This window comes from Periophthalmus magnuspinnatus, chromosome 13 (genome assembly GCF_009829125.3).
Source record: "Periophthalmus magnuspinnatus isolate fPerMag1 chromosome 13, fPerMag1.2.pri, whole genome shotgun sequence".
NCBI lineage: Eukaryota > Metazoa > Chordata > Actinopteri > Gobiiformes > Gobiidae > Periophthalmus > Periophthalmus magnuspinnatus.
In genome coordinates this window covers 10,551,084-10,623,172 of record NC_047138.1, presented here as the reverse complement: position 1 = coordinate 10,623,172, position 72,089 = coordinate 10,551,084, and the positions used below count along the sequence as shown (strand labels likewise).

Sequence of the window (72,089 nt, the reverse complement as noted above, 5' to 3'; positions counted from 1 at the left end):
GCGTAATGACTAGACATTTAAGCATCATTTTAGCTGAGAATACATTTTGTGCCCTTGAGAGCAAGTCAGAAAAACTTGATCCTAATCATGATATTTTTGTGCCAAGCCAAATCACACATCACCATGCAAAGTCACAACACAGAACAAAGCAGACTGGCTCAAAATACACCAAAATCTACACAATATAATTAGATGTTTTTTATGATTGAGAGGTAATAGCACTAGCGGAAAAGGTACAGTATATAACTTTCTAGAAGTGGCATGTCACCGGCATGATTCCATCGAAATAGATAGATAAAAGAATACTTCAGAATATTCTCCATGGAAAGCGATACGTTTTATGCCATACTGTGGAAGATTACAGCCAAAATTTGAACGTAAACAAGCAGGAAGAGGACCTCCTTCAGGCCAAATAGTCAGGTATGTGGACATGCAAGTGCACTCAGAGTAAGGACACATGTTTTTTGCAGTTTTTCAGCAGAATAAAAACAACCAAAATGAAAAAAACACATGCCTTTACTTGAGTGTATTTTTGGCTAAAAAGTGACATACAGTGCCTTTAAAGGACAAACCACAATGCAAAAGAGTTACTTCCTGTGAGCAGTAGTGAGTTCTCTTGAGAGGCCTAGACGATGCTTTTATCCTGTCTCCATCTTCACTGTGATAATCTGGGGCTAAGAGGACTGGACGTGCCCCTGGGGTGGACTGATAAAATCATATAACATGTTGACAATACGTAGGCTGTAGAGGAAATAAAGGCCAAAAACAGTAGTGAGAGTAGCAGCTTTACTGTCTATGGGTGCCCAGAGGATCAAAATTAGGGTCTAAATTTTTGTCAGTTAAGGTTGTGCTGTCTGGATCCGTTTCAATAGGATGCAGATGACAATATGATAAAATATAATCCTTACAAATTGCTGCTAGCCCAGTGGAGCAGGCAAGAGGATTAAGATGAAGTTGTATCTTAATAAAAAGTATGGAAAACTAGGATTACACTGACCACCAGTATAGTTTAAATTTGTGCTGCACTTTTGAGGGTAGAGAGTTAGTATGAAAGAGGACAAATGGGGAGTGCGGTGCCCCCTACTGTTCAGAAGTTGAAACAGGTCAGGCCAAAATAATGTAAGAATGTAAGAAAGAAATCAAGAATTCTTGTGAATAAAAATAATAATAATGGATTGGATTTATATAGCTCTACATAGACACTCAAAGATGCTTTACAGTGCATTATTCAATCAACACTCAGTGGTGGTGTAGCCAGAGGTGTCCTGAGGCAGATTGGCACCCTCACTTACATCAATCTGCCCCATTGGCCCCCTCTGACCACCACCAGGCAATGTGTCTTGCCTAAAGACACAGTGAGAGTTTTTGCCAATTGCGCCCCACTGTGGCACTTGGTATTCCCAGCGATCTGCCATCCAAGTACTAACCAGCTCCAGCCCTGCTTAGCTTCTAAGATCTGACGAGATCAGGCTTTGACAAGGAGGTATGGCCATGAGGTCTCATTGACATATCACCATTTCAAAGGCAAACATAGAACATAGCTATTAATCTTTTGCTGAACCTCACATGAGTCCAGACCATTGAATTCAAATTGCACAAATTGTTGCTTACCATTTGTGAAATAGCCTATAATGCAATTTACACTTTCACATGATCTTTACTGTACATCACACGTGTCAAACTCAAGGCCCGGGGGCCAAATGCGGCCCTCCACATCATTTTATGTGGCCCTTGACAGGGTAAATTAAAAGGCATGATGGTCTTAAAATGTCATTTTATCAGGAAATATGCAGTTACACAGCCATATCTTTACATCTAGGCAAATGCATATGCAATATTTGTAACTTGAATAGGCAATAAATACAGAAACAGTTCATTAAAAAGTTAAAAAGTAGTTAGATTAATTTTACATCTGGCCCTTTGAGGGCAGCCATTTTGCTGATGTGGCCCTTGGTGAAAATGTGTTTGACGCCCCTGCTGTACATGCTGTAGCTTCTTACTTTAAAGGTGTGCTATATGTAACCTGTCTCCATGAAGATGTTTGTTTTGATGATGAAGATGATTGTCTTGCCAAGAAAGTGCTAAACTAATGTGACCAGGCAAAGTTACAGATTTGTGGAGAGGTGACCTTGCTCAGGACATAAGAATGCAATTTAAAGGAATTTTGAGCAATAAAAATGCCATACTGAGGAGCATTCCAGGTAAAGCAATAACATCTTCATGGAGATAAGCAGGTATCGTTGTGCAGACCCTCCACCAGAAAAGTTACATAGTTCAACTTTAATGTAGAAAACATTCCTGAACTTATATCAGTTGGATCCATGTAAGTTTAAACTCATGGTGTGAGGAATGGGCATACTATATGGATTGGATATGCATTTAACTGACAGAGTGTTACAGTGTTTTATCCAGGGGTCAGGTGCAACAAAAGCGGCTGTGCGGGAACATAAATATTGCCCGAGTCGACATCAGATCTCGACTTAAGGCTTACAACACTTCCTACTCCATTCATTGCAGGCTCTTTATCGCACACAGAGACATTCCTGTTGAAAAGCCCTCAAAGCACATTGTTGTTTCCTCCTGTACGAGCGCTGTGGAGAAACAATGGCTCCTGTGGATTTGGTGTTGAGGAGGTGTAAGGGAGAGGCTTATTGGGGAATTCTATTGTTCCTTGTAATATACTTATAGATGGGGTAAAAAAAAAAAACAGAGTACGGGACTTCTGATGTGTTTACTCTATTTCAATTCATAAAGATTAGGAAAGACAGTATTATTATGTGACTATAAGCTTGACAGTACAGTCATCAAACACATTTTCTTGATATATGATTAATGTGTTGTTAACTGCTTTTTATCTTGAAGCAGCAGACAAGCAGCTTACAGCAAGATTGTTGTGCACCTTTAAAATACAAATTATTAGGTTGAAAAATGCTTTGCACCACTATGCTGATTTAAGCTCATTTGAATGTATATTAGTTATAGTTGTATTTAAAGCCTTGTCTTGTATTTTACTATCTTGTATTAAACCTGTCTTGGTATTTCTTCTGACTCTGCTTTCAATGCTTATGTATCAGAGAATTTGAGAATTACTGCACACAGTCAGATCAGAGCATATGGCACATGAGCGATGGCTGAACTCCATCTGCCCCTGTCTGCAGGAGTTTTGTGTGGTCTCTAAGCTGCTCCACTAACATCGAGTAAGTTGCACATTACACCCATATACAAAACTACCTTCTGTGATTTTTGGCTCCTGCTGGCCCAAGCTTATCACAGAGATCTGCTAAAACACAGTTAGCATTGTGTTAAAAGGAGATCCAATGGGGCAAATGACATCAGCGTCTGGACGGGGTTTCCTGTTTTACTCGAGGTGCCAATCGAGGAGAAACAAACTTAAGTGGCTCATATTCTCGGAGTGAATAATATAGGGTGCATGGTCACATCTTGTTACTACATTGATAGCTGATAAGGCACAGCTGGTTGGACACCGATTTGCGAGTTCACAAAGGTAACTCAAGACCTAATTACATACTTACTACAAAAATAATCGACTCAAGGACCAACAAAACTACAGTCTCATTGGAAAATAGTACAGAGCTTGGGATTGACTGACTAAAAGCTAATTCGATCCCTAAAAATCTGCCATTTTGTAGCAACAAATGTCTATAGAGAAGTATTGGTCAAAACAACGTAAACAAAAAAGGAGTGGAACAACCCGATGAGCTGCTGGTCACCAGTGAACAAAAACTACATATATTTATCACACTACAGTCTGAATACTTTTGAATGAATGTTTAGTGTTAAACATCTTAAAAGTAGGCAGTCTGTAGGTGCATTTTTGTTGCCTTGTGCTTATTTTCAAGTACATTTTTCTATATTTAGGTAAAAAAAAATGACAATATATTCTCCTGTTTACCATTGGCAGGTGTCACATTGGTCAAAAATAGGGACAGCTGAGACATTTCTTGTGTAAAGCTGGGACAAATCACTGGTTTTGGAAAAATCTACTGGGACATGGGATACAGAGCTCAAAACTCGGACTGTCCCGGGTAAATAAAGACGTCTGATCACCTTATGTGGACAATAATGAAGTACAAAATAATAGAAAGATGTTTAGAATGAATTAGTGCGAAATATACTGTATACTAATAACGTTCTGTAGGCTTGTTGACTAAAGTACACACATTTTTCTGAACAAAGGGGATATAATGCACACAGAGAGACAAGTGTGAAGTGTTTTGCTGGTCTTGTTCGTGCTGCACGATTCCTGAACTGTGACACATTCACGTCAGCAGCCTCACACATTAAATGAGTCACATGTGAGACAGAAGAGCAACCTACCAACTGCAAACAGAATGCGTGCAAGAACATACAGAGACCAAAGGTAAAAAAATATGATGCCTTTTATTCCAATAGAGTTCCCTTGAAATTGTGGCACGATACCAAGATTAAGTATCAAATTCCACTGATACTTTGATAAATGCTCTATCAGACTGCTCTTTGTTTTTCCCAATATGGAGGAAAGGGAACTTCATGCATGACCTACCCAAGTCACCCTGGCTGTGTCTGCTGGGGGACAAGGGGCCACTGAACAAACCTGTGTTCAAAGTGATAAGAACTGGACTGGTGACATGAGCCCAGCTAATTTAAAAAATGTGGAAGGAACGAAAGACCCAAATACTCCTACACTGAAAATGTGGGAGGATAGAATGATGGACAGTGTTGTGTGTGAGAAAATGCTGGGGAGGGGAGAAGTAAAGGATGAAGTAGTGACAGAGCAATGTGACAGAATTTGTTTGTATATTTCTGCAACTACCGGTAACTGTCTAAATATGTGTTAATAAAATAATAGAATAAGTGTTTCTGTTCATTTTGGTAATTTTACGCCTCACGGTTTTTTGTTATTTGTTTTATTTTGTTCTGTCTTCTCCATATTAAACAACAACATCTTTGAATTATATATTGTTTTTTTGTTTTTTGATCTTAGCAAGTGACTCTCACAGTGGAATAGTAAATGACACAATGTAGGATGCATTCTAAGTCTGAACCTGAATAAACTGTGTGTATGCTCCTTTCAGTTTGGAATATCTAAAACACATGACACCAGTTTTGGATTTAAAGCAGTTTTAAAGGCTCAAAGGCTAAGGAAAAAGAGCATCACAGCAGTTCTTTGGGCCAACAGGGCAGTGGAGCCCCTTTATTGGAGCCACAGTCTCTCACTGTGTGTGGGTATAATGCTGTGAACAGAGAGGAGAGAGCAGAGTGGAGAGACAAACTTCAGTTCTGGCTCAGCTGCTGCACGGAGCTGATCCACCATGGCACAGGGTGACACTTGTGTGAATGCGTGAGTTCACTGAGGCTCAGAGACTCTAGATAAAGAGGAGGCTTTAAGGGGCCAGCAAACAGTCAGAAGTTTACCTAAAAAGTTATTTTACAAGGGACGGTGTTGTAAAGACTACCTCCACTTGACCCCAAAATGACAAAAATGAGAAGAATGCCTCAGCAGCATAATAACCATCACATTCCTAACTTTCTTCACTACTCACTATTTCAAGAGCTACACCCAGAGCGTTTGGTCTTTGGTAATGTATAGTAAAACAAAGTAGTAGTTTAATGCTGGACTATGGAAGATAGAGTTGTCATGATAAGTTCAAGTGGACAGCAGGTTCTTTAAGGCCATCTGTGAGAGGGAAAGAAGTGTGCTTTGTTTATAGTATCTAAGAGCCAAGTCTACTCCGCTGGTCACTGCAGCCCCATTTGTGTTCACTGACACTCTGCTGTCTATTTATTGTATGCCACTGAACAGACTGCTGACAAAGCTACCACTGTCTCAACAACAGCTCTGCAGTGATAAAATAAGAATCACAGCAGCCACATCGCTAATTAATTTAAAAAAAAACTAAAACAGTAATTAGATATAGAAAAAACTATATTTTCTTTTTGAAAACTCGACTCGGAGCAAGAATCTGATTGCTGACCTCGGTCTGGATTCTCAGGCAAACCTCTATTAATAGCTGCAGCACCAGAAAGCGCAGGAGTCCTAAGTCAGCAGGCTCTGCTTTTGGGCTTCAGATGGAATGGGCATTTGATTAGAAAGAAAAACAGGACTCCCGAGGTATCTTCTAACTCATGCCAGTCAGCCTGTTTCCAAGCAGCACTCCACTGACACTGTGATTCCATGCAGTGAGACAACTTAAACATTGCCAATCCTCATTTAATCTTATTTAGTAGTGGTTTAGTCTCCAAGTCTTAATTTGAAAGAGTGTCTTTATTTCCAAAATTCAATGTATTTGTAATTTGTATCACGCAGATGGAACAGCCCATTTCTATATTGTGCAGCCGATACTGGGTGTATTAAAATTGCCCATTATTAGTTTCTATTAAATTTAAAACTGTTTAAAAGTTTAAAAACATTTAAATTAGGTAAGTATCTATTGTACCTCAAAATATTCACAAAGGTCAGGCGTTGGAGCAGAAGCATTTAGTGCCATTTCATCTTTGAAGTCCAGCCCTTTCATATGTTCCAGGTTAAGCAGTCAGATATTGGCACCCTGTGTGCCCTTTATTATGACACATACTTTCGAAAGAGAAATAGGCGTGAGGCGGCAGGCAGTCTGTAACAGCAGGTCAAGGTCACTGGTCAGTGAGCAGTTTACAACAGCTCTGCAATGGGACAAGCTCCAGGAGGCCCCAAAACATGAAAGACACCACGGAAACAGCACTCAACAAAGACACATCTTCAATAAACAGACCAACATGTCCACATATATAAGGAAATGTTCATTTCCAGAGCTGTCCTCACTACACATTGCTAGAGGTCGTCCAGGTGTCAGGGTACTGCAAGGTGATTTTCACCTGAGTGGCTGGTTTGCTCTCAAACACATAAAAGCAACATTTGAAACAGCTGTTAGGTTAGCTATTGTAAAGCAGTGGATTTGGTTGACCAGAACATCACTGCAGCTTGTAAAAAGATCTGAAGTTCCATGAGGTGAGACGCTTTACTCACTGCTGTGGCAGACCTGCTGTGGTTTCCTCTGGCTTTGTCAGAAATATTTTTAGATCAAACTGTCTGATTTGGGAAAGTGTCTTTGGAGATATAACACCATAAAGACTTCCCCGTGGTAAATGCATTAACTTTACTGCCGGATGTTTTGTTGGTTCATTTTCAATGTTTTCAACACTAGAAATAAGGAAGTCATTAGCTGCTTGCAGTGTCTAATTACTAAGGTTAGGTCTATAAAACAGTCAGTAATGGGCATCAGTGCTCATGTGTCTTAACTTAAAACAATAACACAGATGCTGTAATTAACCCTATACCTCACACAGAATACAGTAAATGTGTGAGCTGTCTCAGGGCTGTCATTTAGATGCTTTGGCACTCTATATTTTAGCGATTTGACTTATTATCCGAGTTGGGAGTAGCCTCCCACTAAAACATATATAGACGAAAAGGTATGAAAGAATGATGAATAGCAGGTTCCTGTCTGATACAAAAAGAAAAGATGTGGTTGGCTAAATGTTTAAAAAGTATTCTTGGAAACGCATTTATTGGTAACAGGGGAAGGGCACCCATGAAAACAGACGCTGTTAAGAAGAGACAGGTCTAGATGGCAGGTTTTCCTTTGAGGTATAAGCAAACTGGTTAACTTAATGCTATGTGACTGAACCTGACATTCATTAAGTAACCACAAGAGCCTGGATAATTTGAATAATAGATGGCACTATTTTTGTCCACACAAAGAGAGTGGGCGTGTGCCATGTGAAAGTTTCCACACAGACAGAGTAGTAAATATTGTTGAATGAAAGGCCCATACTGGGGTTTCGTTCCGGTGTCCTGTTTCAGAAGGCCTAACTGTGACCTGATACAGTTACCTACAGCCCTGTGAGTAAGGTCAAACAAAGAAGAAAACACAACGTCTGCCGTCTAGCGTACACCTGGTCAATATCTACAATATAGGACAACACAAGATCCATGGCAACCACTGTCTGTGATGCTGTTACATCCACAGTTTAGTTCTTTAAATATTGTGATTATGTCTTAAAAATCCCCCAATGATTTCTATCTATCATCATGTCACAGCATGCTAACACATTCCACACTTAACTTCCACCCAAGTGTTTAAATATGATAGAATCGTCTGAAAAATATCACTTGAGACCGTTGGCTGTGCATTCATCCCATAGTATGAGTATGAATAGTGAATAGTTGAACCAAGTTGTTTTTGCTTGCTAATAGCTTTCCTACAGCAAATGTTATATGCCTAAATAGGACAAGTATAATAGACATTTCCATAGGGGTTTAAAGCATCCTTCAGCAGATCCCTTGCCTGATCTCTTCATCGCTCCTCATCTTCCTTATGGCTTGCCTGGCATTTCCTCTCACTGTCCGGCAGCACAGTGGGAGCATCTGGAACTGTTTTCTTTGGGGGAAGAGAACCGGGTCGCAGTTAGCTCACTGGTTTAGGACACAGGACTGTCACTGTGTGTAAACAGAATCCACAAGTGAGGATAGGAGCTCACAGCTACATCAGAGGCCAGTGTAAACTTTAATGTAATCCAACTGAGGAGCTGAAGGGAAAGTCATGTGGTGTTCAAATCAGACTGCTCTAGGGTAGTATAGTGGGAATAATATAGTGCCATGTGACAGATTCAAAATGATCAAAATAGTATGGTAGACAGACAAGTCATGTAGTATGCAGTTAATGAGTACATATTTTGTGGTGGATGTGGTACACTAATCATTGCTCTCATATTTTATGGACAGCTAGGCCTGCATTGATAATTTTGTAAAATTATGTAAAATGGAGCAAATAATCAAAAAATAAAATGGTTAGTAAACCCTTTAAAACATGCCATTATCATGCCAATACATCAAAGTCAGTGAGCGAATCTAGGATCTGTCCAAAGGAGTTTTCCCAGAAGAATCAAGATGAGATCAAAGGCTGTCTGACAAACATCGTCCTGCTGATATGGGGTCTGTGGGGTTTTACTGTAATTGAACATATCCACCTGAACAACATGATGTCAGACTAAATACATGTCTTTGAATCTCAGCTGGATGTTTAAGTTGGGGATATTATATATGCTATCAATAGTATTGTTCTCACTGCTACTATGTACTCAAAAAACAAACAGGGAAAGATCTGCTAGAGGCTAGTTACATTTGTGGGCAAACACTCATGCAAATGTTATATTTTTAGTAGGTACGCTTATTGTAGAGGGATGACTAAACCGCAGAATGAAAACTGAGCTGTCCCAGAGGATAATCAAGTAGTTAAAAAACATACTTACATTGTGCTAAAAATGCTATGTGCTTAACAGCCAGCTGTCCTATTAGATCATATAATGTGGGAGAAACAGTCATAGAACCACATCCATAAACAAACTGTGCTAAAGACCATTCATTTGCTCCATTTATGCAAATCTTCTTCGATCATTTCTATCAAGTCTTAACAAAAGCAGTTAGTATTTGGCATTTGGGAGACTGTTAGCAGTAACATGCTCTTGGTGGGGGCCATGGGAACTGGACTGAAATTATTTATAGTCAGTGACGGACTATTCGGGGGCCACTTCTTTGTGGCTTTACAGGAATGTGTAGGGTCACCCTCTGACCAAACCTTTGGAGGCAGGAGTATGGGAGGCGTGCTCAGACTGACATGGGCCATCTGCACAAATGAAGACATGAGCCAATTAGCTTCAGTCTGTGGAGCAGGCCCAGCAGGGACAGGAAGAGAGTGAGGACTACAGGAAGTCTAGATGTTAAAATAGGACCAAATAGGGCAATCCAGCCAGCCACCCATTTTATAAATTACATTTTTAAAATGAAATATCAATCACAAAATGTGTTTGTGAAGTTCTCACAGTGGCAGGGTTCCACTTATGGAACGCAAACTTCTTTTAGTGGTACAGGTACTTATTTAATTTAGCATTGTTTAGAGCTACTAGTCCTAAAAGTATATCATAGTATGTTATTGTCATTAAAATTATATTTAAAGTCATTTGTCTTTCTGTAGGAAACCTTAGGCTTATGCCCATAACAATTCAGAACATTCTTGACAACTCACTTTTCTTCTGTTTCCCACCATTGCTTACCAATGCTTACTACATCCTTGTATTCACTCAAGTGTTGTGTGCCTGCCTGGTCCTTAAGCCAATTGTTTGTCTTCTTCACATCAAACTGCTAAGCTGACCTGGCTGTTGGAGCAGGCAAACCCAGGGGCCCCAAGCTCAGTGCCACAGTAGTGCTCATCACAATATCATCAGTGCACCTCGATATTGATCTGATATTACATTGAAGTAATTCTTTTACTTACAAAGCTATGTTGACTTGATCATCAGTCACACCCTTCATTCATAAATTCCTTTTGCATAATTAAAATAATGTGTTCTTTCGCCTCTTCCATTTATAACAATCAAATATGTCACTGGGTGTGGTGAATTCTGTTCTTCCAGTTCTTAAATTAATTCAATGAATGCACATACCAGTTCCTGAGCAGATGAGAAAAACAGAAAACTGCAAGGGGAAAATATGAGGAAAACTGGCATCCACTGCAGTCTTGAGCTAGCCACGCTAATAGCCCAAGTTCAAGTATAGATTGGATAGTTTTTGCTGCAGTGGTAAGAAAGCACAGGATGCTAATGGCTAGTTGAGCAAAAGCCACAGTGGAATGTACCAATGTGCAGCAGGATAGACGTAGTCAGCGTGTACGCCCCCATTTTTATAGTGTTCAGATGGCACTGCCCAGGCTCTCTGACATCATACTGTCTGTCAAAAAGTGTGGTTTCAAGGCAAATTAAAAAACAAAAGAAAAGCCAAAACCATGATATTACTCTACCACACCCCAGCCATGAATGGTTTAAGGCAGCGGGCGTGGGCACAGCTGAGGACATACCAGCTTTGCCAACCTGGTTTTGGAAATTGGCCACTTCCGGACAGCACCAAAATGTGTTTGTTTGTGTTTGATGAGAATAACGTAAAGGGTGTGGTGTGAAGAGCTAAATTTATGCAGGAACAGACTGTATGCATTACCCAGCTAGCAGTGTTAGCCACAAGAGCTGCAGCAGACAAATTGAACTGAAGGTAAAGGCCACCTGTCTGCATATGCCGCAGCTTCGTCACATATGAATGGAATGTGGCTACTGGGGAAGGAACCATGGCTTGTCACACCCACAGCAGTCCACTCTATCTCCACCCGTCTGTGAACTGTTTGGACTTAAAAACAAACACGCCCCCTTTCATCCCACAAGGCCTGGGTCAAACACAGCTGTGGGTCCTGTACGCACTGACAAAGTGGGATGTCAGTTCTGACATACTGGTGACAGGATAAGGTGCAAATTCTAGTTACAGCAATTCCAAAATTTGAGTACCACTACAGAAAATAATCAACCAACCATCAAGTTAAATGTAAGAGCTATGATATAATTTAACTTGAACCTGTCTATCATCAACACATTCTGACTGGTTTGGAAAGAATCTCTATTCTCTTACCATAAGTCTAACCCCTAACCGGTCCTAAAGTTAAAGTATGATTAAAGACAAAAGAAGGTGACATTCTGGACTGATCAGATTCTCCACGATCACTGGGAAAGAAAAGAATAAGAAAGACATGCCTTAAAGAGCACGCCTACTCACACAATGTCAACTCTTTTGTGTCAGATGAAGGCCTGCAGCACAAAAAACACACATGCTGCCAAGGCTATTATACATCCAAAATGAACTCTTTAAGTATGTTCATTTACATTTTCACTTCAACAAGTGCACAAGAATAACCAACTACAAATGAAATAATTAAAGGCAGCAGAAAAGTCCTTTTCAGATCATCAGAGCTGTAGCACTGTGCACTCTTGACCTAGATCAGCATCAGCAGCGGGATTAGAGAAACTCCAGTTTCTTACCTCATCATCTGGACAGGACAGCAATTGATCCATAGAACAGCCCAGGGATATAGGGGAAGAGAAAGTATTTCATTAGAAATGTCAAGGCAACTGACTTTCATAGCTATTAATATCACACATACTTGTATTCTTTCTTTTACAAACATAGGAAGTGTACTTGGACTAGATAAATAGCACACCCCAGTAGTGATGAGTGACCTCTGAATCAGTTTTGATTAAACAGTGTTGACATTTGGCCAACATACCACTCTAAAGGGGGTTTGCGTGCTTAAAAGATTGTCTCTATTAAGCCTGCCACAATAACAAATTTAGAAGCATGATATATATATATTGCTACTGAGATATACTACCATAAACGATAATATTGAAAGTATTTTATGCTATTGGTACAATAACAACAATGCTAAGATAATCCTCGTAAATCATTTTAAACAGACAGTACCATTAATTTGCATGAGCTGCAACTAATAAATAGCAGAATGAATCAGTAATTTAACACAGAAGTTACTTTTTCAACTCTCTAAATCTCAAATGTTATTGTATTCCAACAAAAAGAAATTGTGTACACAGAACATTTTGAGCCCAAAGATATATTGTTCCAGCTTTCATATATTGAACAATAAGTCGATACAGTGATTATCGTGACAGGCCAAGTCTCCATATAATTCTTCAAAGATATACCCTGCTTATGGGGCTCATATAAACTAAAGCTTGGGGCTCTTGGTGGTTTGTTGATTCAAGAAGTCTTACTATACACAGAGAATTCAATTTAGCAGTACTATGATAGAAAGTACTACTCTTCAGTATATACATATGCAAGGACTGCATTTACATTTTATAGGCTACTACTCTTTACAGAAAACAGACTTAGGACTTTTGGTGGCTTTGACAAATTTACTGTATACAGGAAAAACAATATTGTTGTGATTTTTTTTCACACATTTTAGTAATAAATTAATAATTTCTATACACAACGTGTGCCAAGAAACTTGCTGTGTCTGCAAGACCAATGCCAATGATGATGTTTAAGCCCCTGTTTACAGCTGCCTGAGTAAAGATAGGCCTGCAAGAGCCACTGCCAGCGCTTTCAATGTCCTGCATCTGGACAATATATAATGCATGAGCCGCATGTTGCCAGTGCTCCTTAAACTGGCCCCATATCACCAAACATCACTTCTAATGCACTTTGATGATTACTGGCAAATAACTCTGTGATTTTGACAGGGCAAGCCTCCATCCAAAATCATCCAAATTAGCATAGACTATACTGACGTAAGCCATTAAAGTCTAGGGCTATACTATAATGTCTACTTGCTTGACTTGTTAATTTTTTCTGTGGTTACTCTGGTGACCTACATGCACAAGTCCTCCTGCCAGTGATGCTGTGAGGAAGGCCACACAGACAGACAAACAGACAGCAGTGCAGTAGTGGGGATGGTAGTGTCTGCCCGTGAGGTTTCCCTGAAGGAATGTGAGCCAGTGCTGACAGTGCCACCCTCCTCACCATTCTTTCTTCACCGGGCACCAACTGTGGCTTGGTTTTGCTTTGATATTGAATTGTGTCATTCCATGGAGCTGTATGTGTAGAAAAACTGTAGAAGACACGTTGTGCTGCTAATGTGCTGACACATTAAATTCACTAACATTAATGCAACTGAATATGCCAAGTTTGGAGAGATGCCAGAGCTCAAATTTGAAATGATCACATAGCTTTACACATAATTTTTTAAAACAGCACGAGACTACGCGAGTGAGCAGTGTTGTACTGTTTAAACAGACACTATCTGTCAAAAATGTAATGATTTCCAAATGCACAGATGGGGAGAGCTGCAGCCTCCGTTTATCGACGCACACTGTCTAGAAATAGTTTAGTGTGGCGAGTCCTGGTACCACTCTTGCATAACTGCAGAATTACACCCTGCTGCTGCTTCTGTGTCCCGTGTGGAGCCTGGACTGCCAGGCTTTTAAGAGATTTTCGTTCTGCTGAACTACGTGTGCCCTGTGACTTTGAGCAGTGCGATCACTTAAGTCAGTTATCAACGTTACTACTGCGTTTTTGTTTTGTTTTGTGTTTTTTTTTTTTTTTTTTAATTGAAATGCACTGACATCCAAAAAGGGCATTTTCCCCTCTTTATTTCGTATAGAGTTCCCTTTTATGGTAACCTCTCAACCCAACACAATTCAACTTGCAAAATTGGTCAAATAAGATACTGTTTTGGTTGACAGGGCAGCACAGCATCACACATGCAGTGACACATGAGAGGACCGCGAAATACTACTCACCGTGGTTGAACATTGCGGAGCGAAACCGGTTATTGCTGGAAAAATGATCCATCTTCAAACTTCCAACTTCCAAGATGCGGCGAATGCCCCTTCACCGCAGCTCTTTCTCGGTATTTCCCTCCTTTCGTGTTTCGGTCCGAGCGCCACTACGGTAAACTGAGTGTGAGCCAGCAGTGCCTGACCGGACAAACCCGTCCTGTGCGTTTGAGCAAGATCCAACCTCCACTCAGGCACGTGACGTCACCGCGCAACGGCGACGCTTCTGCGGCGGAATCAAAACACAAACACGTGGACGACCTGCAGAGATCAGCGCCCTAGACAGAAAGTGATTGATTTGGAAAAGGACTGTGACTGGGCTACTGTGGGTTAGCAAAGGACTTTTTATTAGCAAAGAATGTAACAAAGTTGGACCCAATAAATAAGTTAAATGGCCTAGGTCCACTATGGAGGCTTAGAAAGGAGTAGAAACCACACACGAGCATTACTTGTAAGGAGGAGTAGTTTTATTTCCAGCTGTGACAAAAGAAAAACAGCAATCTCCTCATATCTCCTCATCTAAATGTTTAAGATTAAAGTGCAGAATTGTTTTCACAGCATGTGTAAAAATTAAATAAGACAAAAAATGTTCAAAATAAGTCTAACAATTGATATCTGGAAAGATAAATATGGTAGACAACAAGATGGAATCTCACACAACATCAACAAATTCAGTTTTCTGGAGTCAGGCTTGTACTTATGGTACATAAAAAGAAATTCATGTTTTCAAATCGTTGGCAAGGCTAGCTTACAACAAAGGCACAGCATTGTTCAGAGGTAACGATCCTTTGCAAGAAGTGCTGCGGTAACATTCTCATTGATCATGACACATCCTTAGAGACATCAAACATGCATCATGTGGCTCAGAATGAGGACTACAGCATGGCCAGAGAGGGCACAGTTTTAGAAGCTAAAAGAACTCAGCCTATTGTCACATGCTTTGTGTCTTATTGAGCGTCTGAAGTATAACCGAGCAGTGAAACACCTCCAGAATATCACAGCCCTGAGCCAAAAGTGTGAAATGTAAGACAGTTTAAGTGCTCCACAAACAAGTAGCATGTAAAAACACAGGGTGTTTACAAAGGATCAGTCTGTAGGCAGCAGGCGAAGATAGAAAATCACATCCACTTGGAAGCAAAGACCAGCAAAAATTTTCTTTCAACTGTATTTCAGGAAACCAAATGCCATCCAGTGATCACTAGTCTGCTGGTCCAAGGAAGATGGATTTTCTGAACAATTTTACAGGTAAAGGCTCCATCAGTGTCTTGCATTTAGCAACCTGAACTTATACAAAATATCTTGATCACAAGTAGCCCAAAAGTTGAAATAAACAAAAAGGGCTTCAACCAGCCATTTGGTAGTATAGTGCAAATAAATTACTTAAATCTATTATAAAGATCTAAGCAGATACATATAAACAAATGCTTATTTCCTTTCCAGTCCGGTTTTCTAAAAAAAGCGGAACATACTAAGTCATGCAGCTTGTGAATACAGCAGCAGAGATTTTACAAAGCAATCTCCAATATTGAAATAATATGAATGTAAAATGGTACAAGAGATCAAATGGAAAGTGGAGATGTGAAGTAGCATAGCAAATAGTAGTGTCAGAGACATACATAGTGGTATTTACAGGCTGCCTTAATGTGTAAACAAACAGGGATCTTCCACATGTGGAGTGAGGACTGTGGACAGATGGAGAACACTATGGCAGGGCACGTGGTGCCAATGCTTTCATAACCTGACAGCAACAGCATGGAAGATTGGATGATCTTCCAGATTATACAATATTGTTGTTTGTTTAGAATAGCCCTCTCCAGCACATTCTATTACATGTTCCATTAAACCTCTCACAGATCCAATCTGCTACAGTCAGAAGAGACAAGTTTAAAAGACGTCTCTGTTTCTTGTTTAACATCATGTGCCCTCTAAATAGGCCTATCTCCTGCTGCCTGAATCAAGATTCCTTTAGTCTGTGCCCTTATTATTGAAGTCAATAACACTCCTTCCGTCAATTGCCAATAAAAATATGGCAATGTATAATATGTACACATATAAAATAAGTTTATAAAATTACTATATATAAAATTTTACAATGTTGCTGGCTGTGCCTGTTGTTTAACACTGAAGGCATGACGTTTGTACCTTGAAAGTGTATGATTGCTACAAGAAATAAACTAAGGATTGGTGCTGGTAGAGCAGCTTGTCCATGTTGGGACATCATTTCTGCATTATTTACAGCCATACACTTCTGTGAGCTATTTAAAGCTTGAAAGGGTCCTTAAATGTAGAGAGTTGGAGAGTATCCATTAATTTACCGTAGTGGCACCAGTGAAGTCCCTGCCCTGTTATTTTTCCAATCTGATAAACAAGCCAGATACATCAGAGCCAACAATGCAAACTTACAGCACAATGTATTTAAAGAGCTATATAATATCTCTTTTCTCTGTTGAGAGATCCTGTATGTTTATATACATTTGATAATTACAGTAAATTATCTTCAAAGATAGCATGTCTAAATGACATGTTCCCCACAATGTTCAGATTCTTTTGGTGCTCTGGTGGCTTTTTGGACTCTCCTGAGACTTCTTATTAATCCTGAGCCTAGGTCAGCGACAACATCCTCAAATGGAGGAGACCCTACTGCCACCAAACACCCAAAGCAGCACAACATTGAATTGCCCTCAGGAGATAATCACACAGTGCTCTCAGCTATCTGTTTAATGATCTTGGACTTCCTGACATGTTCATCCTAGTTCAGATCTACTCAGGCTCTTCAGGGCTGTGCAGGCCGTTCTCAGAGCGTGTGACAATGTGATTTTCCCAGAAAGCTTTGTGCAGCTGCTCCAGTTCAGAGATCAGAGGCAAACCCATGTCCAAGTGCATCTTTAGGTTCTCCAACCATTCTTCCAGTTTTGTGAAAGCAGGCCTATAATTTCAAGGAAATTGACATCATTAAATATAAATGTGTTATTGTTGCTATTTTTATAAAGTTGCATAGCTTAAATGAACATACCGTTTCTCTGCATCAAGATCACAGCATAGAGCTGCCATTGGAAAGAAAGCTTGAGGACAATCCTGGGGCCAGTAATGTTCAAGGAAGCCAGAGATGTTCAGTCCAAAGTCCACTGCTCTTGGTAAATAGTCTGGGTCAGCATTGACTCTTCCAATTATCTGGACATAGACAGAAGCAGAAGAAGATAAGCACAAGACAAAAGAAGAGATCCAAAATGTACAATTACACAATAAGAACAAAAATAAGAATAAAATGATAGCCGTCCTTACTTCACAGAGCATGATGCCGTATGAAAATATGTCTACTCTTTCATCGTAGCTCTTTCCTAGAGATAAATGATTTGAGTACTTTGGACATTACACTACAATGTATTGCATGCTTTAAATATGCCTCATACCATGAATCATTTCAGGAGCCATCCAATAGGGATTCCCCACAACAGTGTATCTCTTCCTGCGATCAGGCTTCTTCAGACCTGACAATTTACCCTTTGACAACCTGTCTTCATGCTTGTCATCCACCATTAGTCGTGCAAGGCCAAAGTCTGCTACAACAACTGTATTATCCTATGGAGAAACAAAAGCATTTTATAGTATATAACTAAACTATAAACAATAAGAGGCTGCATTACACAGAACAATTCAAAAGTACAAAGCACTACTGTTATAAGCTTGGACAGTGTGTTACACTCCACTGGTGTTTTAAGAATGTACCACATGCTTCAGCATAGCAACAAAGCTCTTTCTGTCTAAACTGTCTACTGTAAGACAACCAAGTCCTCAAAGAAAACAAAGGCATGTTCATAAAGTATGTATGAGATCTTACCTCTCGGACAAGGCAGTTGTGCGAGTTGAGGTCCCGGTGGATTATGTTCATGGAATGCAGGTAGGACTGCAATAACAGATAAGACAGGCAGCAAACAAACAATTATCAAATTTTATATGAATCTAATCTTATTGTTGTTGGTAAATACTGTATACTGTACATAGACTGGTTGTGTTTGAATTTGACCACTAGGTGGAGCCAACAAACGCTGCATGCATAGAATGTCTAAAGGCTTTACTTTATTCACTCAGCATTGACAAATATTGGATAAAAGATGGCTCACCATGCCTGCAGCGATGTCCTTGGCAAAGCTCACTCGTTGGTTCCAGGGGTATTTGCTATCCTGTGGATAATAATGATAATAATAATAACAACAACAACAATAATAATAATCCTAATCATAATATTAATAGTAAGGTAGTAAACCCAATAAAATAAAATAGTAACTAGACAATTAGCATTAAAAGACTCACCATTTTCTTAATAATGTCCCTAAGAGTGCCTCCCTTTATATATTCAGAGATGAAGTTCAGTCTCTTGTCTTTGTAGAGAACTCCAATAAACTTGAGAACATTGGGGTGATCAAGGCATCTCATCACTTTCACCTGGGAGAACAAGGTCAACAATTACGCACTGTATAGTGCTTTTAAATGTACATTGATTCTTAAGATTGCTGTAGCAAGAATCTTAAGTGCACTACATTTAAAAAAAAAATACAGAGGACAGACATAAAACATTTGCACATCTTATATATGTATTTCACATACACAAAAACAAGCAAATGGACAACTCTTGTCAGTTAATGAGTTAACAAATAATTCATTTTAACTGTATTTTCAGAATAAACAAATAATGCTGTTCACGGCAGAACTAAACATACTCACCAATGAATCGCTCCCATTGTTAATACAAGATTTACTTTTGTAAACTTAGTGAATATCTGATAATTACCTCTTTAAGGAATGTTCTTTGTGTTTCATCATCGAAACGAATCAACTCCTTCATGACCATCACCTCCCCTGTTTCTCTGTGGGTAACCTGCAATACACAGAAATCAGTCAGTTAGCTATAAGCATACAGTCAATGCTGCCCTCGTCTGGACATCATAAATATTACAACCAATATTACAGAATCAACTGCAGTTTCACTGCACTACCTTTATAGCCTGGCCAAAGCATCCTTTGCCAAGCACTTCTCCGTGAATGAGGTCAGATGGGCGGAAGATGCGATGTGTACGATTTGAAACAACTCTCAGAGACTCGGACCGATTAATGTCCTTCCTCTGGGACATAGGAGAAGCTGCATTGCTGGAGCTTGGTGATTTGTCAATGCTATAGCTCCGCCTAGAGGACAAAAAGTAAAAATGTTACACTACACAGTACTTTTCTTCCAAATATTGACAATGTTGGCCTGAAATAACCCACGTGACAATACGTGATCGGAAGTTGTTGATGTCAGCGTTTGGGGGCTGTGTGATGGGCACAAATGGGCCTGAACTTGACAGAGGTCCATCCACCTGCTCTTTAGCATCTGTACAGCCATTTTGCCCATGGCCATGAGGGTCATGTTCAATGGTGAGCTGAAGCAGTTGGCTGGTCTCTTGAATTAACAAGTCAATCTAGATGGCATGAAGAGCAATATAAAGTTGATTAGTCACAAAATCAAATGAAATAAAATTGCATTTATCAATAATATGATATTCTGTAAGAAAGGAGCCAAGCATGGTTAGGAAGTTAGGAAGTTTACTAGTGTTCTAGAAAGAAACAAGAAAGAGAAAGCGAAGGAAAATAAGTCAAAAGGAAAAAAAGTGTGACTAATACCTCATCCAAAGGAACATTGTGTATGGGCGTCCCGTTGATCTCGAGGATCCTATCTCCCACATGGATGGAATTTTTCACATCAGGACTAATGCATTCTTGGTCAACTCTGAAGAAAACAGAAGAAGTATTAATGACCGGGTTTATTACTAAGGCCTCTGCCCCTGCTCTCTCCTGAATGTACTTACTCTGTGACTCTGAGAGTGTGGCCTGGTTCAGGGCTAAATGCACTGGTAGGACTGAGAGGCTGGTCGATGGCTACTGAAAATCCTCGGCCCCTTCGCCCATTGTTGCCTTCAGCCGAGGCCGGGATAGACACCAGAGTCACAGTGTGTGGGATCTGTGAACACGGAGAGTCCGGGAGAGACACAGGGGTGACCACAGTCTGGTAGTAGCAGTGACCACTGCAGCCAAAACACAGAACAAAAGAGCAGAAGTCCTTTAGACAAAGCACCACTAGAGCTCAACAAATTTTAAAGGATCATATATATTCTTAATTTAAAAATGTCTTATACTCACCAGTAAAGCTTAGATCTCTCTACCAAAGCATATGTGTCCCCATCACCAATGAAAGACCTGCAGTTCAGACAGGTGAAGCATTCTGGGTGATATTTTTGCTCTCCTGCAACCTACAAAAAGATAAATCACGAGTTAGAAAAGTTAACTGCCCTCAGCATTACACTTTTAAGTTGATGTTTCCTGACAAAGAATACCACAATAACCCAGGGGAAAAATTGTTTTCTATAACCAGTGCAGAGAGCAGCTTTATTAAATGGTTGAAGAAATAGGGTAAGGCCTGGTCACTGTGCTGTGTGAGCTGGGAAATTGATTTTGTTGATACCAGACCGCAACTTGTGCTCTAGACAGTTTGCAAACTGGAGAGGGAATTGAATTATGCCCAAAACACGAAAGGGGCAATGATCAGATTAATAGCAGATGTAAGCCCGACGCTTACATCATTAGTCGGGCATCTAAACTGGGCCAATAAATCACCGCATGTCCTCAAAGAAGCCCCCCACTTTCACTGCTGCTCATTAAATATTTCTGACCTCTATAAGAATCGACCAGCAAATCAATTAAGTGGCCCTACCATCACACATACACACATACACACTGACCCTTTTAACTTCTTCAGGTAATTTTGCATCTCTTGCTTTCAAATACGACCACACCAACTTCCAACATCCCAGTAATGGTATGATTAAACAGAGACTGCAAAGCAAAGAGCAAAGAAGCAAAGGAGTACCCTGCAAAGTGAAAAGTGGGAGGGGCCGTGGCAAGGGGCTAAACAAAGGGTAATCAATTATATGCAAAGCAGGGGCATGCAAAATATAGCATTTTTTTCTTGTAAAATATTAAAAATTGATACATGCCACCCTTACATAAGCCTAAAGTTAAAAAAAAAACTATATTTACTGAACCAAATAAGTGAACAATTTACTAGAAAAATAAAGAATATGAACATGTTTCATTATGATTCTACTACTATGGGACTATAGCACCAAATGCATCAAATGTCGAATGGTTGAAGATTAACAGGAAGCTAAACTGTAAAGGTACAATTGAAAATCAATTATGTCTTTGTGTTCAGCCACATGTCTCCAGGCCTCTCCCGGGAGACCTCAGCGAAACCTCAAGCACACACAAACAGACAAACACATGGCCTCCATTCTGGCGACAGCGAGGAAGGCACTGTACCAGAATATTAATTACCTGCCTCTTAACTAATTACACTGAAAAGGTTCTGGAAGCCAACCCACACAATACTTAGTGTAAAAGAGCCTCTTTCTGTACAGAGTTTGCATGTTTCTCCTCTGTCTGGGTAAGCACAATAGGGAAAATCCACCATCTAACAAGTGTACTTTTATTTTTAGCTCTTTCAGCTCTTAAGAGTTTGTTTTTCTCTGTTTACTGGGAGACTTCCTATTGAAAACTTTGTTCAGTGCTATTGTAGACACAAGACGAAGATGAGAAATCATTTTACTGTGTGTAACAAAGCACCCACGTCAAACAACAACATAAACATCTTGACCTCCTGAAGAAAGACAGCAGAATAATAACTCAAAACTGTTTATTCTATAAGGCAAATAAATGTAGAGTGTGCCTGCAAAAATCTTACAGCTAAGCATTTCTGGTGACAAGAGCATGCCTCCATCTCATGGCCTTTTCTGTCAGTATGACACACAATGCAATATCATGATGTTATCAGTGTAATTTCAACATATCACACCACAACCACATGACACTATTTGCAGAATACAAAACAAAAGACATTTTACTTGTCCCTTATCTCATTTAAACATACATACATACCCACAGAATGTTATTTGAAACCAATGAAGCATCACTTTCTATCAAGTTTGATGTCCTGTAGGGACACACTTGGGATAGAATTGATTTATAAATGGGTTAGACCGGAAGAGAGGACAGCTGGGCAAAGATGAGAGGGGCGTCACTGCTATTTGACAGCCACAAGGGGTTCAGGCTCACCCATGAGACACACATGACACCAGGCCAGGAAGGTCCTGGGACATGCAACAGCTGCTGTCTGTAACATACCTTACTTTACTACTATTTATCTCATCATCTGATCACTCTTTCGCATAAAGAGGAAGTTTGTTTTGTTCCATTTCTTAATCTGAACAATTTCAAGCTTCAATGCGAATGAGCTCATTATCGTGTGACTGTGATCATCATGGCGCCTGAGGGTGACTATAAACTCAAACATGTCCAGCACCAGGGAAAAGGGGGGTGGGTGCAATGTGGGAGAAGCCAGATCGGATTACGAAGCACTAATGGGGGGGTCCCTTGAATTAAGATGCATGATGAAGTAACTGATAATGTCCAATGTCACAGAAATTTTTAAAGAAATGTGACAGTTCAAGTTTATAACTGCATTTATATTTACAATCATGTTTAATTCATGATTGTCAACCACTTGTCCTAATGTTTTTGTTACTCATTTCCAAGTAGGACAACAATTTTGACAGTGAAAGAAAGCAAAATTATTTTAAAATACAGTTATACATTTAACTCGCTAGTCTTTACTTGTTTTTAAGATTCAAGCTGTGTGAATCCCAGTTGCATGCAACACTTATGATCATATACAAGCTGGCCCCAAGTGGCAGTGTGGACAGACAAATCACAAGAATATTAATGTCAAGGCTTACTCTAATTGAAGCCAAAATACACTGGTAACATAGTATGAGTCCTGTCTGATTTACTGTGACATTTATTTGCCTGTCAATAGTCAAATAAACCCTTTTAGGCCAATTGAATGGATTTGCAATGATGTTTTTGAGCTGGTAAAGAAATGTAAGTATAACCATGTATCTTTCTATTCTAATATATCGTTCAGTCAAGCCATTTGTTCCATCTATAATTATATTAGTTAGTTCCCCCTTCTACAACACAATGACAGTCTTCTATAATATTTTTTCTTACTTCCGCATGCAATTTCCAGATTAGTATTTATTTTGGTGAAACATAACAATGTGAAAGGAAAAAAACAGAAAAGGGAATTCACCAGGTATATATATATATATATTTTTTTTTTACATAACAGTTTCTTTAAAAGTTCCAAAAATTACAAGCTCTACCTAAAGAATTTAAACTTTCTATTAATTATTGCTCAACATTTATTTGCAAATTTCTTATCTGTTCTTCTTTCCCACAGTCTCCTCCTAAGCCCAATGACTTCTTTCCTGAATGTGGAAAAATGACCTCATATCTCTAGAGCTTCGAGGTAGTTCTGAGCGACCACATCAAATTATATAGACTCTGGCTTTGTCCAACCTTCTGCCTGATGTAATGAAGTTGACAGCAGGGATCTTGTTTGCTGCTGCACTCAAACCAAGTCTGTGTGTGACTATGACAGAAAGTTCAGGGAAAATGACATCGCACACATTTGTTTTGAAAAATCATGTGCTTTAAGTATCAGGTAGTCAACGTGACCTGAAGTGGGTCAGGCTTTGAAAGAGGAGAGGGAATTCCACTAAGGTTAAAATTTGGGGGTTGAATTTAAAAAGCAAATATGTTGATCGGGTACATGCTTTAGTATACAACATGGATACAATATTTAATACTGTAATCCTACATAGTTTTATTAAGGAAATAAAAATAACATATTATTCTTTTTATGTCTCTGATGTACTTGGAAGATTGTGCCCATTTAAAAAAATACATTTGTTTAAAAAGGCTTGTTCATATTTCCATATTCCATATAGACATTGACAGGTTTTTTTTGTGTTCATTTGACTGGGAAAGCCACACTAACTTCTGCCTTTAGGGTAGTTCTGCCCTTAAGCTGCACAATTATTAACATGGCAAATAAACTATGTTTGACATTATGTTCATACCCAGCATGCTGCAGCTTCAGCTGTGTGAGAAAAGGCTCTGTGTCAGATATACAGAGCAGTACATTGTGCCTTTCTGATAGGAAAACCCCTTGAGTCCCTGACTGTACAGAGCACAGTACATACATACAAGACCAGTTTCAGAAGCTGTGTTAATGTATTCATCCTCTTTCCTCCTCTGTCTTCCCTGTGTCAAATGGAGGAAGCCGCACAGACCGCGGCTTTGGCGGGTGGTAAACACAAATATGCCCTGAAATTAGACATGACAACAGGCCTTCTCTGAACGCAAACACCACAGCTGACTACAACTTTAATCTGAAGGAAAATGCATCCTAAAAATAGCAAGCATGCCATGGCTCATCAGTTTTTCATGACAAGAACAAGAAGTAGCACAAACGGAGCACCTCACAGTTAAAAAGACAGTCCAGTGACCTACTTTGACACACAAAACATAGCACAAATTCAACAACTTAAAAGCAGCGAGATGAAAATGACTACTCAGCATCAGCACACATGTTATTCCACCACTTGACACTGTGTGCTCCCTGCCTAAATGCCGGTCTACTACATGCATGTGACAGCATGGTAGCCTACCTTCTTCTCCCGTTTCCACAACCTAAGACAGCAGAAGCTCCAGAAGAACAAGTCTCCCACCATGTCAGCGAGAGCCTGCTTCAGTCTAGTACATTCTAATGCTGTCTCTGCCCACAGTCACAACAAAACACTAACAACGCTGAAGAGGAGAGCAGAGCGGCCAGTCCACGCCTTTGCAGCTGAGCTCATCTCTGAATCAATGTCACTCCCCTCGGTTTGCTTACCCCCACCCTTCCCATGTCTTCATCCCCTCCTCTCTTACTTTTACTATGACCTCATCGCTTCCTGTTTGGCTCCGCCCCCTCTTGCACATGCGCCAGCCGGCTTTTTTCAGCCCTCCTACTTTAAAATCACCAACCCCCCCAACTGTGTTAAATTCATTCCTTTCTGCACCTCCTTTTGGCCCCAGTGCACCCACATTCCAGAGCTGAGAGTAGTTAAAATATGGGGCAACCATGTTGTTTTTGATGATGTCTGGAGGGGCTTTTTTCCAGAAAAGTGCAAAAAGACATCAGGGTGTACCTTTTTTCTACTTCCCCTAAATAATGTTTCTAGTAAATTGTGCAAACTTTAACAGCACAAAAGTATCAATAAATAAATAACAATCTCCAGAATATTGTTCATAAACTACACAACTAAAACTCTAAAATCAGAAATCTGAAAAAAGAACAGTTAAAAAATATTAGCAGTATTGATAAATTTAAGTGTAGTACGCATTATATTCCTTGTCCTTAATAGTGATGGGACTTTTGACTCTTTTATGGGATCCGAATCTTTTGGATTTGTTCATTTCAAAGCGCCATTTAAAATGGTTCAAACTGAGAGTGGAAGTGCGTTTACCCTTTGAAATGATGCATAATCTAAATAAACTAAAATAATAATACATTTTAATCTAACTGTTATTATGTCAAATATGCTTTTGCGCACAAATCTCTCACTCATGTTGCCTGATTAGTCTCTTTTAAAAATGAGATCCGGATTCACACCGTTCACGTTAAGGAACCATTCAAAAGAGCCGACGTCATTCACTAGACGTCATATCACTAGATCTTAATATGATTTCTAAACTATATTGAACTACTGATCTACGTGTGTAAGCAGCGGTGTCTAAAGGACCAGCTGGGTATAATGTTCTACTTCTATTACTATGTTATATCTCTATGGGCAATTAATCTAATTTTAATCAAGATTTTGGCTCATCAGTGATTATGCTTGGTTCTTTTTTATCATCAGTCGGCTCTGTCAGTAAAATTATGCTGGGATGTTTTCTGTGTTAAAAGTCTGTCTTGTGTGTTCATGTTTGAAGTTGATAGATATGAGGAAAAATAAATCATACGTTTTTTGCCATACTGCTCAGCCTGTGTTGTATATTGTTGTGAAGTAACCCTTTCTCTTCTGTCATTCTTTCCTTCACCTCTTTACCAGTGGAGCATGTTGTTCCTGTATCAGAAATGCCCCACACACCAACTGTTGCCTGCATCCAGTGCTGTGTCCGTCTGAAGGGGCAGATATTAATAGATGGTCAGATGCACTCATAGCCTGCAGGGCTCAAGTGCTTTACATTAAACAGAGACAGACCAAGAGTGGAGGCCAGACACCGCCTGATTAAGTTATACAGGGAGTTAGCAGGAAGCAGCATTAGTAACAATTCCACAGAGGCAAAAAGGAGTCCTGCAATAACAAACTGGCAACACACGATTACTGAATCTTTGAGTAAAAATCATGTTTATATAGAAAAATGGTCTGCCATATGATGAATACAATAGAGTGGCACTTAGAGGAGGGCAATAAAAAAATCCTTTTTAATGCAACTCTATGGTCAAATGCATACACATATGCCAGTATCTTTCCCCACCCAGTCCTCCTAATCAACAGGTGTGAGTTCACTTTGTGAAATTGCCGACACCAAAAAGGAATAAAATTTTATATTATATAGTATTCATACAAAAAGTAAAACAATACTGTATTGAATGTGTGTATTCTTATGTATGCCAGAATAAATGCCAACATAAAGTATACTTGTGTCACAGAACACCACCAGTGCAATACAAAACAATGCCACTCAAAAGTGAAACTGTCCACCGTGACATCAGGGGTAGATCAGACCTTTCACAATGGAAAGAGGAAATGAACATTGGGTGAGGTGAATTGAAAAGCAATAACAAGACTCAATACTAACTCTAAGACTAAACTATATAATGACTATAACCCTTCCAGGCAGCACTGGTGTCTCTAAAGATAAAAAGCACATGGAACACCCCAGGGACATTCACAGCAAAGACAGCCTTTATCTTCTCAGAGTAAAGAACATTTGTGCAGACTGACCAAACTGTTTATTACACTAAAGACATCACCAGCTTTGTGCTACAACAACAACATGGATACCTAAAACAAACAAGTGAATAATGATTTCGTCATAATTTGATATTTCATTACAATCAGTCTGACTTTAAAATGGAAACACACCTCTGTGACACACGGCAAACGCTGTGGGAGTGTGGGACATTTTTAGGATGTGGGACTTTCCATTGTTGTGGTGGCTCATTCTTCACAACCAAACAATACATTTCACCCACTTATCTCAACTGAGTTTTGATCTTTAAGTCAGAGGACCAATAAATATGTTACATCTTTACTATTAGACCCACAATGAGTTGGTCTTTGAATTCTAAAATTAAAATAAAAAACTCAAATTGTTCTAAAAACTAAAAACATAACAAAAGTGAAACCAAATTAATGTGTTCTACAAAATTGAGGTTTTATACCATGTGCTAAAAAGACATGACTTCCAAAACAATGAAGCAATGTGGAACTACTTAGGTACTTTCTTAGATTTTTTAAATTAGTAAACACTGAACTGATATAGAAACGTGGGGAATATCTGGTTCCCCACTGTCACATACTCTCCAGTAATGTTTTGGCCAAGATGTGTTTTAGGAAAATTTCAGGTCATGTTTTTATCACGTGTGTGTATGGTATAGTTTTGGATGATTTCTCCAGTTTTATGTGTGACTTTGGATAACGATGAAGGCCCATGATGAAACTGCAAGACCAGGGCTGAGCATGGTTCGTTTTGCATTAGATCACTTGTGGTTTATTCTGATTTAAGATGGAGATTTTAGTCAGTTTTATCCATATCAAAATCAATGTCACTGTTTTTAGTGTATGCATGAAAGTCAAATTATTAGCACATTATTTACATTTATAAGACCTGTATGTTATTAATATTCAGTCCCAGTAATGAAGTTGTGTGGTTACAAACACAGATTAAACTGATTAAATACATTTGCTGTTGTTATGTTTGGGATGACATTCAGGCCTGCTTTCTTTTTGCTCCATATCTTCCCTTGAAAGTTTGCTGAGTCACTCCCCCAAACTGCAGGTTTTACTGAGGTGCATGTGCAATCTATAAAGGGTAAAAATAGAACAGTGTTGCGTCTTGATGCAGGTAAAGTTTGGAGACTTGAAATGGCTGTGGCGTCCTCAGAGAGCTGACCTTGGGTTGCCTGTCTGTCTGCTAATGCTCTTTACAGCAATAAGGCTTGATTGGATGTTGAATTACTGAAGTGTAACAGTCCCAACGGCAGTCTCCTCCATCTCATCCACTCTGTCTCCTGCTTTGAGGCATTATAGAGATTGAACTGCACAGGGCATACAGAGTGAATGTAAAAAACACACACTCTGCAAGATGTGCTCAAATGGTCGCTGTTCATCATGACCGTGGCACATGACCCTATACTTCCAACAGGCCCACTGTCACACCACATGCTTTATAGCCAATAAATGGACTCCGCTTGGAGGCTCAAACCCTCTTGTTTTATGGAAGCACCTGGGCTGGACTTTATTAGTGTTGGGAAAGAAAGCCCATTCCCCAAAACAAAAAGTAGTGACAGGGGGCAGTTCTTCAGCTTTCTCACAATGAAATATTTTAAAATTATCTACTGAGCAAAGAGGTGGAACTGGCTGTACAAATTACACTAATCAGCTTGTGATATTGAAGTCATCCAAACTACTACTTTAAACTTCATACATTTTTAACCATTTATTCTATTTTTATCTTTAAGAAAACAAATTTACTGTACTGCTAATCTGTCTAGATACGAGGGGTCTATTTACACACATTCTTCGGTGTTCCTAGGAGCTTCAGATGTTTCTGGATATTGTTCCTAGGGCATTCCTTGTTGTAAGTAGGCCGGGCGCGCTCAGACTTGCACATTCATTGTATTAAAATTGGGACTAACCTAACTAAATGTGGAACTAAATCTGGATCTAAACCTGGACTAGCCCGACAATTAAACCAAGACTGAAATAAGACCAAATAATGTCTACATGAACACTAAGCTTCGCTCAAAACAGGATCAAACCAAGTACAAGCACAAGTATAAATGCGCTCTTTAAGTGTCACTGGATGTATTTTTCAAACTGCATTTTTGACCCAATCCTGTCTGACACCATATTCACCCCTTCATTCATATTGGCTCCAGTTTTGCAGAGGATATGCCATCTTCTAATAAATAAGGTAATGAGTGGTTGGTTCAGTGACGACGAGAGGCTTTTTCTCCTACACTTACCTGCGCATGTGATAAATTAAACATTCCCAGACAGAACACGGGCTTCTCACATTTGCCCCTCTCTAGTTGTGGAAGTAAATGACTAATTAACAAATGGAAATGAAAATAGGTATAGTTGTATTTAGCCTGTTCTTCAAAGCAAATCTATTCATTAATTAAGTCTATTGTTCCCTGGCTCCTGTTACTCTTGTGGTCTCAAAGCTGGGACTTCCACTGGAGGTCTGTAAAACTATCCTACCACTCACACACTGTCACTCTCAGGTCTGGCACTGGCCCAAAAACTTGTATATACATTTGTACTATGGGCTGATGAGAGAGACGATACAGTAACATGAGTTTAATCTGAAAACAAGAGAAGCCGAGGGGGGGCAAGCATGCACCCTCTTACCATGATGAGGCCAGTGGTGATGGGGTCAGTGCAGCCGTGGCACAGCTCCCCGAATTTGGCCCAGTAGTCCTTTTTACAGAAGAGTCGTCCATCTTTCTCATAGTACCAGTGGGACAGCGACGCACTGCACTCACAGCACCTGCAAGACAAAAGCACTTAAGTTAATAGATCAAAGCCTATTTATATCATTTCTAAAAGAATAGTGATACTAAATAAGCATTACAAATATTTTCCATATGATTTATTTTACATAAGATGAATGTGGATTTTTCATTTAGCTACTACAGACTCTAATCATGTCAATTATGGTAGTGTTTTTGTGTTGACAGAACATTTTGTTAACTGTTTGTTTAAAGCCACATAATGACACCCTTTGGTTTAAATTATAGTTTTCATTTTAACCTTGCTGAGACATCGCACACAATGACATCACAGCAAAACACAATGCCAGCACAGTGACGGTTTTGTATTCAGTTGGTTTAGCATGGTTAACACTCTGGATTCATGTGTTTTTCCTGTATTTCTCAGGTCAAGGCAACGCACACTATTGCTACATAGTACACATTTCCTTTTCAGCAAATGATCCACACACAGTAGTATTTGATGTTCATTCTAATAACTAAAATATGGGTCTTACTGGAAAAAGATCCACACAGCTAGATGCATTAATCATGAAAGTTGCATAATAAATACTCAAATGTGCAGAAAATCTAGGGATGCAACAATACTCAATACAATATAAGTTCCTCCAGTGAGTTCTTCCAGTGTGTTAATCCTGCCACACTTTCACAGATACAAGACGAACTCCATAAAATCTTAACTCTAGTGTAAATTAGTAAAATGTCATGTTTATTGATCATTAGCAAAAGAATAACAGAGGAAACATTTGTTTTTGTTCTTCTGAAGCCTAAAACCAATACCCTTACCCTTTATTGATACATGTATTGGGAACATAGGTACACATACGTAGAAAACAGTTCTGCTGTGTAAACACATTTTGAGCTGGAAATTTAGAGCTAATAGCCAATACACTAAAAAGTGCAAATATTTCTACTTGTACTAACATGTTACAAAACTGCAACCTGTAACATGCATATAGCAATGCATTTTAAATATACACTACACTATCAATAAAACTGAATACAGCCTGTTATAACAATTGAGGATGCTATTGTTGTTGTTGTTGTTGTTGTTTCAGATGCGGTAAGTTTATAGTTTAAAAATTACTTTGGGCAAGGTCACTCCTACAGTTCACATTGCAGCTGCAGGACTGTACTCACGATTTATTTATGACTAAGACACACCCATTCTCCAGAGTGTCGGCATGCAGGGCTCACTCCTGCTGCTCGATCGACTGGGCAAAGCTGCTTAGCCATGCACAGTGTTTAGGTGAAGTGGGGGGCTGTGGGAGGAGGAGGAGGAGGAGAGGGGCTTGGAAGTGGGTCAAAGCTTTCAGAAGATGTCTGCCGCAGCGACTCACAAGCCATTCAGCTGTCTCCTCTTCCCTGATAACCAGCACTGTGATGATGAGGCTGTGACCCAAAGCTCAAGAGGAGAAGAACATCCTCGCAGTGCAGTTGGGAGAGCTAGCATCACAGATATTGGGAAAGGCATTACTGACTCTCTGGAACTGGAATTTTGTGCTTTTTGAGCAGATTCTAAACCCCAAAAGCACAAAGACATCTTAGCTACGGTCGTCTTCTCACACTGCACCATTATAGGTAAAACATGGACATAGCACATAGCCATGACACGTGCCAGTGAGCAAGACATCTCTCCTACTGTGTCACAAGGCAAGACAAGGCAAGTTTATTTGTATTTATAGCACAATTTCATTCACAAAGTAATTCAAAGTGTTTCACAGAATAAGAAAGACATTAAAATTACAATACAACCAAATCAAAACATAATCAGAAACAATCATCATTAAATTAATATTAAAAGAGAGGAGTGCAAGATAAAAACCTTTCATATGTATATCTAAACAGAACCATTTTGAGCCTGGATTTAAAGTGTAAGGTGATGAAATTGCTAATTCATTTACATATTATTTAAAAAACAAACAAACATTTCAACATGTCTCCAGTTGATTTTTTTAATGTCTTGGTTAAAGGAAACTCAGGTTTCTGTCCTATGATTAACACTGACTTCTACACTTCATTATGGCTGCTGTTGCGTGACTGTTCATCAGAGTAAGAGGATTACGACAGTATCTGAGAGTCAGCTTGTCCTGCTATGATATGACAAAAACCTGATAAGCAATTTTAAGATTCTCTAAAAATGTCTTCTCAAAGTGATGAATTTTGTACTATAAAATTTGCAAGGGAGACTAAAATGCAATTATTGTATCTGCTGAGAGGGAGAGAAGACACGGAAGAGTTTAGATGCTGTAAAACTGAAGTGGATTCCCCAAGGATTCAGAGGCCAACCAATGGCAGTGGGGATCAAAGTGGGGCAGCAGTGTTAGTAAATCTGAAACTGACCCCTTCCTGTCCAAATCCCTGATGGAATTAACTCAGAGTGTGTGGCAGATATACTTTCACAGGTCAAAATGGAGGAGCATGGCCTCTCCCCTTTGTCACAGATGCTCTTTCTGCAGCAGGACTGAATAGTTTATAGCACATCAGCACTAGAACTTGGTGTCTTATCTTATATTTTACCTGTTCGCTGTGTGCATCAGTTGTGCACAGTAAGCTTGAAAAAAATCAAACAGCATTGAATTGTGTTTATCATATGGACACAGTGACCCAGGTCAGCTGCTAACGTGATTCATTTGTCCCAGTCGATGACATTGAACCAATAGTGAATGAACAACTGCTAAGTGAAAGGAGCAGAGTAGACTCCCAAAGGACCTGCGCTGCTCCCAAAGAATAAAAATGCTAATGTATCAGATGAGACGAGACACTTGAGTAAACAAAAAGCACATTCCTCTAATCTTTAAGGACTTCAGGCTCCAGCCCAGACATTTTGAAAATACTTGGGCTGAACAATTTTGAAAAAAACATGTCATTATGATAAGATTAGATTTCTTCTAATAGTAGGATTCTGTGTAAAATGTACATTTCAAACAAGTGCAGGAGCCTAAAGATTTGAAAAACTGAATATGAACTGCTAAAAAAGGAAACGTAAAAGCCTGCAAGCTATCAATTAATCAATAGAATATTTGCTGGCAAAATAATCATTAGTTACATACTTACAACAAGAATTAGTTCAGTTTTTTAATAACATAATTTCCCTACTCAAAATACTATTTTTTTTTCTCACAGTGCAACGTCAGCTCCATAACGTTTACACCTATAATCACTCATACACTAAGCAGCCACACCTCTGCACTTCCTAATGCTACTTCCCATGAGCGAGAGCCTAAACCAGCCCATGTCAGTCTCCTTGAACCCAACACTTGTGCCAAGGTTAAAGTGAAGCATGTGCACCATGTGTCAAAGTGTTATTTAGTGACGCACAAGCCGCCACTCCCCCCACAGAAAGCAGAAGAGCAGAGTCATAAGGAAACAGTAAGAAGGCCCTAAAGAGTTGAGAGCTGAATCAGTACTGGCAGAAGCAAAACTGAATGAAAGAGGTACCTGCCCAAACGCTCTACCAACGGACACCTATCTTCACTATTACATATAAAGTGTCCCATCAGTCACTCACTACAAGCTAAAGGGGTATCCATCTGTAGACTGAATAGACAGGACTGAAATCAATAAGTAAACGTATTGGTAGGTCTATGTCCAGAAGTCAAGGAAAATGAATACATCTTGGAATATGCTCAGTAGCTCTCCACAGTATAACACAACTGAATCGAAACTGCAGTTTGAGTTGGTAATTATCAAATCCCAAAGACTTCAATTCTTTAGATAATAGAATGTGCCTGCCTGTAGTTTAGACCTCTACAAACATGTTTTGAAATTCATAGTAAGCATTTGTTTATTAATTCATACTGCAGTCTTCTGGGCTATAACACATCTCCAAGGTTATTTTGAGACCTACCCAGACCAAGATGTGAACAGTTCTATTGTTATGGGTAAGAGCTTTAATGAGTGAACACAGCTCTCCAATGTCCCCACCATCTCACAAAGAAACATTTCTGCACCTTATTTATCTCTTTACTGACTCCTTGTGGCTGGAGTTATTATGGATGTGTTTATTCTTGTCCCTGTTCAGATCTGTTTACAGCTTAGTTCAGATGATTTAGACCTAAATTGTTCTTGTTCTAGTGCTGGTGTAGTGCTGGGCTGATCCAGGTTTTTTCTGGGTGTCTGTCCCAGTTTCAACATAGTTCAATGTGAGTGTACAAATGTCTATAGCTCATGTATGGCCTACTAACCTATCTACCTATAAATATGAATCTCTGCCTCAAAAATGATATTTGATAAAGTAAAATTTGCCAATAAAACCTTGCTCAGTATAATGGTTCAAGGGTAGGATTTATTTGCACATTCACACATCATTCGTTGCACTCCTTCCAACGCCCCCTTGTTGGTACCCCTCATTCATGGTATATCCCCCGAATCCCCCTCAGTTCACCATGGTTACCAAAAATACCTTTGTGATGATGTCACCCCTAAATAAAAGGCATTACTTCATCCGTGTATATTTACTCTACACTCTCTATCTATTGGACGCCCCAAGATCCGTCAGGAATGGTTTACCCAATCAGATGCAACCCTCAGTCCCATCAGACCCGGGCACACATGAGTTTATCTACACAAAGGTTGGATTCGGTTTTGAAGCTTTTAGAACGTGGTATACGCAAACGACTACGAGTTGTGCATTTTAAACAGAAATAAATTACAGTATTTAATCCTGGCTCAGAACAGTGGACAGCATCTCTTTAGTAAATGGGAGATCTGGCAGTATACAAATGAAGGAGCACCAGCAGCAGTTTCCTTTGTGGCTGTTGAGCCAGCCTCTCTGACAGTCTGGAACCCTCTCACTTGTTCCACTGTGGGCAGTGATAACAGCTCTGAATCAGTTGCAGTCTATCCTTCTGTCTACTGACATTCTTTTGGTTTAAAAAGCAAATAAGATGGATATGCTGAAAAAGACTCTCAAATCAAAACAAACAGACTTTTCCAGTGCAAGGTCTCCTCAAAGGTGGATTTATTTAAAAATCTAATTATAAAATGCATTCTTGCTTTTTAGGACTGCAGTTTGAAGTGCATACTGGTTTGTCCTTGCACGTCTATGAACACAAATTCAAGGTTCCTACACAAAGAAAATGTAACCTTTATTTTTTTGTCCTTCTAGGGTCTCACATAGGTTTTCATGTTTATCATAGGAAATGCCACAAAATATAATTTGAGTGTGATTGAAGTATTGTAGCATGAGCCAAAGGTCACAGCTTAGGAGGTGATTAATCAAAGAGCTGCCCTCTGGGAACAGTACAAGCAGCTGAGATAACACAGGCCTGCAGAAGCAAGATTTGGGTTTGAAACATAAAAGAACCTCATTTATAGAGGTACTGGGAATTATGTGGAAAAGTTTTTAAAGAAACTTATCTTTAGCACTTTTACTTAGAGTTAGGGTCAGAAGTGGAAATGGCTCTCCTCTGTTCATGATAATAGTGGAGTGAATACAATTGCATTTTTTTTTTTCATCTCCCATAGATGATAATCTTCTATTAGACTTTTCTTGTTTGTTTTAGTTTTGGTGAAGTCATATGTTACAGCTGGTAGGTTGGTCATATGCTTAACCCCAACGCAAGTCACCAGCACATGTAGCTGCATGGGATCGAGGCGACATGTGTCTTTAGGGAAGTGAGAGATAATGAAGAGGAATTGGTTTAACAGAGGAGCACTGAGACTTTATCCAGTGAAATAATTCTGGACAAGTTAATACTAAATCAACTTATTGTATATAAGCCCAGCTAGACGAAATTTCATCTACTACTACTACTACTACTACTACTACTACTACTACTACTACTACTACTACTACTACTACTACTACTACTACTACTACTACTACTACTACTACTACTACTACTACTACTACTACTACTATCAGAATTATCAGAAGAACTACTACTACTCAAAATTATAGACATATTTTACAGCTTTGGAGAAACTTGATTTTAAAACTTCAAAATAGTAAAGCAAGAAATACAAGCATAATTAAAACAATCAATCCCAAGCTAAATCAAACAATTGTATTCTGGTGAGCACTTACTTCACAGTGTCTCTTGCTGACATGGCTGTGCTGCGGGTGAGGGTCCAGTTGTGACAGTCAGCAGCTCTATGAGTGGCCTGCCTCTGTGTAAAGCCATCACCCACAATACCTCAGTCCATCCTCCTCTGACAGGCTTCACCCCAGTGACCCTGCTCTATCTCAGTCCAACCCACCAGTCTGACTAGCACCATCACACACTCCCCACCTTCAGTTAAAACAAATTCAATTTTGCTCTGCTCTTCATGAGTACTCTTCTTCGTCAGTGCCTGGAGTGGATGATCTGATTTAAGAAGCCGTTCAATGACGATAAGATGGGCTTTCAGTATACTGTGTATACTGAAAGCCCACATGATCACATGACATTGCATTGGTACTGCGTTACCTGTTCACACAATCCTATACTACATGATTATTATAGTGATATTATGGCTTTCAATATGGAAAATATGCTTGAACATTGAATTAATTCATGAGAAATGTTACACATTTATTCTGCGATATCAAGCAATTAAAGGCAGTCAAATTATTATATTATTATTAATATTATATTATAGCAATTTTAATCTTTTCCTACAGCACACCAGAAATTATATAAAGTTCTCTATAAGTAGACACATTGGTTTATTATTTTGTTCTATTTTCCTGTAACACTTTTCCCTACTACAGAGCAGTTATATAAGTCATAAAAAAAACATGCTGTTCAACTACTAACTAGACTATGTATGCATGCTAAGTCCCCAAATATTATTATTACTCAAGGTAATATAACAATTAGCTTGTTGTGGTGTTTATGAAAAGGGGACACTTACAATCCCAAGAATACCGTTTAGAAATATAGTGAATTCAAATTTTTTCAGAGCATAGATATAAGACACATCCTCTTATTGAGCCAGTAGTGTTATTCTCTAGAGCTGTTACAGGGCAGACAAACAGCTGAGTCATTGTGGATTTGTAAACTAGTTTATCCCAAATGCATTTTTCTCAGATGCATTTCAGTTTTGTTTTTGTTTTTTTTCAAGAGACACTGCAAAAGTACCAAGTAGGCCTGTCACAAATTTTGAAGTGTGATTTATTGCTGAAATGAACATAGACAATAAACGATAAAATTGAAACAAATTTATGCCAAAATAATTTCAATTTATTTTTGTAAAGCCCAAAATCAAAACAGCAGTTGCGTCTTAGGGCTGAACATGAGAATTGATTAAACCAAAAGAAAGTTAGAAAATCAACAATGAAAGAGAAACAAACAAGCAAAGCAAATTAATCAACAGAAAACAAGCAAATGGATAACTGTCCCAGAACATTCCTTGTCCTTAGACCCTCCTTCTCTGCAAGGAAAAACTCAAAAAACCCAGTGGGGAAAAATAGAAACATCGAGGGGGACCACAGTGAAAGAGAGATCCACTCCCATGGATGGGCAGGCTGCAGATGTGTCCAGGACTAATGTGCATCCATTTACAGATAAAGTTCAAGTCTGTAGGGCCAGAGCCGCTCAACTAAGGGGCAGAGAGGGGGCCACCCACGGCATGACGGGAGCCACCCCAGCCAGGCACTGGGCCATTGACACATTAACCCAAGAGCAAATTTATACCACAAAAACTATAAAAACAGCAGAACGAAACACTTAGTACTTAGTTTGCATCTGTAATAAGTTGTATTGAATTATTAATTCATCCATCTACAGCTCAAATCTTACAGTAGAGCCAGAAAATAACCACGATTTCTCAGCAATGTACCCACGAAAGTGCCCACGATAAATACTGACCAACAAAAAAATATTGTTCCATCTAACGAATATTGATCAATAAGTCGACATAGTAATTATCATGACAGGCCTAGTGCCTAGTAAAGTATGCATAATCAATAAATATTTAGCAGCTACACATAAAACACTGCCCCATGATAACACTAACTGACTAAAAATGCACTTTCTATAAATTAAAAAAAGTCACAAGCCCCTTTAAATTAATCCAGGCATATGCACAGTCTAAAAACAATATAACAGAAGTTTTAATAGTCAGTACATGTAATATAAGAAACATATAGACATGCAGGAGGAGCAGTGTGGTTTTTGTCCTGGTCGCGGAACACTGGACCAGCTCTATACTCTCCATCAGGTCCTTGAGGGTTCATGGGAGTTTGCCCAACCAGTCCACATATGTTTTGTGGATCTGGAGAAGGCATTCGACCGTGTCCCTCATGGTGTCCTTTGGGGGGTGCTCTGGGAGTATGGGGTCCGGGGCTCTTTGCTAAGGGCTGTCCGGTCCCTGTATGACCGGAGCAGGAGCTGTGTTCGCATTGCCGGCAGGAAGTCAGACCTGTTCCCGGTGCATGTTGGACTCCGCCAGGGCTGCCCTTTGTCACCGGTTCTGTTCATTATATTTATGGACAGAATTTCTAGGCGCAGCCAGGGGCTGGAGGGGGTCTGGTTTGGGAACCACAGGATTTCATCTCTGCTGTTTGCAGATGATGTTGTCCTGATGGCTTCTTCGAGCCAGGACCTGCAGCAGGCACTGGGGCGGTTTGCAGCCGAGTGTGAAGTGGCTGGGATGAGAATCAGCTCCTCCAAATCCGAGGCCATGGTTCTCGACCGGAAAAAGGTGGTTTGCTCTCTCCGGCTGGGTGGTGAGTCTCTGCCTCAAGTGGAGGAGTTCAAGTATCTCGGGGTCTTGTTCATGAGTGAGGGAAGGATGGAGCGTGAGATTGACAGGCGGATCGGTGCAGCGTCTGCAGTGATGCGGTCGCTGTATCGGTCCGTTGTGGTAAAGAAGGAGATAAGCCCAAAGGCAAAGCTCTTGATTTACCGGTCAATCTACGTTCCTACCTTCACCTATGGTCATGAGCTCTGGGTAATGACCGGAAAGACAAGGTCGCGGATACAAGCGGCTGAAATGGGCTTCCTCCGCAGAGTGGCCGGGTGCACCCTTAGGGATAGGGTGAGGAGCTTGGTCACACGGGAGGAGCTCGGAGTAGAGCCGCTGCTCCTACACATCGAGAGGAACCAGTTGAGGTGGCTCGGGCATCTGCTCAGGATGCCTCCTGGACGACTCCCTAGGGAGGTGTTCTGGGCATGTCACACCGGGAGGAGGCCCCAGGGAAGACCTAGGACACGCTGGAGGGACTATGTCTCTCGGCTGGCCTGGGAACGCCTTTGGGTCCCACTGGAGGAGCTGGAGGACGTGTCCGGGGTGAGGGAAGTCTGGGAGTCCCTGCTTAGACTGCTGCCCCCGCGACCCGGCCCCGGATAAGCGGAAGAAAATGGATGGATGGAGGGAATATAGACATGCTGTATGCCAAAATACTGATTCAACAGAAACTGGCTCTAGCTTTGCTATACCATGAAGTCCCTAAATCATCAAAGTGGAGCTCTGTGACTTTAGGTTGACCCTCAGGATGAGTATAAAAATCATTGTGAACTCTTTTCCATTCTCCACATCTCCTACGAAGTGATGCACCATTGCGCTTGCAGCTGCACCATCTCCTCCAGCTCGTGTTTTGTTTGGATGTAAGCCTCGTTCCCCTCTGTCACCAGCCAATTTTCCACATAGCTCTTGTCAGACTAGTAAACTGTCTTAAATCCTGCTATTCCATGACAATCCAACTCCTCTTGTGGATTTGAAACTGGGTCAAAAAACATGAGGGCTTCAATCGAACACATCTAGGAAATATTTTAGGAAGAATACTCTGAAATCTGTCTGGAAACAGCATACATACCAGATCGCCTGCCTAAAGTAATCAATGTGTGTTATGCACTGTGCTTTCTGACAAACACATCATAACCATTACCTTGCATAATGCATAATGTTACTGTTCCTCACTTATGGATCGATACTGACCCCTGCATACCAGGAGTTTACCCAATGAACCAGTTTGCTCTCATGTAGATGTCATACCCGAAACATTTTTTCCAGCTCACAAAAATATTTAAGCAAATCACCTTCTTTTTTTTTCCAAATACATCAATACACTTTGAAGTCTAAATAAAACCTTGAAATACTCTATATTACACCCATTAACCATGATAGTTAAAGTGAGATAAAAACTCAGCAAACTGCATATCAATACATTATATGAGAACAACTTCATTGTGCACACACAAGGCCCATAGAAACACACACCACAAACCCAAACCATTGTCGACTGCGACTCCAGATCCCTGCTCAGATTTCTCATTCAAACATCCGGCCAGGGGAAATCATTAATGACACACTGTGTGGTGAGTCTTCAGTGTTAGCTGACTTGTCAGTCAGCTCACTTTAACAACGGAAGATTCGACACTGGGCTTTCAAAATTCTATTCAAATCATACATTGCTTAGACATCAGGCAACTGAAGCAACTAACATTTACAGACATAATAAAATTGAAATTATGATCGGTACTTAAACTAGTACAGTACACATAAGTATACACATTGAATAGACATTGAGTTTCAGCTATTCTCATCATCAACAATTTACCACGAATAGCAGACAGGTTTTCCAATAGTAAGTTTCAGCTGTAAACTATACCTTGGGCATAATATTATTCTTATTCTTTTTATGACAAACAAATCTCAAATGTGTAGCCTATGATTGTCCGGGGTGACCGTGGAGATAAACAGTTGTGTAGTAGGTGATGTTAAATCATTCAATCTCATTGAATCCTTATTTGTCTCAGTGGTTCTTACCTGAAGCAGACAGTGTGCCAGTCTGTGTTGAGGGCCTGGAGATACTGCTCATCATAGATGGTCTCTTTACATCCCGCACAGGCAGGCAGGCTTCCTCCCGCTGCACACAAACACCCCATACACAGGTCAAAGGGCATGCAGTACTCTTTAAACATGCTACTGGTGCTTAGCCAATGTGTAGTTATAACTGCTGCTGTTCTTCCTCATCGCACCTCAAATGCAAATCATCGCTGCTCGGAAATGTGCAGCCTTTGTCAGGTACACACTGAACTAAAGCAGGGTAAACACATGAGCACTGACTTCAGTGGAATATCTTTTTCTATCATACTTTACAGTAGGTCTGTAAATGGATTGCTGTAGATATACCAGTATGACACTGGTACAGAATCTATCTGGCCCACCCTTTTTGACAACTATGGTAAGTCTTAAAAGTAACTTTCACCAAAAATCAATACTTGTTATCTCAAAGGAACTAATATGGCATTGTAGTCAATGGACTCACCAGTCTCAGTGCTCTGACAGCTATTTACACAAGGTATACAATGTGCATATTGTGGATCACATATGGAGGTGGATGTGGCTTTATTACATCTGACTAAGGGAGTATTGGCCTTGGCCTCAGATAATGAGATGTCACTGCGCTGAGATGCAAAGTAGCAACAGAAAGCTGTAAGTACTATGCTATGACTCATGCAGTACTAGTTCTAATATTTTATGTACACAGGCTTGGCGGCCCTTTAAAGATGGGTGAGGAGCTCAGTCACACAGGAGGAGCTTGGGGTAGAGCCGCTGCTCCTCCACATCGACAGTAGCCTGCTGAGGTGGCTTGTGCATTTGTTCCGGATGCCTTCTGGACGCCTCCCTGGGGAGGTGTTCTGGCATTTCCAACAGGAGGGACATGCTAGAGGGACTATGTCTCTCAGCTGGCCCGGCAACGCCTTGCCACCAGAGGAACTGGAGGAAGTGTCTGGGGTGGGGGAGTCTAGGAGTTCCTGCTTAGACTGCTGCCCCCGTGACCCAGCCCCAGATAAGTGGGAAAAAATGTGATGTTTGGATATATTAGCTAGCCAGTGTCTCTTTTGTGCTAATGCCTCACTCCCATTTCCAATTCAAAAATCTCCTTTAGTAGGTTTAAAATCCACAGTGCTTCCAGGTCATCTTATCATCATATGACAACATATAAGGGCGCAGGCACACTATTATGCACATTTAACTTGATACAAATTATGTAGATCTTGATATAAATGTGATTAATTGTAGCCTACAACCCTGCACACAGTTCTCCTCAGAGAACCCAGTTTAATCCACATTAATTGAACTTATTCACATTTCAGCCCAGTGATGTTTACATCACACACCAAAGCCATGTGTCAGGTGCAATTACTTTTCTGCAACAAAATTGTGCTGTAGACAAGAGTAGGCTAATGAACTTGTTTCTATAGTCATAGGCTATACAACAAAATGCTTTTCAAATAAGCTGTCATCCCAGGACACGCGTTTACTGCATGGTAACAGGGTGAACACTGCACTAAACGCTGGGAGCAACATTTATGGAGATATCATGGCCACAGTCTTCGCAAACTGTGATGTTATGCTTGCTGTTATGTTTCTCGTGTATTGTAGAAGACTAAAGAATAAACGGTTGGAAGTGAATAGCTGCATAATTGGAGAGGATGCTGTTCACTGCACCTCCCGCCCAGCCGCGGTGAACACCCTGCGCTCCGCTTACCTTCCTCCTCTCCCATGCGTTCGTCCTTCCAGGTGCAGCACAGCAGCATTAACCTCATTCACGGTTTGACACCGAGCTCGACTGCCACTGGTCCGCAGAAAACAGCTGTCCGGTGTTGCCACCAGCGCAGCCCGTCCGTCCGCGTCGCTGTGCCTCGGTGTAGGCGGCACTCCGCACGGCTTCCTGCTGCTCCGGAGGCACGTTTCTGCGGCGCTGGATTCAAGATGCCGCTGGCCAATGGAGCTGCCCTCTTGGCCACAGGATCCTGGAGCTGGCCAACCAACGCAAGTCCCATCAGAGGGGCGGGACAAAGAGCCAGGCAAGCCCTGCACCACTAGGACTAAAACTGCTGTAGTAGACTTATCATTTGATATCCAAACCAGAAATGATAAATAAACAAATAAACTGTATTTGCTCTATTTAAATCCAGCTGAACATTTTGGACCTATTTAGGCAAATAAAAGTAAGAATCAAAAGACATCATTTAAATACGTTTTATTATATATTATTCACTGAAGCAAATACAATTTTATCAATCTGGTGTGTCATGGATGTAAAAGTGCAAAACCACACTGTTCCTCCTTATAAAAACAGTTTTAAATAAAGATGAAATGTATTCCAAGGCACACAAGACAGAGTCTGACTAGAAGTCCGTTCTTACGTGGCACAGTAATAAACTGAAGCCAGCAAACATCAAATTAGTACAAAATACAGTACACTTCTTTAGAAACATTGTCACTTGGCAACAGCACTTATTAACCTTTGGTCAGCAAGCGTTCTTCAATTACACATCAAGTAAATAAACCAATGGGAGCATGTGCTTTTTAAACATGGCGATAAAGTGGCCAGTTCTGTATGATTATGAGCAATACATACAGTATATTCAAAACAGAAGTTATATTCACATATTCCTGATAACGATAAAGCTATGAGTCAATGTTGATGCAGAAATGTGAAACAACATTATAAAGTTACATGAGGGTAAATAATCACTGAAAATAATGTTTGAAAGCCTACATTCATACACAGTGTAGCCAACTGAAGAGGAGAACTCTGAGGATCAGCTGTGTTTCCACACAGAATCTGATACTGAATAATAATAGTTTGATTTCAGCTCTGAATCAATAACAATTGTTTTTGATACAGCACACGTTGCGAATATTGCTGAGGAAGTCGAACTGCTTAGCAACCAAATGAGCGCAGCTTCAGAGAGCAGATGGGTTGGCCCAAACCCTGTTTCCCACTGCTTTGCCTAAAAATAGCTGCAAATATGGGAGAATCACAGACGACGCACAGAGTGGCCAGACTTCATCAGGTTTGGGCAAACACAGTCCAGGATAAACTGTGTGACATGTTAGCCACAACGGACTCTGTGCTTCGTCTGGAGCTCCAGGACTACAGTGGAAGCACCAAACACCAGGACAGTTTTACTCTTCAGCTGTAAATGTAACACACGGGTAACACACGCACACATAAATAAAGAAATGCAAGACTCCAAAAGTTACACCCCAAAGAGGGGGTCATCAGAGTCCCCAAAGGCAGCTAAACACTGAAGTATGCAAAAATTCTAAGTCGGTGGGTTTTAACAAGGACTCCCTCATAGTCAAGTAAAAACATCTTTACATTTTTAATATGGGGTTGTTTTGTTTTTATATAAAAATGTACATTCTCATTCATGCAGTAGCACCATGTTATTGAGGTCACTCTAAATCTCTAGAGATCCTCTACTTCCTCCTCCCACAGTATTTTCCCTGGCAGCCTGTGACGGGACCTGCAGGACAAGTTTCAACAGTTTTATATAAGTAAAATGTTTACATAGTGTTGTTTATACATTTTTTTTAATCAAACTTACCTCTGTAGCCTCCTCCTCCACCACCCCCAAGAAAACCTTGAAGAGCACCATACTTTGCAGCTTTAGCTGAAAAACATATAAAACATATGTTTTAAGACTGGCCATTGACACCATTCAATGAAAACAAAAGCAGACATGTTTTCTTTGAATTAATCCTCAAAGCATTAATCTTCAACAATGAGGAAAACAGATTAGCAGCCATCTGCCTGTGTCCAACCATCCCATCTCTTTAAGAACATATTTGACAGCTTGAGTTGTGTTTGTACCTTGCTGAGGAGTCAATGGAGCAGGTACGTAGCCACCTTGACCTTGACCTTAACAGAGACAAATACACACGCAAACATAGTAGAGTAAACGTACATATTTATTTTAAAGGTAAACCTATCATATTTGTATACTGTATGTCAGAACATTTGGTTAGCTTTTAAAGCTGCTTAAGGCTGAAGCAATAGGAACTCTCACACCAAGTACACAGTGTTAAACATTTTAAGTAGTCTACAATTTATCCAAATATATAGATGAATTTGATGCATATTGTTTAAGTAAAATATAACCCGATGTGAGGAAGTGTGAGAGATTCTGATAGGCAACTGAAATTCCACCAATACACCAATTCCAAGATAAAGCTGAAATGATGTACTTGTGTCCAACATAATGAGGAGGAGAGTAAGGTTCAAATGTAGTCACTGTTTGTGTCTAGTGTTTGAGAACTCCTCCTCTTTATGTCTTTAGCTTCAATGCCACTGCGATAGAGCAGTTTAGCCCTTTACATTCTGCTGTTACCTGGAGCGCAGGGTTTTAATCCACGTCCTGAGCAAGGATGAAAAGTAATATTTTATATTTTATTTGTGTATTTGAAACTACGTGTTTTCTAAGAGTGGTCTTCTTAGTACTACTCCCATTTTTATTCCCAATGTACTAGAAAAAAGATTTGACACATCGCTTATATAACCAGTGTGGGTCTGCATAACTCGCTTTAATTTACTTAGTGGAGCAACTTTCACACAGTGTAGAAAAAATACATAATGTATTTTATGTAATTTCGTTGACCTTCAACAGGCCTTGATGATCATATTTTTAACAAATAAACTGGAAATTACAACAGAGGATTAACAAAAGGTTTAATATAGTTAAGTTTATGATTATATTTTAATATTAGGGACCATATGCAGACACATTCATTTCATAAAATAGAATATAAAGGGATGCTATACACTAGAATTAGCTACAGAGCTATTTGGGTGAAAGATAACAATTAGTGGAGATCAACACAAATCAGGGTATAAGGACTTAACATGCAGGGCACTTCAAGCTTCAATACTTAGGCCTACATTATTCATAATGTACATTAATGTTTAAAAGTTATTTTACTGAAGAATAAAGTGTAGCTAACACTCTTATTGAACAAACAAGAGTATTAAATGTATTTTTAGGTGTTATTATAAATGAGAAAAAAAACTAAGAGTGAAAAAGATTAAGTCATTTACTTAACAAAATGCACTACTTTTTATATCACTCATTTATCATGTTATATTGTGTGGGAAAACTGCTATAAGATCAATATATTGCCTCTAATTACACCACAACTAACCTACTGTTAAAATAATCAGATTTTACATTAAAGGCCCTTGTAAAGTTTACAACTTCTCAAATAATGTTCAGGGTATTTAAAAACTATCTTCCAGTCAGTTTGCAGTATCTATTTCAATAAAAAGATGCTCACCATAACTACAAACAATTACATAAACCCAAAGTTATAAATGTAAAAGTATGTTTCATTCATCCCCTTTTCAAACCATGCATTGTGTCAGTTGATGTTATTATGCAAACTATACGTGCGGGTTTGAATTAAACATTCTAACTAACACCTAACACTTTTGGTGGTCTCTTTTACTCATAGTAATTTGAGAGAGGTATGTGTAATGTGACCAGAAGCACATGTGATATAAGTACCTGGAAAATACTGTGGATAACCTGCTCCATACCCCTGGACCCCAGGAGCTACGACTGCCAAATAGAAAGAAAGAAAATGTTATGTGTAAGGTATGGCATAACCTTATAATGTTTACAAGATAGAACCAGTTCAAAGTAAACTTAAATATGTAGGGTACCTCCAGGATACGCCCCACCTCCTCCAGGATATGCCCCACCTCCTCCAGGATATGCCCCACCTCCTCCAAGATTGCCATAACCTGAGAACATATGTTCAGAGTTATTGGTGTTACTTAATTAATGGGTAAACATTTTGTTTTCATGCAATGTAGTAGTGCAATTAGTGGATGTTATGTGCACATGCTACATCAGTCAAACATAATGATACCTGGTTTGGGTGGTTTAGCTCCAGCACCTGCTCCCAGCTGTCCTCCTACAAAATTAAATGTAAACATTTTTTGTATATACATTATTCCTAATTGGATGCAATGTTGTATTTTATATTGTATTATTTACATGACTGTTTATTGATATTTAATGACATGTTGTTATTTACTTTTATATTGACTTACGGGGTTCTTGGGAACAGTATCTAATTTTTATGTGTGCATACAAATGACTGAATCTTGATCTTGAGAAAGAATAGCTTAACTGTGCTAATGGGAATCCCATCAGTAAACAATAAACCACAGAAATTTCATTTTCATTTATAATACCACATAGTAGAAGCAGAAAGACTATGCATCATCTACAGGGAGCCTTATCATCTTATTGTACAATTTCCTGTAAAGGAAGTTGAGTGCAATGATACTCCCAGACTAACTGTCACCCTGAGCATGAGGCAGAACGCTGTTTGTATCACTCCTTTTACCTTTTTGGTTTAATCTTTAGCATACTAACATACTGTGTTGTATATAGATAGTACCCCATCTATTTAGAGTCCTATTTAGATGTGTTTTGTTTCATTTACGTAAGTGCATTTCATCCTTCTCTGTCTCCTTCTTAAAATGCTCAGTTCCACCAGTTGATGTGATGTCCACCTGATCCAGGCAGTGCTCCCTCCATAGCTTCACTGAACCTTTTTACTATAAACAGCTTCACTCCAGTCTATTTACCTTCTTGTTTTGTTTCTTTTTTTCAAGCAATCTAAGGTGTCCAAATGTAGTTTCAAAAGCCTGACTAGTGCATCATATGTTTTTTTGCATACTGCTTCAAATTAGCTGGATGATGGGTCATCCTTAATGTTTGTATTGCAGTCTATCAAATATGTTGTCTGTACACTTTTCTTCATATGTAACTCTGTACATACAAACTCTTAAACTGTAAACACTGTATATATATAGCTGCATCTCTGTCATTTATGTAAATACATAAGAATTGGGAACATAGATGTGGTGACATTTTTTATTGTCATGATTCTATTTTTGAGCTCTGCACGGTTTTGAGATTCAGGGATGTGCATGTCTTCCTTTTGAACAAATATGCTTTAATAGCTTTCATATCTATTTACTTTTCAGCTGTTTAACAGTGTTAAAATTGTGTTGGCATAGATATATGTGCATGACTGACCTTGATAACCACCAGCTGTCAGAGGTATTCCAATTCCACCCCCAGTTCCACCAGCACCTAAAAAGTGAAATAAATAACATCAACTCATCACAATGAGGACTGAATGAGACACTCACTTGGAGGTTTTAAAGGCTTGACTCCAGGCTGCACTTGAGGCCCAGTGCCATAAGGACCTGAAACACACAGAGAAATTAAATTAGAATGAATTGGAAAAACAACTATTTTATTTTTTTAAAGTCATAACGACTAAATGTGTTGCTTGCCTGAATATGGCCCAGAATAAGGGTATAACCCTCCTCCTTGACCGGGGCCTGTAGAGGTAGTAGCCATTTTGAAAACATGCTTATACCAAATACTTTCTATGTACCAAAGAGCATACTGATTTTGTTTTGGCATGTACTACACAAGATTTTATAATTTTAGATTTACCTGGAACAACTGGTTTTGGTGGTTTGACCCCAGTACCTACACCAACTGAACAACATTGAACTAGTTAATAACAAAGATCTTTGTCGCCATCATGTGGCAAGACAGATTTATTATTTATATGTTGGCCTACCTCCAGGTTGTTGAACAGGTGCAACTAAAAGAAATTAAGTAAGTTAAATAATACACCACCAAACTCATGTAATTCAGTTGGACATATTGTTAATACAGTATGCCTTTATACAATAACAAATGGTTTATGTACCTGGCTGACCCTGTCCTGGAGTATCACCTAAGAAAGCACAAAAATGTAATGTTAAAATAAGGGGGGGGAAAAAAGAAAAACAAAGAAAAAAACAAAGAAAAAGAAAAAGAAAAAGAAAGCTTAGTAGTTAAGTGCTATCACCACGAGGGGGCGTTAGGACACCGGCTCCACCTGAAAGAAAGATTGAGTTTCATCACAGCGCTAGTATGCGGCTCATATTTGTGAAACATTTAGATTTTTAGAGTCATACTTACCAACACTTGTCCCAGCTGTGAAATCATAAAAACACAGTGATCAGAGATTAAAGGCATCATAAGAATATCATCTATTATTTGTAAAGTACTTACCATCGGGTTGAACAATGCCACCAGCCACTATTCAAAACAATAATTTCTGATTAGATTAGCACTTAGAGCAACATATGAGTGTGCTGATAACTGTTGACCTACCTCCTGCTTTTGTGATCCAAAAACAAGGTGGCAAAATAAAAAAAATAAAAAAAATTGTTTTTATTGGTTTTGGCAAGGAAAATTAAACATCACTTGTTCATGCATAAAAATGACGTGATGTTAGTAGAAGCTAAATGTGAACATGATCAGACAGGAAGGACATCATGAAAAGAAAAATGCAAGCACACTTTGTAGCTTGAGTAAATTATCTAAATAACAGACACATATGCAATAACATTATTATAATCATTTTGGTGGTGAATAGTAGTAAATAGTGTGTTTACTGTGTGTCTGCTAGCAAACTTTTCAAAATTAAACAAACATGTTTCTTTAAAAAAACATTTAGTGTAGGGTCACACTGAATTCATGCACAGGTAACTCTTACTGCTGGGCTGTGGGACACCTGGAACTGTGCCATTAACGGCATCAGGAATAGATTCTGCCAAAACATCCAGTAACAAGGCATGAGCTGAAGCAGGAATGAAAAGCAATGGCACAGTGTAGGCTCTAGGCACAGGTTAGATTTTAGGCTAAAGAAGCTGGATAGGTTTGAGGTACATACTGTATATTACTGTTTCAATCACCAGAGTATCATGTACACTCTGTCATCAATATGTGAATAATCACATAACTCACTTTACGAATACTTATTTAGACCTTCACCACTTCTTCTCAACTGGAAGATTATTTTTATGAACATGTAATTACACTGGAAAAATATGTAAAGTCACTTTTGACTGTACCTGGCCGAGCTGTTCCAGCGGTACCCTGGTCAGTTGCTGCAAACAAATATCAAACTGCATAAGTGTTTAACTACCCATTTATAGTTGGTATAATGTTTCATGTTTACCTTCCTGTCCACCGGGGCGACTTGTACCACCTGGGACTACAGAGCCGTGTAGCTGACCCCCGAGTCCTGTACTGGGTGTAGCTCCTGGTAGAGTAAGTCCTTCTCCAGTGACACCTGATACAACCAGTGTACACAGTCATTGATATTTGCTCCAGATATATGAGGTTTTCTCAAAAGGCTTTTGTGACTGTATATTTACCAAGTTTGGGTGGTTTAACACCTCCTGGATATGCTGCAAAAACAGAAGAACGTCACATTAAAAAGGTTCAGTTGTTCTGAAAATGTTCAAGATATTGGTAAAAGATAGCCACTATCTTCTACTTTAGATACTGGTTAAATGTACCTCCTGGAACAGTACCAGGTACAACTCCTCCAGGACCCCCTGTCAAACCTGCAGTACAAACCAACAGTTGCAGCATTGAACATAATAATATAATTGATAATTGATCTAATGATGTGATACCGTATTTAGCAGCCTTTGCAGCCGCAAGATGCTGTTGTCCAAAACCAGTAGGCACTCCCACTCCTGTCGCTAGCCCCGTGCCTCCAGGAACTTGTGCTTAAAAAGTACAAGGAGATATGGGTTAGTAAATACCGGTAATAATAATAATAATAATAATAATAATAATAATAATAATAATAATAATAATAATAATAATAATAATAATAATAATAATAATAATAATAATATCTTGAAAACGTGGCACTTGAGGATCAAGAATCAATCATCACCAACCATATTTTTGAGCTTTTGCTGCAGCAGAATACTGTCCACCTCCAAAGGGTATCCCTCCGGTCCCGGTACCAACATCTTGTAAAGAAACACACTTAGATGAGCTGAATAGGCATATTATGCTGCCTGGACAAAAAAAAAGTCACCATCTGGATTTAACTAAGCAAATAAGTACAGTATTGTTGCAGTTGGTCAGGTCTAGGTTCAGCAACAGTCTGTGCTCAAAGAATGAGGTCAGCTGACACCTGAATATACTGAATGACCAAGTTATTCCATTAATGGATTTTTTCTTTCCTGATGGCACGGGCATATTCCAAGATGATAATGCCAGGATTCTTCAGGATCAAACTGTGATTGTTTCACATTGTTTCACACATGGATTGTCCACCACAGAGTCCAGACCTTAACCCCATTGAGAATCTTTGGGATGTGCTGGAGAAGGCTTTGTGCAGTGGTCAGACTCTACCATCATCAATGCATCCTGGTGAAAAATGAATGCAAGACTGGATAGAAAGAAATCTTGTGACATTGCAGAAGCTTACCGAAACAATGCCACAAAGCTAAAGGTGGTCCAAAGGAATATTAGCGTGTGTGACCTTCTTTTTTTTTGGTGGCGACTTTTTTTGGCCAGGGAGTGTATAATAGGCATATTATAACTCAATATTGTGTTTGAGCAGAATTTGAACTTTACTTCCATATCCAGTGCCAGAAAAAACTTGTCCAGCTCCTCCACCTCCAGCTACACCTGTTCAGAAATAATGATAATTTAATTGGTACGTCCAAATGATTGATTTACTTCTTACATTATAGCTACTCAAACAATAGTTATATTTGTGCTCTTACCATACTTTGGAGGTTTTGCCCCAGATGCCAAGGCTACGGCAAAAAAATGTATATGTAAAAAAAAATGGAATTACAGATCTAATGAAACAACACCTGCGGAGGCCTTACATCCATAGCCGGGTGAATAAGGACTTCTTGCTGGATTTTGTACACCTGGAAAAAATCCAGCTCCTCCTGGACTAGCACCTACAAATGAGAAAGTTACAGTTTGCATGCGTTTTTGGAAGAAGACATTTTCCACTTACCATATTTAGCAGCTTTGGAAGGGTATTGTCCACCACCCAGTCCTCCACTGGGAACCCCTCCAGGCACTCTTCCTGCTCCACCAAAACCTCCACCCGCTGTTCCTGTTCCCAATTGTCCCCCTACTCCTATGACAGAAATGATTTAGTTAGTTTTAAACTCAAAATAACTATACACAGACAAAAGGGCCTACCATATTTAGCAGCTTTGGAAGCAGCAGAGATTTGTCCACCACCCAGGCCTCCACCAGGAAGTCCTCCACCAGGAAGTCCTCCACCAGGGAGTCCTCCACCAGGGAGTCCTCCACCAGGGAGTCCGCCACCAGGGAGTCCGCCACCAGGCAAACCACCATATCCTCCCGCTCCACCTGTTCCCACCTGTCCTCCTGCACCTTGTGAAGATATATACTTATGTACAACAAAAAATCTGTAAGTGCATTTACGTACAGAGAATACTTTTGTACCATATTTAGCGGCTTTGGCAGCAGCAGAGTATTGTCCGCCACCAGGGAGTCCCCCACCACCCAGTCCGCCACCACCAAGTCCTCCACCACCAGGGAGTCCGCCACCATAACCCCCTGCTCCTCCCAGTCCTGTTCCCACCTGACCTCCTGCACCTTGTGTGGATATATATTTAGATAAATAGTTTAAAACAACAAAACACATAAGTACATTTACATACAGAAAGTACTTTTCTACCATATTTAGCAGCTTTGGCAGCAGCAGAGTATTGGCCACCACCAGGGAGTCCTCCAACACCAAGTCCACCACCACCCAGTCCGCCACCACCCAGTCCACCACCACCAGGGAGTACACCACCATACCCTCCTGCTCCTCCCGATCCTGTTCCCACCTGACCTCCTGCACCTTGTGAAGATTTTTTTTTAATTGCATAAATATATAATATACATTTACACACAGATTACTACAGTCATATTCTACCATATTTAGCAGCTTTGGCAGCAGCAGAATATTGTCCACCACCAGGGAGTCCACCACCAGGGAGTCCACCACCACCCAGTCCTCCACCACCGAGTCCACCACCAGGGAGTCCACCACCAGGGAGTCCGCCACCTGGGAGACCACCACCTGGGAGTCCACCACCATAACCTCCAGCTCCTCCCAGTCCTGTTCCCACCTGCCCTCCTACTCCTACAGGACATGATTTATGTATGTAATAACACCAAAAATGTCTGACTAGGAACAAACAGTATAATCCATACCATATTTAGCAGCTTTGGCAGCAGCAGAGTATTGTCCGCCACCAGGGACTCCCCCACCACCCAGTCCGCCACCACCAGGGAGTCCACCACCTGGGACACCTCCAGGGACCCCACCAAAACCTCCTCCTCCCAGTCCACCTGCTCCCACTTGACCCCCCGCTCCTATCAAAGTTATTGTTTAGAAAAATACAAAAGGTTAATACAAGGGCCTTTACAGACAATCCCACATACACAATTTACCATATTTTGCAGCTTTGGAAGCCGCTGAGTATTGCCCACCACCCACTCCTCCAGGCCCAGCTCCTGTTCCATAACCTCCTCCTCCCAGCACGCCTGTTCCAAGCTGTCCCACTCCTAAAAAAACAAAACAAAAAAAACAAAAGAAAAACAACAAAACAACATCATACATTTATCTAGACTCTGTCAGTAATTAGATAACAACATTTGACTAATACTGCTATATTAGTCAAATAAGAGCTACCATAAGGCTTTGAAACCTGAGAGGGCTTCTGCCATTTGCAGCAAACCAAAAAAAGTTCAGAAAATCTGAAGTAGTTTGTTGTTCAAAGTTAATTTAATGAAAATAGCATTTGCCAATTCAAATTGTTTTGTGATATAGCACCTTTATGTTAACAATACTCTTTTAACAAAAAAAAGGGCAATACCGACCGATGAAGGTGCCCCTGTGCCACTGACACCACCCAGTACTACCCCTGTTTAAATATGTATTCACTTTATTTGTCTGTTTTATGACAAGAGAGTTTGCAACTGCAGGTATTTTACCTGTTCCAACAGGGTATCCAGGTATTGCTCCAGAACTACTCTTTCCTCCAGGAAGTCCAGCTCCGGTATTGCCAAACCCCCCATAGGCTAAACAAATACAACAATTTGTAATGAATACTGGATTTATTTCTGATGTACTTGAAAAAAAGAAATGTACCAAAGGGCTGTTTGCCTCCTCCGGGTTTTGCTCCCTGTGCCCCTAAAAATATAATAAAGAACTTTATAATATTATCACAAAATGTTTAGCCAACTACCAAAGAACCAAGGTGAAATTATAAATTATTCACAAAGTTAAATGCCAAAGCAAGCACAAACGCTTACATATGATATGCACAATTTTATAACACTGATTCTCACTGACAAATTGGTAAAATTATGCACATTTTAACAATTAGCCACCTGGCACTTTAGGCGATTTAAGAGGATATCCATGAAACAATCCAGTCTGACCATATCCACGGCCACCTATTCAATGAGAGACAATTTTCAGTATAAAATCAGATGTGTAAAAAGAAGGTATAGTACGTCTACCTGGTCCAACTCCGGTTTGCCCTCCTCCTGCATCTGTTTAATAGAATAACAAGTTAAACTTTTGGTCTAAACTTTTTTTTAGACCATGAAAATGGCTTGATTCTCACTTGATTTTTGACTTAGGTGAGTCCCAGTGGGTACTCCAGGAAGAACTCCACGTCCCCCAAAGCCTGCAAGGCCAAATGTAATGTAAAAATAAATATGTTTAACAATATCTGTAATTTACAAGAAAAAAAAAAAAAAGCAATCACGCACCTTGTCCAGGGACTAGCCCCCCTTGGTAGAGACCAGGTATTCCCACCCCTGCCACAGTTAGACACAGTAATTAACTATATTGCATGTTTGAATAAATTAGATATTTTCCTGGTTCCACTGTTGAGTCAGACAAAATGCAGTCTTCTGACTGGATTTGTTTAATTTTATTTTCCCAAAACATGCTCATGGAACATAACAAGAATTTGTTGTGACTATGCAGAACAGAGAGCTGCATTTTGTCTAAAAGTGACTGTTATTTAGTTTTGACTCCATTAGACCTGGCACTTTGGCTGCTTTTTTCCCTGTTCCACCAGTCGTCCCGCCAGGAAGGCCAGTCTGAGGAATTATATGCGCTGAAATTAAAAACAAACGTATTTTGGATTCATTAGGATAAATAAAAAATGGCACAAGCAGAGTCTTGGCTTGTCACAGTCTGTCACAGTATGCAACTTTAAATAAGTAAATGACTGTATGTGTACCTCCAGTTCCCCCAGGACCATGACCAGTTCCAGCTCCTAAAAGAAGTCACAAATGTTAGAAATTACATTTGTAAGGAATTATAATCAAGAATCAATATCCCATAACACTAATGGCCAGAAGATGGCGCTCTGTTATTGCTTGCTTCATGAGCCCAAGCTGACCTAATCAGGCAAGACTTTGGAACTCCTGTGGTAGCTATAATCTGTTCTGTTAGTCTGTCATCACCCAGTGATAAAAAGTAATAAGGTTAATACATGATGTAGTCAGGACCGCTAACCAGAATACATGGCATCTGCCTTGCCTCATCAAATGCCTCATTTCCCCAGTCATACCCTCATTCAGGAAATGAGCTGTCAGTTTCACTTCTAAGGCAACATTGCAGTGCAAAAAAATACACTTGTGTCAGAACAAGACCATGCTTTTAGTGCCACAAACTTTGTCACATTCAATAAATACATTGAGTAGTTGGGGTTAAAGGTCAGCATACCTGTTTGAGGTAAAAAACCTCCCCCTGCACCTGCAGGCATAAGAGAAAAGTTGTGTCTATCAATCTTGAAGACAAAACATCAGGAACACTTTATTAAAGCCAGAGATCAACTTTTTTGTTTTATTCTAGGAAATTACCTCTTTTTGCAGCTTTCTGGCCAGCTCCTGGGTAAATCCCCCCACCGCCCCCCCCCATATCCTCCATAAACACCTGTAAACACAAATATAACAACAACTTAGAGGACAAGTTAAAAGTTTATTAAACGTGCATGTGGCATCTACATATGATATATTACCACACACCTCCCCCAAGACCACCGGCTCCAAGACCCCCTCCGCCAAGTCCGCCCACTCCAAGGTTGCCATATCCTTGATGAGAGGAAAATGACAAAATGAGTGAAGAGAAAGAAAAACAATGTTGCGCAAATGGTAAACGGGCCAAGACCAGTCAAAGCAAAGCAGGGCTGTAACACGTTAGTCATTTAGGTCACGCTGAATACCTTTCACTAAATACAATTGAGTCATTATCCAGGATCAGCAGACATGCCTTAGCATACTGTGTGTTTAGAAAAATAAAGTCCAGAAGATATCAATCCAAACCCAAGTAAACACTGAGAACAAAAAAATATCTGCCATTTATTATTCTGAGCTGAAGCAACGAGACCCAAGTGAATGTGCCCTGAATGTGCACTGTGAACAACATGAGAGGTACAGTGACACGGCTCTTCTGCCTCACACCAACAGTGTCCTGGGTTTGACTCCCAGGTGTCCTGAGGCTTTTCTGAGTGTTTCCCCTACAACTAAAAACATGTAGAATAGGGCCACTCTGGGGCCAGGATTAAAATGATATTCCAAATCTCAGTGAGACTTCTGGTTAAAGAATTTAGGAGAAAATTCATAAAATAAATGAGCAGGAGGTTTGATAAGCACCTCAACAATGTTAGCCAAGAATCTGTTAACAAGCGAACAAGTCATTCATACATCACTTGAGCTCATCATCTTTGACCACTCTGTGCCTCTCACTACAGGAAGTAGAATAATATTTGATTGTGCCCAACAGATCCTGTATGTACAATGTTTGTGCTAATTAATGAAGAAATAAAAGGATATAAATATTTATAGGGCAAATCTTTATGTTTTCGCTGAAGTTAAATAAAGCTTCTGTTTAAAATCCAATTAGCATGATAACAAAGATGCAAAAACATAAATAAACATAACATTCAGCCCAATGAAGTATTTGAGAAATTATCAAAAAGCATATCACATTTCACAAACATCTGGCCTTCTGTTCTGATAACAACCTCGTGTCAGGGAGACTGCTCGAAGATAACAGTCCAAAAGAGTAAATAAATGCACCTGTCCTTTTTGGAGAACCAGAGAGTGAAGACAGGGCGAGCTGACAGGTGGAGCTGAGTTAGCTGTACAGTGATCATCCATCATCCACCCCACCTGCACCGATACGTGCCCCTACTACACAAAAACACTGGAATCCAGGTAATTCCAGTAAAAAGCACCTCCCACAATGGTTCAAGATGCAGACATTTGCGTAAGTGACCATCTGTGCTGGACTTGGGCAGGTACCACAGTTGGAAGACGAAACAAATTTTTCTGTACTTCTTTGTGCATTACGTCACCAAAAAGAGAAAAATGAGACAAGTCTATAGGTCTATAGGTTGTGTATTTTTACTTGTAACAAAGAGTGAACATTGGCTGGCGTGTCTCTTCTGATTTTATGTTTAAACAAAACCAAGGGGAAGCGTTTTGGTATAATTGTAGCATGTTTATTCATATTACCACTTCACGTCAGGGGAAACTAGCATGATCTGGTACGTTTAATACAACAAGTTATTTTACACAAATAGATCTGGCTTAGCGCGCACAATATTGGATGTTTGTTGCTGTGAATCACACACACAAAAATCTGTCATTTTGACCCTGGCCTTCAAATCATCACTGTGGTTGGTGCTGTTCCCAATGTGCAGTTGATTGCAGACAAGCTGATGTGAGGAATAATTTCTCAGTTACTAATAGGAAGCCTAAGAGAGCAATTGAAACACAAACTGCTTTTGGATCCTGGTCAAAACAACCTAGTGAAACGTCCAAAGTCTAAATACAAGATGGATAAGGCTGAAATCCAACACTACACAAGGGGGAGAAGAATGGGCTAAGAAAACTGTGAGGAATCCAGTACCTCAGTGTATCATAGTTTCCCTTAATGTGAATCTGAAACAAGACAGAAGCATGGAGTGTCCTTTATGGAGAATTACTTGCTTATATGTAACTCATAGTTGGAAATGACAGGTGCCCTCTGAAGGGTCAAGTAAAATCAAATCCATAGAGAAATCTGCTTGTACATTGAACAAAACTAATCAGCAAGCATATCGAGTGCAAGAATATGTCAAAACCACACTCCATATGATACAATATGACACTCTTCTCTCGGGTGATGATGTGTCATTGAAACTCAGTCAAGTCTGATCAAAACAGTTATTCAGTCTTATTAGCTCACCCACCTATTTTGTTCTTGTTCTGCACACAGATCCAGTTCATTGACTGGACAGCGTGAAAATAAATATCTGCTTTCAATCTAACCGTGGAAATGTCTAGCGTGTTCTCTACAGGGGTTAAGGTAATCCACCCTTTTTCCACCAGAGGAACACAAGAGTCATTAATTACACAGTCAATCATCTTTTCATCTCTAGCCATGAAAGAGGTAACATTCAAATAAGAAAGTATAATTATAACATTGAGACTTAACAAGGGAATGAAATGTGTTTGTTCCTAATTCCTACAAACCCTTTTCTACTCAGTGAACCAGCTGGCCTTGGCAATGGTTTAACATATAAGAGCAAAGAATTCCATGGCAGCAATCCACTGGAGCAGACGTGCAGAAAACAGGCTTCAACCTCTGGAATGTCTATGAATATTTTAAGAAATGTTTTAATGTCATTCCTACATTTAACTAATGGGGTGTCTGTGATAAAAAACACAATTTATTGAGCACAGTAAGAGGAAGTTGCTTGATGCGTGGTAAAAACATTTTACCAATTATTGCAAATGCTGCAGTTTTGTTCAAAATAGATAATGTCTCCTTGATAAGTTCATCTTCAGGCAGGTCCATAGAAAATCAGCATGTTGATTTGACAGACAGGGACATGATGTTTTTCAGCTGTGGTCTATGTATCTCATTGTTTTGATAATCATTATGTCCTTTTTGGTATCTTTTTTTTCAAGTTGAGGAATCACATTCTTTGGTACTGACATAGACAAACAGAAAGTTAAATGGCTTTTCTGGAGTAGTTGCTGATTACAAGACACATTGGACATCTCCCTACTTTCCTGTTTACCTATCCAGCTCCTCTTAGTCCATGGTTCAGTGCCCATCAGGGTTACAAATGAAACTAAATACATGTTCAAATTAAATTTGTGATTTGAACGTATCATTTTGTTTTTGATGGAATGAGCTCATCTTTGCAGGATACGTAATTTAGGAAACAGTAAACAATCTGGAGATGAATGCCATCATTTCGTTCTATACCTACCTTTGTGACTGGAATAGCCTCTTTGGTCAAACATCATGGAATAATTAGAACAAACTGTACATCCATGTTTACAGTTTATAGACTTTTACATTAATTGATGGATTCAAAATATATATTCAAGTTATCTAGTAGCTATATGTCTTCCTAAGATTAATAAACATAATCAGTGAACAACCTTAAAATAAATCCCTGATAGTCTATTTCTCATGCATCTTAATATAAAACATACCAATATTCTGTGGACACTAATGACTTTCACAGGCTGTTAAAGTCAATGCCAAAGGCCCTAACCAGCTTCAAAACTTGGGCACAAGAACACACACATCACGCCTGAGTCACAAGCAATTCACGCAAACTGTGTCAAATTAACAGCCTCTAAAACTCCACATTACGAGTGTAGGGGTTGCACTGGGAACTGCCTCTGCCAATGTCTTGGCCACTTACATCCATAAATGTCAAAGTTTATAGGTCTATTGCTAATACGCAATCCTATTGAGAAAATTGGTGTCTAATATCTATTGCAGTAAATGCCATGTTTTTTATACATCAACTGAATTACAAACAACAAAAATAATTGGATTTTGGATGGATTTTGATTTCAACAGCGGACTGGTGACGGAATCCTCCCCAGAAAACCCTTGTTGGACATAGCTTAAAACATATCCACTTAAATCGATTTGACTGTAAATAGAGTAGCCTTTACAAAGCAGAGCACGCCTTTCTATATGTTTCCAACTAAGCAAAGATAACATTTTTCATATGCCTGGTTTGTGAAAGATGAAAACCTCTTTCTTCTTTTTTATTGACTTTTTGAGGAATGTCACAGTTGCTTTGCCAAAACTAAAGCTCAAATGAGTGAGAAGTATTGCTATAATTCACATCTTATTGCACTTAGATTTACAAGATGTACTGTTCACTCATGTGGACAGGGAAGAGCCCATAAATATACAGCAACTTAAACTGGACACAAGTAAGCATCATTATCTAGAGAAAGCAATGGAGACCTGCAGGACAATAATGAAGAAGAATGATCACCATCACTGATAAAAATGAAAAATGTCAACAAATGCAATCTTTAGTTCTGGTATGTGAAGTTGGCTTACTCTGTTTCCTCATGCAGATGGTCCACATATGTACCAAACATTCATTCCACTAAAGACTTTTAGACAACTCCAGGTTTAACAAAGCTGCGTCTCTCTGCACACTAAAACACTGACCTTGTAATCATTCAGTCTTCCCTCAAAGCTCTCCTCGACGTCAGAGACTGTGATCAGAGCAAAGCCATTCGAGGCATTTCATGGCAACAAAAATATAAGATTCTGTGGGATGTTAAACATATGAGGTAAATTGGCTGAAAAGGCAGTTAAGCCCTGCATGTTTCTGGACCACTTCCAGACCCTCCAGGGTTAAAGTCATAGTCATGTAAGCATCATTAATCTTCTCTAGTCATTAACATGTGAAAAATGTCACAAAATCTGCAAAAAACACATCCATGAGGTAAGATAAAAGAAAACACTAGGATTAAAAAGCATTTGGAATTTCAAGTGTGAAAATGAATGATGTAACATTCAAAATATGTAAGGAGGGAATTAACCATCTACAATGAATGAAACAACCTTCTACAACAACCTTCAACCTTTAAAAGCTACACTGATGAAACTCTGCAGCCTGAATATATGTTAGACACTTCATTATGAAGTGTAGTTTCAGTCTGAGTATTAACCATTACTAAATGTGTCTTTTAAATCAATTAATAATTTAAGGAGTGAGTTGTTTGAGATCTGATTAAGTAGATGGCACATACATAGAAGCATTGATAACCATGTGTGTAGCAGTGGTGCAGTTAGTGCACAGATGTGCGCAGACAGTAATTACACACATACGATCAAAAGCACCTCAGTCTACAGTTCACTGGCAGCACATTTACAGACAGAGAGGACAGGTCTGAGCTCTGATAATGAACACCATATGTGCACATGGAGATGAGACCTCTTCTAAGATGCTCTTCTTTTGACTAAACACGTTCAGATGGTGCTCCATCTATCAGCCAGTGTCTGACGGGTGGAGTATGACATACACCATCAGTGCATCCTCCACACAGGCCCATCCAAAATCTCCTAATCACTTCTTATTTCTTTGACTCCAAACCACAGAAAGATTACACTTGTTACTGTTTTCCTCAAGCTTTTTTCCAACTCAACTAATAACTGCTTCACCAGTTTCCAATGGGCTGGAACAGAACACAAAGAACATAAACAAATGCCAAAGCTGCCTTTTAGAGGTATTTACTGTAATCACAGACCACCGCCTCCTGCCATGAGTTCATCTGCAGATCATCCGTTAAATAAGATGAGACAATGGTAACCAGGTCAAAACTCCACAACAACTTTGTAAAGTAGTGCGTTAACTCATCATGACTCAAAACTGTAATGCAATTAGCAATAAATAAATAAAGAATAAGGTATAGTGCTCAATCTAATGTGGGTGGGCCTAAATTCCACTTTAGTGAGGTAGCAACAAAAAGGTATTCAAATCCACAGAAACTCTAGGGACTCAGAATACAAAAACATGTTGACAACTTTTACATGACTCTTTCTGATTCATGATGTTCTGCAGCTGGTTTAACAGAAAATGAAACCGCAATGTTTAACTTCTCACATTTAAAGGACAACTGTCAATCTCAAAAGATAGCCATAGTTCCACCCAGAAGCATTGTTGCTCAATCTAAAACAGACCGCTGTAACAGTAAAATGATATTACCACAAAATCCTGAACAGTAACCTCCATGTTCTTCATTAACTGACTTCAAGCTGCCTGACACTGACAAGAAGCCCGCCTGCCAGAGCCAAGTTTGGGCTATCAAAGAGAATACATCCACCTTAGCTTGAGGGAACACAGGGAGGCCGACTGTGCCCAACAGCTGTAAGTAAAGAGAAAGTTCCTCTCTTCAGTTTTCAGGCTATTGTCAAAGTGAGATGCTGACAGGCTTCACAATTAGGCTAACATTTACAAGGTCTTGCATGATTTACCCCACAATACATCGCAGTCACGCTACTCAAACAACCACTCATGTTCTCCATTACTGACCAGGCAAAGTGTGTATCCAAGAATAATGTATAGGAACTTTGTAGAGGCACTTTGAAACACATGTTTGTTTTGTTTTAACATGAAAAAGCAATGTCAGAGCATGATGTGTCAAACAAGATAATGTGTGATCTCAACCTGCTGGTGAACTGTAATTAGTTAAAAGTGTTGTCTGAATTTGGATTAAAGTTGGACTTTGGACAATAGCCAGTGTAGAGCGTGTGCGATGATGAAAATCAACTTAATAAAATCCAGAAAACAATTAGAGCAATGAAGGGGATTACAGCTCCTTGGAGATGAAGCATGCAGATCTTCCCTTAAACTGTAGCTGACCCTAACAATTCACTCTGTCCAAGACAAAAGGATCTACAGGATTTTTTTTTGTTGCAGCTTTATGCTATTTGCCTAATCAAATAATTTCTTTGTCTCACAAGACTTGTGTGAGAGGTCAAATGCACACAAACGCTGGGACAACAATTCCCTTGAAATGCAGTGCAGAGCCAGCCAAAAACAACTTCCACCAAACACTGGATATTAAGTCATTTTTATGAAATGGCTCTAGGGCAACTGCTCTTAAGGCCAGAGGTGGGGCCCTGTTTGGCGAACCTCCTTTAACCTGCCCCGAGTCTTATCAGGATTACAAGACTATTGCTTGTTTCCTTATCTCCGCAAACACATAGAGGTGGACTGTGATTGTATCAGTGGTGCTTTCGGAAATTACATGGCAGCTCGACGTTGCTATGGTTTCAATGCAGTGAGTGAATTACAGCAAAGAAAATATTTGTAATGCCGTATCAGAGAGAGAGGTTTCCAGATATTGTAAAGGAACTTGCGTTACAATAACATCATCAGTGCTTTGGCATCATTGTTTGCCAGGTGATGATGGCCATGTGCACTCTGCCAATCACCACAGCTCACTCCAGCAGAGTTGGAGTAGTGGAATCAGTGTATGAGCCCCACCCAACCAGGATGCCCCAAACAGCAGCCAAGACTTTGTAAACCAACTTCAGCATAAAAAAGAAACAGGATAATAAGGAACAGGCAACAACTGTACTTCTTGTAATTGGGGCAGAACCTAGGCGCGGTTCATGTATGGGCATGTAATACACATAGCCTACTGATCTACTTTACGCTACTTGAAAAATATGCAAATAGGAAGACAGCCAACAACAGGTTGTGTTCATGTTCTAGAATCTTTTTTAATAAATTCAGATGGAGAACAAGGATCTGTGTATATAACGCTATACGAGAGTCACTGTTTTTGCAAGAAATATGTTGAACCTTATCACTGTTGGTCAGGGACTGCCTCCACAAATTTGGACTTATTATTAATCAATGGCTCAAATACCAATCAGTGAAAAAAGTCCCTTTTTGTTTATTTATACTGACAGAGAAGATGTTAAAATATATGCCAGTTTTTGCTGTGGATAGATCTCGTAATTACAGAGATATCAACCATAAACCAGGTTTTCAAATCTGTAATTTGGCAGTTAAAAGTAAATTGTGCCATACCACCTGGCCTCCAGCTCACTTATTAACTGTAGCCAATCTAGAAGGTTGGGATGTCACGTGAACGCAACCTATTAGCTGATAACTTAATATACGATTGTATTATAGCTCTAAATCATTTCTTTAATTTCTGTTTCTGTACTAACAGTTAAAATAAAACAACATACCTGGTTTTGGAGGTTTCACACCTTGTCCTAAAATCAAGTGAAAATATTTAATGGCCAATATTAGATATAACAGACATTAACAGACAGATATAAAATAACATTACATATTAATTTTGCATACCTGGTACAAGTCCTCCATACCCTTGCCCACCAGGCACCACTCCTCCAGGCACCACTCCTCCAGGCACCAGTCCTCCAGGCCCTACTCCTCCAGGCCCTACTCCTCCAGGCCCCACTCCTCCAGGTACCACCCCGCCAGGGACCAGGCCTCCACCTCCATAACCTGGAACTAAATATGACTTTAGTTATAGACTATCAGTCAAACTATGAGATTTTTTCATTTGACAGGTGTGTGTTACTTGATGTAGAGCCAGATGAGCATGTAAAATGTATTTTATGAATAGAGAAGTAAGAGAAACCATAAGTCCTGTGTCTCATTACATTCACCTGCAGGCTTGGCTGGTTTGTAGCCCGGTGGGACTCCTGCAGCAGACCCTTGTAAAACAGAATCGGAGAACTGAGTTACAGATAGTGATGAAATTGATATGTTTTTATTTAACTCTCACGAGAACACTGTTACAGCCAGTGACATGAGGCATTTTGATTAAACATAGAGTTCAATATCTTTTTTAATAAATGTTGGACTGGCCTTTGAAAAAATATTGTGCACATACAAGCACAGCTGGAAAAACTGCAACCATTGTTTTCAAACACGAACCTGATCAAAGAATCAAATGTGTAGTTTTGAAATTAAGCTTTGACTGTGATTGAGGTATTATCCTTTATTAAACCACTAAATTAATGCACATTAGTAGATTATTTGCAGTTGAGACGCAGAAAAAACAAAAGACTTTCCAAAAATATAAAAGTGTTTAATTCCAGCATCACCATTAAATAATTAAAACTTATGAGACCAATTCATCTTTTTGTACAAATTGTTTGCAAAAGTGAACATACTTTCATTAGCTTGATTATTTGCTCTATTGATCTATGACGGTATAATTGGTCCATCTGCTAATACCAAACCGTTCTTCCATGTTGTAGCATTCTGGTTTATAACAGCTAAAATAGTCTGGACACATTTTGGATGACTTTATTTACCTGGATAGAAGCCTGCTGCTCCGGGTCCAACTCCAGCACCAGGTGGTATGTACACACCTACAAGACACAATACACATCATACATCACACAACACATACCTTACCACAATGGTGTCTAAAACTGATTTTTCCCACCAGTAACTCATTTATGTGCAAAACCAATATTATTATCACTGATTCAATCTTTAAACACGGGTATATTGTCAGCCTAAGGTCAATATAGCATAGGGACACATCGTAAAAAGCAAACACATTTGGTTGGGAAATACCCTAAAAAACTGAATAAAAGGTTGATTACAATAAAATTCTTATTGTTTTCATGGTGATGACGTAATGGACTTGGACACCCTCGTTCTGAAAGCTGCAGTTAAGACCCCCATCTATATCCCCCAGACACTTTTCTCTAACGTGATTTTTGGCTGCGCTCCAGAAAAACTCCTGAGATTGCCAGACACTGGAGTCTCAAGAGTGCAAGGAACAACAACCAAAATACGAGGAACGACTAGTGCTGTCCAACAGGGAACACTAACCACTCCAATCCAATGAGAGCACAGAGTAGAAGCCAAACCTACAAATTTATACTGTGGAGGTGAAAATCTGTTTTGTATCATAAGCAGCATTGCAATAGAGGGGAAAGGCTCTGCAGCAATGCAATAATGATGTTTAATGGATCCTGCTGTGTTTGCAGGGAGAGTTATGGTTATGTCTCAATGTGCCTATTATTGAATATAGTGAACTTCATAACTTAAACTGGGAATATTACATTGCATCCAACAGCAGTGATAAACCTAATTTCAAGATAATAGCTACAGCATTAGGCAATATTTTTCAATTTATATAACTAAAGAGCATTATTTTTAAAAGGGAAAATCCTGCAGTCAGAATGAGAATCAGATAAGGGGAGACTTGTTTACCCAAGGCCTAATGTAGAAAAGTAGCCCTCAAAAGTCGGTAATGTGCATTTACATCATGGAGAACAAGTTGTGCAAAGCCATTAAGAGGATTTTTAAATGCCAAAATGTTCTGCTAGAGCACTGCAGGCAGAAAAGAGAACTGCATTTATTACTCTTTTCCAGTGGCTCTGCTGGCAACTGTCACTTTTTCGCTTTCACAATTTAGACAAAACAAGAATAAATACTTAGGCAAGTGAAGTGGGATCATGACCTAAAAATAAAAGATAACGTTGAGAAGATTATTTCAAATTCAAAGATCTAGATTATAGTCATATTGTACCTGCAGTGCTTAGGCAGTGAAAGTGTAGGGTGAAAGTAGAGAGATTGTTCCTATGACTGTTCCATCATATTTACAGTGAAAAGGAGGATTTCCTGTCTTGGCTGTGTGAGCGAAGAAAAAAGCCAGTATCAAGGTCCCATCAAGCTACTGTACAAGTCTCACTAAGTGCATTGGGTTCACTGAGAAAAAGCACTGAACTGACCACAGCTAAGCTCCAAGTATTTTAACAACTCATGTCATTATCATCAAATTTGAGCTTAGCAAGGTTCAACAGGACTGAAGAAAAATTTGCCTATAAGAGTCTTTGCAATCAACTTACACAGCTGTGACTTTGTGAAGTAAGTATTTCTGGAAAAGATCAAGCCTTGTGAAGGTTTATGTACCAATCAGGTAGAGCTTTTGAAGGAATTTACTGCATCCAGATACAAATTAACCTCAATATTTCAACCCAAGGAGAAAGGATCAGAACAGAACATATCACTGTGATGTAAACAACATACGTTTTTGTCACTATAATGAGAAGGGTTTTTTTTTTTCTTTTGCATTCACATGTTCAAAACCACTGTCCCAAAAGGAGGGCTGGAAAGTCGTGGTCCTGCGAGCCAAAGCGGTGAAGCATGCTCTGTGGTTTCTGGCAGTCAGACATCTCTCCTTATCAGACATGTGACAGCTGGCCTCCCATCACTCTACCCACCGCAATGCCGGCTTTCCACAGGTTAAGAACGCCCACGATGGCAAAGAAACATGCTTTTTAATTAATAGTGAGGATGCAAAAAATACACAGTTCACATCTTTGTGTTCTTGTCAATACATAATAAAGGTGGTTTTGGTGGTATAAAGTAGCACATCTCCCTAAAGCTATTTCCCACAAGTATTTCCAATAAGCCATACTTGAGTTTAGAAAAGGAGACAGTTACAAGCATAACCATAAAAACTGCTTTTATCAGATAATAGAAACAACAAAAGATGTTGTTTCAATGTTTATGTGTTCACTGTCATAAAGTAGCACTCAACATATTCTAATGACTGATTCACCAATTCTGCTCCAAGTTTACATAGTTGAAGTGGAAGCAAATAAAATGTAAGATTAATGTTAAAATCCTTCCAATCTGCTTTGGCCGTAGATGAGTCGAGACAGCTGTGTGGACCAGAAAACGCCCTTTTCCTATAGGCATTATGTTTACCTATAAAAATGATTTGATCATGAAATTGACGTCAAGTATTTGATCATTCAATCAGCGCTTGAGCAACAGTAGGATGAGAAAACAGAACCATCTCGCAGCCTGGTGAGGACGCTGCAGTCAGTCATCCCAGTCCATGTGCTTCTTTGTTCAACACTTGGCACAGGAACTTCACAGACCAAACATCTGACGACGGGATGCTAAAGTCTCCATAAGAATCAGACTAGGCTCATTAATAACTCTCTTTTTGTAAATATTTTGAGAATGCAGACTATCAGGAATGATAAGAATTATAAAGCAAGTGTGACAATATTTCTTCACGATTCCAGGAAACATTTTAGCAACAAAACAGCCACATCAGATGTAGTTGTGATAGGCTGGTTACTCTCCAGTTGGTTGTACGCTGATGTAAAAGTGTGGCTGTGGACAGAGCGATCTCGTAACACTTTCCCAGAGAGTGGGCCAAAGTAAGAACTGAGGTCTTTCACAAGCAAACCTCAGCCGCTAAGAGGGCTTGTAATCTGCTTCACAAACGGGTCCTGGATGAGGTCACCTGACTCTCTACCAACATCAGCACAGAGATGGAAAGAAACTACTTTTATGCAAGTGGATTATTTACAATTTACTTATAAGAGTCTAGTGCAGGTTTTAAAACTGCATACATTTGAGAAAGTTTACCTTTGAACTAGTTATAGTTGCACTTTTCTGGTGAAAGGTCCGCCACTTGCTTATCTCCAAGACAAGGTATAAAACATATCTGTGGAATGGTGACCCCGCTCACAATGAGAAGGCAGGTTTTCAAGGTTTAGCAATAGTATCATGGAAAAAAGCAGGACCTTCCACCAGAAACACTGCATAGTATACATTACAATTAGACGTTCATTGCAGTAAAACCAGTAGAAGTAAGAATAATAATAATCAATTTATATTATATTAAATATCACATTTAGCCTCCAAAATCTCACTTAAACCAAGCCACAATGATGAGCTTTGTTTTTTTCCTACTGGAGTAACCAGTCCATTTGCGTGAGTACAGGGCAATGGAGGGATTACACAGGCATGAGTATAGTATACCATCAATTGCAAAAAAGCATTTACAAACAGAATTCAAAAGGGTGAAAAGTCAAAAGTATAGCATGTCACTATAATACCAATACCCAGTGTATCCCTATGTACATAATAAATTATATGAATGACAAAGTGACAGCACCCGTTTGTACTTGTTAAATGGTGGGAGACTAGGTCAGGGTTTCAATCATGTTTGACAGTGCCATAAATAACTGTCGTTCCAGGGGCCAAGTTGTGTCAACATAGATTTTTATAAGAATAACATACAACTTAGTTAAGTGGTGTGACAGATGGAGCTTGTGGAATTGTCATTGTGTGAGAGAGATAGAAACCTAGATGATACAATCCAAACACAACGTTAGGAGGATTAGACGACAAGAGAACAAATTTATTAACAAACTCCAACCCAGATGTTTCCTCCTACACTATAAGTCATTTGCACTTACCATTGAGGGATAGTGTACATAGATAAGCTTTCATTCATAATTCCTCATCTATTTGGAAGACGTGTGCATGTTCATCAAGGATAATCATGTCTTGATTTGAGTTGATTTTTCACTGCTTACAGATGGAGCTGGTTTCATGGGTGATTTCAATGGTGGTGCTCCGACGCCAACACTGATAGCATCTAATTGGTTTCTACGGCTGTCATAATTTAATCTGAATGCACCTTGAAATTGAAATCTGGCAAGAATGTAGGGAGACATAACAAAATAGGACCATCCTTTGCAATAAACCATATAAAGTCTTATCTTTTGAGCAAAATATTTCTGATAGCTATCTAACCAAAATAAATTCTCCAGAGAGGATTCTTGGCTACTAAGATGGAGTAAACATAAACAGCTGTAACTTTTAGACAAATACACATAACAAAAATGGACTTCAATGTGCCGGATCCATCTCCAGATGCAAAACATGTTTTCAAGTGTGGAAGTTGGGAGAATCCAAAGTCAAAATGCGGACACCAGAAATTACAATGCAAGTGGGGCTGGAGAAAGGTAAAAGGCATTCTGGTCCGCTGTTTCTGTTTCACACATAGCTTGTCTCTTTGAATCAAACTAAAATTGTTCAATGGTAATAAGCAAATTGTGTAATTCTAACAGGACTCAGATCAAAGCTATGACTCAGGCACTTGCCTGCCCTACACTCTCATTCATCCAGGCGTTCAACAGGGGCAAATTAAACCTGGAGTTCGGGTTGACCGCAAAAGTGTGCAGCTGGTGTGTGCACCTTTGACATGTTATTGAATAGATCCATGGCTTATATACAACCTGTGTAACTATAGAAGCAATACAAGCAACTTTCAGAAAATGGTCCATTGTGCAATACAATGACTCAATCAAAACAATGCAGAGTAAGTAGAAAAAAGTGCAAGACGTAGTAATGTCTTGTATTGAGCTTCAACTATTTTTGCAGTTATCTTTCTGAACTGATAGCTGGTTAATATGTAAAAGCATGCAAATTTAAGTTCAGTTTTTCATAAATGAATTTGGTTATAGGTCAGGTTGCAAAAACGTTATTATGCTATGCAAAATTATGATATTTTTGCATTGCATAGATCTTCAAAAGTAACCTCCAAAAACGTAAATAAATGAATCTGTAAAGTACAATCATTACATTAATGAGATGTAAGAGTTAACTGTGAATTTTCATTTTAATCAGCCAAGTTAATGAACAGAGAGAAGACTTAAAGCTTAAATGAATAACTGAGAACATGACAGTGTAAACCTGACACCGCAGCCAATAATCTTTTTCACATTCAGTTGATATAAATGTAGAATTCCCCAGATATGCACCTGCTGTGACCCTAAGACAGCAGCAGACCGGAGCGGCTCTTTACCTGTGTATTAACTTACCTCCTTGAAGAGAAGGCTGAATCACTAATAGAAGGAAGAGTCCACACAACAGCCACAGAACCTCTCTGTTAGCCATCTCGCTGCAAAATGCACCACCCCTCCCTGGATCAGCTGCTTTTATTCTCTTCTTCTTAATTACCACCGTCCGGGAGTCTATGGAGAAAAAAAGTGAAAAGGGGACAAGATGTAGATAATTAAAAGAGGGCAAAGGCTCTGGTTGTGTGGACCACTTTGCTTTTTTTCTTGCTCATGTCTGGTGTTGCTGTTTTTATTCTGGTCACTCCTGCCAACAGAATGCAGCCTGTTGCCAGCATAGAGGGAGAGAGTGAGGCGCACGGCAGAGACACCCCCCCAGCCCCTCGTCCAGCAGGATGGAAGTGTCTGCCAAACATTTGCATGGATACAACGCACACTTATCAGACAGACAGGCCATGGAAGAACACAGCATGTCCTGATTATTACCTGCTGTCCATTGGGTTCATTTGCAGCTGGTTGGTTTTCAGCACTCTGGGCAGAGACATTACATCTCACATACATTCTTAAAAGTTTCCAAAAAAATATCATTACAAAGTGACTAAGTGCGTGAATAGAATGAAAATAGCAATGTGGTCTGGCTTCCAGTTGACAGAAGCACGTCTCTTCAGTTTTCGGAGAAAGGAGCGCATACTCTGGTCCATACAGTGATAGCACCATGTAACAAGCCAAAGAAACATCAGCAGACTAGACTGGGATGACAGGCCATGTGAGCACTTGTCCCAGGCTCATAACTAACATCAGGTGCAGAGTGCAGACTGCACCGATCCGGTCTCTGATCGAATGAATTTCGAAGAAGCCACCCCTGAGGAGGCAAGTGTAACAAAAGTGTCATGTGCTTTCCAAAGTATATTTCAGTGAGTGATCTCAGAAGATCACTTCAGTACAGCTGCTTATGGATGGGCTGATAGATAGAACAAGTGTTGATGTGGGAGTTGCATTGAGGATAGTGCATCACTAACAGAACACATCCGCTCCAGGCACCTGTGAGTCCAGACTACTTGGCTCCATCTGCTGCACACACTTAACAAACACCTTGCTGCTGACAAACTTGTCATTGTCCATCTTTTTTATTTTTCCTTGAGACACATTTTTTGATTTGTTGTTGGATTTGTAAACAGAGGAAAGACCAGCAGAGCTTTTTTAAAAGGAGAGTTGGTGCCAATGTAATTAGTCTCGCCGACACAACTCTGACACACCAGGCTGTTGCATGCATGCTAATGGGCTCTGCTTTCCAAGACACACACTATTCTTCATAATAGTGACGCCTGCTATTTGTGTTCATTTAACCTTATTACCTCAGGTCAGCCACACAGAAGTATGTGGTTGACTTCAACTCAAGGTAATATGAATAAACATTTATTTGTAACAAATGTATAGAAATTATCTGGTCAGATACTATGAAAATGCACCTTTCCAGTTTTATCGTAAGTTTACCTCCAAATCAAAATTTAAAAAAATATATTTGTGAACTATAATGCATAATGTTATACCTGTTTTCACCAATGACACACTGGATATACTGCATCCCAAATATTAAGTAAGTGCCCAAGACATTAACAGTTAATCATAAAGAACCCATAAAGCACGCATGAGCTCTGAGTGATTGCAGTAAATGAATAGTTGTGATCTAATGCTCTATTATTCTTCCTGTGTTTGATGTGAGAGCAATGGCTGCGCTGACATGTCTGTTTTGGGAGGCCAAAGTGTACTCTGGACAAGAGTGTGTTTTTCTCCAGTTATTTGTGAGTGGTGCGTCTATTTGAGCTCATGTCTGGAGGGGCTTCCATGGGTTAAGCTGGCCAGTGTTGGGACAAAAATCATTTGTTCGTGGAGGAAGAAGTCATACATAAATAACTTTCTCATTAATCATAACCTTCTTGTTTTTGACAAATGTTTTCTAGATATTTTTTCTAATTACACCATACTGTATATTTATTTTCTGTAGGCTGAACAGTTTTGACGTGGGTACAAGAATTACCACTTCCATCTTCAAGGTCACACAGTTTACAGTAAAAGAAAAACACTTGGTTGCAGCTCCTCCCTTCTCTGAGTG

At 39.6% G+C, this 72,089-nt stretch overlaps 2 protein-coding genes across 3 annotated transcripts; both read right to left on the bottom strand.

Annotated features, from left to right (window-relative positions):
- Window positions 1-14,658: 14,658 nt before the first annotated feature.
- Window positions 14,659-36,096, bottom strand: limk1a (LIM domain kinase 1a). 2 transcript variants are annotated; one of them, XM_033976755.2, is made up of 15 exons: window positions 35,946-36,096; window positions 29,775-29,913; window positions 20,386-20,495; window positions 20,055-20,270; window positions 19,870-19,975; window positions 19,474-19,667; window positions 19,206-19,392; window positions 19,001-19,087; window positions 18,523-18,654; window positions 18,333-18,392; window positions 18,050-18,115; window positions 17,622-17,790; window positions 17,494-17,549; window positions 17,225-17,382; window positions 14,659-17,137 (listed from the first exon to the last, which is right to left on the bottom strand). In XM_033976755.2, exons 1-15 carry the CDS (start codon window positions 35,966-35,968, stop codon window positions 16,972-16,974), a joined length of 1,869 nt encoding a protein of 622 aa, XP_033832646.1. In that variant the 5' UTR covers window positions 35,969-36,096; the 3' UTR covers window positions 14,659-16,971. The 2 variants fall into 2 exon arrangements, with proteins under 2 accessions (XP_033832646.1, XP_033832647.1); XM_033976756.2 differs by lacking the exons at window positions 29,775-29,913; window positions 35,946-36,096 and adding an exon at window positions 24,816-25,026.
- Window positions 36,097-42,821: 6,725 nt separating this feature from the next.
- Window positions 42,822-70,266, bottom strand: elna (elastin a). The gene is made up of 48 exons (XM_055226193.1): window positions 70,001-70,266; window positions 64,664-64,720; window positions 64,010-64,057; window positions 63,684-63,851; window positions 63,563-63,589; window positions 55,562-55,629; window positions 55,399-55,471; window positions 55,262-55,291; window positions 54,774-54,809; window positions 54,573-54,647; window positions 54,295-54,342; window positions 54,147-54,209; window positions 54,040-54,072; window positions 53,908-53,973; window positions 53,666-53,707; window positions 53,509-53,595; window positions 52,966-53,079; window positions 52,726-52,887; window positions 52,445-52,654; window positions 52,202-52,369; window positions 51,967-52,119; window positions 51,697-51,894; window positions 51,506-51,631; window positions 51,369-51,446; window positions 51,261-51,293; window positions 51,109-51,162; window positions 50,421-50,495; window positions 50,148-50,243; window positions 50,028-50,075; window positions 49,884-49,916; window positions 49,685-49,798; window positions 49,578-49,613; window positions 49,214-49,273; window positions 48,733-48,759; window positions 48,640-48,654; window positions 48,527-48,556; window positions 48,386-48,412; window positions 48,254-48,277; window positions 48,124-48,168; window positions 47,958-48,005; window positions 47,811-47,867; window positions 47,695-47,751; window positions 46,514-46,558; window positions 46,305-46,385; window positions 46,147-46,200; window positions 44,460-44,507; window positions 44,194-44,259; window positions 42,822-44,112 (listed from the first exon to the last, which is right to left on the bottom strand). The coding sequence occupies exons 1-48, from the start codon at window positions 70,074-70,076 to the stop codon at window positions 44,066-44,068; spliced, it is 3,426 nt and encodes a 1,141-aa protein (XP_055082168.1). The 5' UTR covers window positions 70,077-70,266; the 3' UTR covers window positions 42,822-44,065.
- Between the last annotated feature and the right edge of the window lie 1,823 nt (window positions 70,267-72,089).

What these genes read in the sequence shown, in the direction of transcription:
- elna (XM_055226193.1), bottom strand. Translation starts at nt 70,076, where the DNA reads ATGGCTAACAGAGAGGTTCTGTGGCTGTTGTGTGGACTCTTCCTTCTA. An exon ending in TCACCTAAGTCAAAAATCAA is followed by an intron (nt 54,073 to 54,146) that starts GTGAGAATCAAG and finishes TCTATTAAACAG; the next exon opens with ATGCAGGAGGAGGGCAAACC. An exon ending in TTATTCACCCGGCTATGGAT is followed by an intron (nt 51,294 to 51,368) that starts GTAAGGCCTCCG and finishes TTTTTGCCGTAG; the next exon opens with CCTTGGCATCTGGGGCAAAA.
- limk1a (XM_033976755.2), bottom strand. Translation starts at nt 35,968, where the DNA reads ATGTCAGCAAGAGACACTGTGAA. An exon ending in CACACTCTCAGAGTCACAGA is followed by an intron (nt 19,976 to 20,054) that starts GTAAGTACATTC and finishes TGTTTTCTTCAG; the next exon opens with AGTTGACCAAGAATGCATTA. An exon ending in ACGGCATCATGCTCTGTGAA is followed by an intron (nt 17,383 to 17,493) that starts GTAAGGACGGCT and finishes GTCTATGTCCAG; the next exon opens with ATAATTGGAAGAGTCAATGC.